General features: G+C 44.5%; 1 protein-coding gene across 1 annotated transcript; it reads right to left on the reverse strand.

Moving 5' to 3' along the window:
* Nucleotides 1-11,273: 11,273 nt before the first annotated feature.
* Nucleotides 11,274-50,088, reverse strand: LOC149433090 (caspase-7-like). The gene is made up of 8 exons (XM_089664668.1): nucleotides 49,977-50,088; nucleotides 47,359-47,490; nucleotides 37,562-37,737; nucleotides 31,391-31,529; nucleotides 24,639-24,878; nucleotides 18,469-18,521; nucleotides 15,541-15,618; nucleotides 11,274-11,491 (listed from the first exon to the last, which is right to left on the reverse strand). Exons 1-8 carry the CDS (start codon nucleotides 50,086-50,088, stop codon nucleotides 11,426-11,428), a joined length of 996 nt encoding a protein of 331 aa, XP_089520794.1. The 3' UTR covers nucleotides 11,274-11,425.
* Between the last annotated feature and the right edge of the window lie 11,521 nt (nucleotides 50,089-61,609).

Raw genomic sequence — 61,609 nt, forward strand, 5'->3', positions numbered from 1 at the left:
GGTGTGGCCTTCAGATGAGCCCAACAACAGTGCGTAGAGAGCTTCATGGAATGGGTTTCCATGGCCGAGCAGCTGCATCCAAGCCATACATAACCAAATGCAATGCAAATCGTCGGATGCCGTGGTGTAAAGCATGCTGCCACTGGATTGTAGAGCAGTGGAGATGTGTTCTCTGGAGTGACCAATCATGCTTCTCTGTCTGGCAATCCGATGGACATGTCGGGTTTTTTCGGTTGCCAGGAGAACGGTACTTGCCTGACTGCATTGTGCCAAGTGTAAAGGTTGCTGGAGAGGGGATTATGGTGTGGGGGTGTTTTTCAGGGGTTGGGCTTGGCCCCCTAGTTCCAGTGAAGGGAACTCTTAAGGTGTCAACATACCAAGACATTTTGGACAATTTCATGCTCCCAACTTTGTGGGAAGAGTTTGGGGATGGCCCCTTCCTATTCCAACATGACAGCACACCAGTGCACAAAGCAAGGTCCATAAAGACATGGAGGAGCCAGTTTGGGGTGGAGGAACTTGACTGTCCTGCACAGAGTCCTGACCTCAACCCCATAGAACACCTTTGGGATGGATTAGAGCGGAGACTGCGAGCCAGGCCTCCTCCCCCGACATCAGTGCCTGACCTGACAAATGTGCTTCTGGAAGAATGGTCCAACCTTCCCATAGACACCCTCCTAAACCTTGTGGACGGCCTTCCCAGAAGAGTTGAAGCTGTTATAGCTGTAAAGGGCGGGGCCAACTCAATATTGAACCCTACGGACTAAGACTGGGGGGCCATTAAAGTTCATGTTTGTGGAAAGGCCGGCGGCCCAATGCTTGGGGCAATGTAGTGTCTATATTTGACTGTCCCTATATTCACCTCACTTCATCCAAAGATCAAATAAAAATATAGAGAGCCAAATAAAGCTTAAGTTGACCTCAAAATCAAAACAGAAAAATCAGCACAAGGGACATATCTTACATTTAGTATGATGTGTCCTTTGTCCTGACTCTTCTCCTTTCCATATAAATCTTCCTCTGTCCTACCCCCCCCCCCCCCAGGTTAATACAGCTAAATGGCTGTGAGGAGCTTTCAGCCAGAGAGCCTGACTATGCCCACTCTTTCCTGCTAGATCTGCCATTCATAGAAGCCATTCTACAGTTTATATGAATGTAACAGGATCTATGAATGGAGGGGCTGGTGCTATCAATCATCTGCCCATACTCCATTCATAGATCCTGTGTCATTCATAGAAGCTGTTGTATGGCTTCCATAAAGAGAAGAAAGTGTGGGCACAGTTGGCACTATTGATGAGTAACTGCCGAAGGTCTATTGGCTTTACTAACCCCCACTACAATGGAATATTATGGCGGTGGGAGTAGGGAGTCAGGGGAGGAAGACTAGAGCTAATGCAAGAGGCATCTGCACAAGGGACACATCCTACTGTCTGTAAGTTATGTCCCTTGTGCTGGTATTTCCTTTTTTTTTTAACTTAGATTTTCACTTCAGGATGCTTTTTATGTAACAGCTTTCCAATGCTCTTGTTGGGCAGTGCAGATCATTTTGATATTTTTTATTTTTCTTTCAACTTATACATGGCTGCGTAAAAAGCATTTTTACGCAAAAAAGCATTTTTGGGCAAAAGGTGGCTTGAGCTCCTGATCTTCACCTGTAGTTAATTCCTCAGACGCCTTTCGCCCTTTTCGGGGCTTAATTGTATGACCAAATGATTAAGCCCTGAAAATGGCAAATTGCGTCTGAGTTCTCTACAGGTGGAGAACAGCAGCTGAAGGATATTTTACCCATTTTATTCATATTTATGCAACAGGGAGTAGATATCTGTGTGCAGACGGACGCCATTTTGTTGAAGCCGCTCGTGGACTTGTTCTACTTTAAATGTGAGTATTTTTTATTACTTAAAGTGTTACTAAACCCACAACAGTACAATCAGTCTGTATATGCAGTAAACATGCTTGTTATACTCACTGTGTGTCAGGAATGGACTTGCCAGTAATGGTGGGACTCACCTGCCTTGTGGGCTGCAGTACCAGGGCTGGCCAGCGGGTGCTCTCAGCAATCAGAGACTCAACCCTGCAGTCAGCCAAACACCTGAAGCTGATTACGGAGGTGTATTTAAGGGATGGCCGGACCTGCAGTCTGTGCCTTGGTGTGTGTTTTTCTATGGGCCCCTGTATCTTGTTACCTGCATTCCTGTTCCTGCCTGACTGACTTGCTGCCGACCCTGCTGACCTCTCCTCCGGACCTCTGCTGACTTCTCCTGTTTGATCCCTGGCTTGTGACCCCGACCATTCTCTGCCTGACCCCCTGTACCTACCTGCCCGTTAGTTGCTGTACCCGGCTCGTGACCTGACTACTCTCTGCCTGCTCCTCCTATTCCTACCTGCCCGATTGTTATTGACCCGGCCTGCCTGACTACGCTTGCATTGTATGTATTGTTATCTGTGGGTGGTTTGGTTCGTTTGCACTGTGTTATGTTTTAGTATTGCAATCCGTTTATGTATTGTTAGTATTAATAAATTATATAATTTATAACATATCTGAAGCCTGCATTTCCCTGCGTCAGTTCACATACCTTTGGCCATCCCTTAAATACACCTGCATAATCAGCTTCAGGTGTTTGGCTGACTACAGGGTTGAGTCTCTGATTGCTGAGAGCACCCGCTGGCCAGCCCTGGTACTGCAGCCCACAAGGCAGGTGAGTCCCACCATTACTGGCAAGTCCATTCCTGACACTGTGGAACCTAAGGGGCTAATCCTCTGCATTGTGTAAAAAGGCTGTTTGATCCTGACTTCTCTGTTCCTCCCCTTTTTCAAGTGACCACCTCTTATCTCCCGATAAGACATATTGAACCGTAGGCGTATGTAACAAATATCTTTATCTGAATAAATGCTTCTCTCTGGAAAAGACTGTTGGACTAGTTGCTGCAGAAAAGTACATTTTATAAATATACATATCACTCCGTCCTCCTCCTACATTAATATAAGACAACAGATTTGTCTTATGAACTGTTTCTGCGTGGACCTCATAATTGATGAGACAAGAGATTGGTGCCGTCCAAGTGACTAGAAGAGCATGTTCAGGTTCAGTAACAGAAGTTGGTGGTGACAACAGTCCTGTGAGGTGGATCCAGAAGCTGTGCTGTGACTCCAAAGTCTGGTGCTGACTTAAGGGGTCTGATTCAAAAACTGAACCCCAGAATTATTATCTGGAGGCTGGAAAACTGAACAAAGGACTGTGCTGTGTACCAGAGAATCCAATGATCCTATGAGGTGACAGAAGACCGTGAGGAGCCAAGCAGGACCTGGAGAAGATCATAAGCCTAGGAGGCCAAGCAGTTGGTGAGTGTACCTTGTTCCTTATTAACAGATGGGCGTTTTGTTTTTTAATTGTTCTATGGATAGTTGTTACTTTTGTTGAGAGTATGAGGTTTTGTTTTCTTTTTTTTTTGTATTGGGTGTTAAAGTGTATTGTGCAATAAGTAGCAGTGTTTGGTGACATTACTCTTGCTTTGGTGACCTTATGCTGAGCATCAATAATGGAGTGAATTTTGAAAAAGGTGGCACACGTAAATGACACTGAGGCTATTGTTCATGCTATACAAGGATCTGCTGATCCATGGTGGAAGGCACAAAAATGGGTGGATGAAAAGATTTGTGACAAAAAATTAAATACACATAAGGCGAAGTATGTACTCATTTCGGCCGCTGGATGGATAGCAGGGCAATACAAATAGTTTTTTTCAGCAGAAGAAAACATTGGAAGATGAGGTGGAGTTTTAAAAGCTGAAGTTGAAAATGTGAAATTTCTTGCCCGGCAGGCTGCTATATTTAACGCAGACAGCATTACTAATGAAAATAGAAAATTAAGCAATGAGATTAGCATTGAGTACATTGGGTGAGTTTGTTATGGGTGAATGTTCCTCAGACAATGAGAGTGTGAAATGTTGACATTCCAGCCATTGTAATGGGTCTCAGCCGTCATGTGCTCAGAGTAGGGCAGCCAGTTCTGAGATGTTTTGCTTGTAAAAAGTTGAGGCACATCGCACAATATTGTTTTGATGGTAATATTAGTAAGCAAAGGAACTCTCGGTACCCCAAAACTGCACCAAGACGCAAAGAAGTTTACTCTGCAAGGTGGGGCAATTCTCCCAGGCATGGAGGCCACAGTATCCAAAGCCAAGTCTCTTTTAAAGTCCAAATAACAAGGTTACAAACTGAGAATAGTCAGCTAAAGCAAGAAAGACATCAGTTTATGGAGCAACTGAAGGAGATGAAAATGGAGATGTGTTCATTTACACAAAAATACTACACTGGGATGAACAACCCATAGTTGATAGTCCATAGACAGTTGGATGTGTGGTAGGAGTTTTTCTGATTAAAGTTCTTTGGCATGCATTAAGATTTAGCTACTGCTCTCAGAGATCTGGCCTCAGTATTGGGGACATTGTTGGAGGACCTTGGAATATTTTTGTGTTTCCAAGGACAAGCCTTCATGATTTAGTTTTTTTAAAGTCAGGTCAGCAATAAATTCCAAATAGATTATGTAGTTTGTATAGTTTTAGCCACCTGAAAGGCAGTTGCTGGGTAAACTCCCAATTTAGCAACTGCATCCATTTTTTTTCCTAAAGGTTGCAAATTAGACCTCTATGGAAGAGGGGGTGAAGCAGCTTGAAACTGTAAAGATGCAAATAGTACATTGTCTTATCTTCAAACACAATGTGTAAGGACTTGGCTAATAAACCTTTGTTTGAGAATTTCTTGTCTTTCAGATGGTGGAGACTTGTGAATCTGTGTGACCGGAAAAACTCGTTTGCAAGTGAAAGACAGAAGGATGAGAAATCCAACCAATCTATGTGAAACTGTTTTGCTAACGCGGGAGAACAAGCAAATGTCTTATTTTGCATTGACACCTCTATAAAATTGATGAATAATGGACTCTTTCAATTGTCATCAAACAATGGACTTTAAATTGTGACCATCTTTTTTTTCTGTTTTCTTTCATTTTTTTTATTTTCTTTCTTATTTTCATTATCATTTATCCCTTGATCTTTATCTTAAAACCAGAGAGAAGTATTTAAACTTGATAATTATTTTAAAACCTGTATATCCTGTACCATCTGTATGTACAGTATGTAACTCCCGAGGTGAGATGCTACACAATGGCTTTGCATAGCATAACTTATTGGGTGTCGGTGGATTTTCACACTGATGCTCAGGCTGGGTAGAATAAGTTGATAATAAAATACTTTGGGTGGCTTTCTCTAAATTTATAAGAGGGGTGAGTGAAAGTTATCACTCCAGTCAGAATTTGAATTATATTGAACCACAGGGATATTTTAGAGGCTGGTGAAGAGAGATGGAAGTAGTTTCAATTTCATATTTTATATGAGCCAATGAGACATTCAATACCTAAAATCACAATGCAACCCTGCTAGTTGATTATATGTTCACTATTTATGAATCAATATTGAGTAAAAACCAATTCAATTGGGGGCAGGTAGGGATATTGTCATTTCACACATACTGTACATACAGATACCTACACATACTGAATGTGGTGTATTCTAGGACTGAGCTAGATGTATTTTACACAACAAAAGCATAGTCAAGGACTCTTTGCTATGTTCATTTTCTGCAAGATCACCTTGGCATTTGGGGGCCAACTTGTTAAATATCAAAGGAGGTAATTTGCAGACTTGCAAGGGTTATAAAATGCAGATTGCTCAGTCAGACTTGAAAGGACTCGGCCAACCTCTACTATCTAATAACATGAAAAGGGGTATTAACCTCCCCAGCGGTATGATTATTTCTAGAGATGAGCGAATCGAACTTGGCGAAGTGGAATTCGTTTCGAATATTAGGAAAAATTCGATTCGCACCGAATCCGAATATTAGCAAATTTTGGATGCACGAATCGAATTTTTCCCGATCGGCCGATTTTCATCCCTTCTACAGCTGGCAAAAAGTGTCCCCGCAGAGAGCTCCGCTATTTCTGACAGTTCTCTGACAGTTCCTTCACATTTACAGCGGTTGAAACATTGTATCTATTTGTTTCCATTTAGGATACAGATGTTTTTATTCGGAAACAAATAGATACAATGTTTCAACCGCTGTAAATGTGAAGGAACTGTCAGAGAAATGTCAGAAATAGCGGAGCTCTCTGCAGATACACTTTTTGCTGTACTGGAATTCTTCTTTTCATTCTTCTTCTTCTTTTCATTCTTCTTTTCATTCTTCTTCTTCTTCTTTTCATTCTTCTTTTCATTCTTCTTCTTCTTCTTTTCATTCTTCTTTTCATTCTTCTTTTCATTCTTCTTCTTCTTCTTTTCATTCTTCTTTTCATTCTTCTTCTTCTTCTCATTCTTCTTCTTCTTCTCATTCTTCTTCTTCTTCTTCTCATTCTTCTTCTTCTTCTTCTCATTCTTCTTCTTCTTCTTCTCATTCTTCTTCTTCTTCTTCTCATTCTTCTTCTTCTTCTTCTCATTCTTCTTCTTCTTCTTCTCATTCTTCTTCTTCATCTTCTCATTCTTCTTCTCCTTCTTCTCATTCTCTTCTCCTTCTCATTCTTCTTCTCCTTCTCCTTCTTCTTCTTCTTCGTCGTGCCCCGTGACTGCCCAAATGAGTGAAGTGTGCGGTGATTCTAAGATGGACGGCACTCATCTGCATGTCATACTGACTGACAGTATTATTTCTCTTCCCCAGCAGACTCCAAGGACATTTAAATTAAAGGTACAGTGTTCTGCACTAATATAAAGGCTCTCTGAAGCCTAGAAACCCTTTTAATAAGTTAAATTCGCAGCGAATAAATTCGCATCGAATCGAATTTCTTCCGCAAATTCGGCGAATCAGCCGAATCGAATTTTTGAATAATTCGCTCATCTCTAATTATTTCATATTTTTGGTGCTGAAAGCGGTACAATTATTTTGCATGGAAATATGTAGTTTTTTTTATTGTAGGCTGTAATTTTTAGGAATAACACTGAAATCTGTCTGAACAAGATTCTAAATCATACATTTAATTCAATAATATAATCAAACCAAAAACACGGAAATGTGAAATAGAGCGCCAAGTTCGCACATCGCTGAGCAAAGTCACAAAATTGTTTTCAGTGTCTGATGAGGAATTTCCCCCACAAATCATTATCACTCAATTCTGCAAGTGGTTCTGATTTACTATCGCTGTTCTGTAGCCGGTCTAAAACCGCTTTTGATCTAAAGGGACACTTTTTGGATGCCATGGACTTTTCTACGTTTCCAGGCAGAAAGAACAATCAAAATGCAGACAGGGGACAGGACAAAGCACTCGGGACACAATGTATGTGAAATGGTTTGAAACAGGAATGTTTTACTATGTAAAATCATTTTGAAAAAAATGACATTTTTTTTAAATTTTCAAATTTCCCGCCGCAAGTACGTCCCGACATCACAGGGACCGGAACACAGGAGGCGGATGCCGGCATCGGCCGGAGGAGATGGCCGGGGACGCTGCAGGGGACACATCGTGCGAGCCAAGGACAAGGTAAGCGCTGCAGGGACTCCCTGAGCAACGCCGCATGGTAAGCCCGAGTGTAGCTCAGGGTTACTACTTTTGGTACTGACATTTTACCCCGAGCTACACTCGGGAATACCGCCAGGGAGGTTAAGTATGGTAAATAGCATTCCTAAAAGGGTAACTTGTTTATCTAATTTATAGTAAAAGAATGCAGTTTAGGAAATATCTGGACAACTTTGATTAGAATTATGACTGTAGCTGTCCAAGCCCAAAAAGGCATTACCTGTCACCCAGAAGATCAAAGGGGCTCCTAAAAGTGGCCAATCAGAGTGCTTGTCATTCTACTGAATTGGGAGAATGTGTATATGAGAGGAGCTTCTTCCTTTCATTAATATGGAAACATAGGTATAGATTATAACTCATTGCATGCATGGAAGCTACCTAGGTGCATATTATAGATCGGACATATGCTGGACGGTGTAGTATCTCCATGCTTGATATGAAGTATCTTCAATGGGACTCTGAGGGCTGTTGTTCATTGTAATACCTACAAGTATTCAGCTGGACGTCTGTACCTCTGTTTTATGAACTGTCGCTGAACTGATTAAATGCATCTCTCTGGAAAAGAACTGTTGGTCTAGTTGCTGCGGGAAAGTACATTTTATAAATACACAGATCTGTTGCAAATATCTCTATCTGATCTAAATCCATCTCTGGAGAAAGAACTGTTGTACTCATAATGTAAGACAACACGCAGTATTGGTAGTATAGGTTACAAACATCTGTATATATGGTTTATGAACATTTAGGAAGTTAGCCAAATTCTACCACTAAAAAAAATGATCCAGACACCTTTCAAAAATCTATTTTAATGTTCAATATTCAGCTTTGTGAAGGATTCCACGCATTCTGTTCCCGCACATTACAAAGGCAAAAATGCAAAGTGAAGTCTGAGGACTTTCATTATAATGATGACGATTATATAGGATTTGTCCATTTGATTGTAAACTTCTATATATACTGTATTTCTAGTGAATCAATGGTTATATAGTCAGAATTTCATGTGGTTGTAAATTATAGGGTTAATGTCCATGTGTAATATAATTTGATGGGGAGTGCCTTTCCAAAATGGCCACTCTAACTTCTGTTTTAAGTCCGTCGTCACAACTGACGCGTTTCGTCACTTCCAACTTCATCTGAGGCTCAGATGAAGTCAAAAGTGATGAAACGCGTCAGTACGTGATGTCGGACATAAACTGGAAGTTACAGAGCGGCCATTTTGGAAAAGGTTTTTCACACTGCTTGCCATTTGAATACATGCTAAGTCACCTTGTTTTTCATTAAAGAGTCATATCCCTATCATTACCTACTACAGATTTTTGGTTGTACTTTGCTACATGTTATGATGCCATTGAGAACTGGATGCTTTGTAGAATGAGAGGAGCCCTCTTTTCTATGTGAGTGGACTTTATCATCTAGTAAGGTGCGTGGGATATGAGGTGGCAGTCAGTGTGTTCCCCAGCACTGGGAATGTATGATGTAAGAGGAACACACAGAGTGAAAGTATTGTTTTATGACACTATATACAATTCCTTCGGAGGTACATTTCCCAAATGAAAGTGGACGGATCTAGGAGCCTAACCATGAAAGAAGGTGGATTTTGTGGAAGCTTTTACAAATTTTTGAGAGGGACATTAAGTGGAGAAAGAGGAATTTATCACTTGTGGCGGAAGAATATTCAATAAGAAGATATCAACACTACTGAGTGTTTAGAATGCAGAGACGCCGACTAAGAGTTGGACTGTGTGCTCTGGAAAAAGACTGTGCATTTTTTTTTTTTTTTTTTAAGAAGCACCATATGACGATACTTGAACAAAAATGTGCTGCATGGTCGAGTTGCTAGAAAGAAACCTTTACTGTGCCAATGCCATTAAAGGTGTCAAGGTGTGGTCAGGCATATTGTAATGAACCTGTCATTGCACTGTATGGGTTCAGCGGCCAAAGCTATCCACACACTGCCAATCCCAGCATCATAGATTCTTGCTGCTGGGAGTCACGGCATGGCTAAACGCCAAATGTGGCCTTATACTATACTGAGCATGCTCAAAAATGGCATCATATATGGACTATGGAATCATTGATGACCCTCCACAGTGTGAAGGTGCTATCTTCTACCCCCTCCCTCCTAGATTGTAAGCTCGAAAGAGTAGGGCCCTCTTACCCCTTGTGTACTGTTTGATGTTACTGTTCTGTTTCATGTATTGTCCCCCCCTCTATTGTACAGCGCTGAGCAAACCCTTTGGCGCTATATAAACTCGATAAATAAATAAATAAATCTTTAGAGCTTTATTGTTGTGGTATATTATTGAGGTCTATTAATAAAATATTCACTTTGTGGATGTCTTAGCATTCGCACAGCCATCACAAATAATCCCTGTAATGTGAATATTATGTGTGAGAAGCCAGGTTTTATTTATTTCTTATGATCATCAGCTCCATCTAGTGGACATAATGGAGTATTTCCCAGAAATACTGCAATCAGGATACTACCGCATACAGACTCATGCACACTTTTACAGATGTTTGACTTTTTTTTCTGAATGTAGAAACGCACCTCTATGTTAGCCTATGTGGCCATGCGCACACAGGCGTTTACAGGTGTATTAGAAGAGGAACATTAACAGGTTAAAAAAAAAAAAACCCATCACCAGTGCATTCAGGAGAAGAGCTTTTGAGCAGAAGAAAAATGCTTGATGCGCCTAAATGTGTGTAAACGTGTCTAAACGCACATAAATGCTAGGGGAGTTTAGAACTTGAGTGTTCATTTATTCCAATAATAAATTAATATTCCATTAATTCTTTAAAGCGTGACACACCTAAACATGTGCAAAACACGACTTTGGGTGCATTTTTTAAGCAGCTTCTCTCCTGCCATGCGAAAAGGCGTCCAGAGGAGCTGAGCAGATGCTCAGTTTGCATGAGGCCTTATGGCCACTAGATGGAGCCGATGATCATAGAAATAAAAATACAAAATTGGGTGGGGGACCCATGGAACACAGCCCCCTTTGGAGGGGTGGGGAGACTCCTGTTTCACCTCCCCATATCCCTCTTATGTGTAAGTCACCCTGTGCCTGTTAGGGGTACAGGGTGATCTGTTCTGCTATTGAGGTGGGGTGGAGGGGGTGTTCATTGTTCACTGCCATGCGGTTGCATTCCATTGTTCTGTTGTGCGTCTTGCTCGGGAGCAAACTTTTATGAAATATATGTGTTTGTACTGGCTTGGGGGTGTTTCCGGAAGCCCTCCCCCCTGATGGGACAGCCTGCCGATGTGTTTCCTGTTACTGGGTGTATTTCCCCGCCCTGTGTATATATCTTCTGTCTGTGTTAAAATAAAGCAGTCTATTTCCTGTCTTAATACAAGTCTGGTGCTGTTTAATCTTGTATGGTCAGCGGTGGTATCCGTGGATCTGTGTTCGGACAGGGAAGCGGGGGTCTAACAGAAATACCCGAGTGCAGGCGGGGTCCGGTTCCATTACAATTGCATTTTGCACATATTAGAAATATTACAGGGAGTATTTGGGATTGGTATGCGATGATGAGACATGCGCACAGTAGATTGTTATATGAACAGACCCCATTGTGTGTTCTCTCATCCACATCCTAGGATGGGCATTAAACATTATTTATTACATATGTGAATTTCCTGGTACTCTTAGAGGTGTCCCTGTTCTTTTATTACTGGTATGAACAAAGACTTTTTCCACCCTGACAATGAAGAATGCTCATCTATTAACTTTATTCAATACAACAAAATATTGTCAGGGGAAAAATTACCCATAACGTGTCCTTTTCTCATTATTGTTGGTCTCCATCTTCCATTTCACAAAATATGTAACTACACATGTAGGGCAGGGCTGGGGGTCTGGTATTCAAGGGAAAAAAACAATCATCACAGCTACAAGAACAGCACCGAAAACAGAAATAAGATTGAATCCCTGAAAGACAAAAAAAAAAAAAAATTACAATCGGGATCAATGAGAAATGTATCTTGACATTCCAGCAGCTGAGGGCTGGACAGACCCACTTCCTGGGACCTACCACACTATGGAAGACCAAAATGGGAGCTCACAGATAGGAAAATGATGAGCTAGCTCTACAAAACTTTTCGCACCTGCGGTTAGAAATCATGGGGCCCCATACAGCTAACCTGACAGGCCCCCCACCCCCCCCCCAAAAAAAAAATACCAGTTTACTATGTTTCAGTTATGAATGAACACAGTTAGTCATTGGTACTGATCACTCATTGTGTTCATTCAGGAAAGGATGGAGCTGGTAAATACAGTGACATATTTACCAGACCCTTCCCCCACCATCCATCCTGAAGAATCCTATTGTGCAGTTGCTGGTGGGAAGGATAGGAGGGAAGCTGGCAGCACTGGGGGGCTGGGGATTGGGCAGCAGGTGGAAAAATATGGTGCACAAGGAGGGTGATGGGCATGACAGCAGCAAATACTGGAACCGATCCCCTGTATGGCTCTCTCTGCAGTAACTGAAAGCCAGTGGGAGGGCGAGGAAAAGAAGCCTGCTTTCAGCTGCTGCAGAAAGAGCCATACAGGTGATTGGTTTCAGTAATTGCCCCCCCATGCTGCGCTGATCACCCTTCCTGCCGGCATCCAAATTTACCTAGTTGCCTGGGTCCCCCTCCTGGCCTGGGCCCCATTACAGGAGGACTGGTGGTACCCCCTTATCCATGGCACTGCTTTCCACCATCACCATCTGGATCCAGTGGCAGAGGCACAAAGGAGGGATGAGAGATTGCAATTAGGTGTGATGATAATTATTGATATGTGGCGCCAACACCACAGGGGCAGCTTGGTAATTTGGGTTCTCTGTTCAGTGTCTTGGAACCAAAAACAACCTCAGCCCCTCTGACACACCTGGTTGAATGAAAATGGCTGCAAGCACTTATAAGAACACAAGAATATATATCTTTAACTCAGCTGTGACTACCATGAAATAGACACAAGACCATTTAGTGGTAAATGAACGCAATGTATTGGTACGGGTTAGAATAAATGGTGGTTGGAGCATAAAACGAACACATAGAAGACAGGTTCAAGCACAATCAGCTAGACAGAATAATCACTATGCCAAGGTAACACTAAACTAGGATTAACTCAGGAATCAGCAATGTCAGCAATAAACCATGTATATAAGCATTAACTGCAATGTGCATAAAGATACTACAACTAGTCTACAGCACACTCTAGGACAGTGGTTCTTAACCTTGTTGGAGGTACTGAACCCCACCAGTTTCATATGCGCATTCACTGAACCCTTCTTAATTGGAAAAATAAAAAATGATTTTTAAAATTCAAAACATAGGTATATATTTATACATAGGTGCACAAAATGAACAAAACCGTTAAGAACAAAGAACAAAACCATTAAAACATGATTTTCACACAAAAACAAAAACATAATAATGAATATTTACTGCACGAATCATATGAGTCGGGTGTGGGTCTTCACCTCTGCCGAACCCGCGAGACTGACTCACTGAACCCCTGGGGTTCGATCGAACCCAGGTTAAGAACCACTGTTTTATAGTAATTCATCCCCCATAGTAATTCATCCCCCATATAGTAATTCATCCCCCATAGTAATACATCCCCCATATAGTAATTCATCCCCCATATAGTAATGCATCCCCCATATAGTAATTCATCCCCCATATAGTAATTCATCCCCCATATAGTAATTCATCCCCCATAGTAATTCATCCCCCATAGTAATACATCCCCCATATAGTAATTCATCTCCCATATAGTAATTCATCCCCCATATAGTAACTCATCCCCCATAGTAATACATCCCCCATATAGTAATTCATCCCCCATAGTAATTCATCCCCCATAGTAATTCATCCCCCATATAGTAATTCATCCCCCATATAGTAATTCATCCCCCATATAGTAATTCATCCCCCATATAGTAACTCATCCCCCATATAGTAATTCATCCCCCATATAGTAATTCATCCCCCATATAGTAATTCATCCCCCATAGTAATTCATCCCCCATATAGTAATTCATCCCCCATATAGTAATTCATCCCCCATATAGTAATCCATCCCCCATATAGTAATTCATCCCCCATATTAATTCATCCCTTATATAGTAGTAGTAAGTAAGTAGCAAGTAGTAAGCCAAGTCCCCCCTGTGTCAATTCACTTACCTTTGCTCCGTGCGGTCCTCTCGCCGTGTTCCCGCGCCGTTCCGGTCTTCAGGGCAGACTGTGAGAGGAGCCTAGCTCCTCTCACGTTTGTCACGCTGCCCCGCCTACACACATCCTGACAGCCAATCACTGGCTATCAGGATGTGAGTGGCAGCGAGACTGGCCAATCATTGCATTTGAGCGCGCTGCCCTGGCTGTTTTTTTTTTTTGGATCACGCTGCAGAGTCCCTGCCGCCCGAGAGGAGGGAGGGGAGCGGGCGCCCGGCACACAAGAGCCGCATTAAAGCGTGTAAAGAGCCGCGGCTTGCCGACCACTGGGCTAAGCGATGTTGCGTGACCACCTGCAGCCAATGATGGACAAGCGGGGCATGTCATCACGAATCATATGAGTCGGGTGTGGGTCTTCACCTCCGCCGAACCCGTGAGACTGACTCACCGAACCCCTGGGGTTCGATCGAACCCAAGTTAAGAACCACTGCTCTAGGAGAATGGCCAGGATATGTCTAGGATATGGGGCAATGCCCCCTGAGAGGTATCTCTTAGCATAGGCAATAGGTAGAGTTCTCTGTGTAGCAGCTGTAAAAGTGACAGTCTTAAGTCCTAACTCTGCAGCCGACTAGGGTTGGGGCCCAGTTATAGTGTACATGAGTACAGTCCCAGTAAAGCCTGCAGGCAGCAAATAGGGCTACTAGATTGCTGTATGGTCTGTTCCTAAAGAACACAGCCTCTTTCTCTAGCAGTAGATAGTAAATCCCCACGGCAGCAGCTCACCAGTCCCAGTGATATTGCCGATCACCATCAAGTCACACACAGAGATTAGTCCACTCTTTGCTCTCAGCACTCTGGATCCTGCCCAGGTTGCTGATACACAGCAATGATGGTACACACTGGACAGAGATGTGCACTCTGTGGTCTCCCTCACAGGAAGAGGAAGGCGTGTCCTGTACAGCCCGAGCAAATGCAGCTCTTTATCCTCCTCCTGGCAATCTCTCTGTGTGGGAAATGTAATTCAAAAGCTCTTAATTACAGTAGAGTCTCTCTTCCCTCTACTACAGTTGGCACAGAGCAGTGCTGCCCGACAGTCTATTGAACTCTTCCTGCTCAGCAGCTCCATCCTCTGGCTAAAATAGATATTAAACAGTTCAGCACCAGAGAGCAGCAGCTACAGAGGGCAGCTGCAGCCAGTGTTTCTCTCACTCTCTATTCTTAGCCAAGCATCTGGCTTCAAATATGTGAAAAGTAATTAAGTAAATAACTATGCTGCCTTCAGCTGTATACTTATATAATTGAGTGTTTTCTGGAGTGTTTCTGTGCTGTTCTATGTCTGTTCCATGCAGTCTATGCCCCCTCCCCCTGCCTCTGCTGAGCCATGGAGTTGTTGATGAGGGGTACAGACATGTTTCTGTTTTGCAACCCTATTTGATGAGCCCATTGCAATTTTACTTTATACAATACTATTTTTTATGTGTTGGTTGAACTAGATGGACTAAATTGTCTTTTTTCAACCTGACTAACTATGTAACCACAAAATACTAAGAATGACAACAACATTAACATAGACAGGTCACCCTGCTGTCTGAGAGCTGCCCTGGCGTTGTCTATCTCAGTATGTACAGAACAAAAACGGGTGAGGTTCTGGAACAACTTTTGCAGAATTTCTGGGGATCCCAGTTGAATTTTCTGTGAACACCTCTTGTAGCCTTAAACAGCAAAACTGATGAAAATGCGTCTATGCTGATTCCTTGCAGAGTCGTGTTCTTGGTGTGCAGAATACATGAAGGGCAATAAGAGAATTTGGATTCTTACCGTAGATTGTTCCGGTGTTGATCCTCGTGATTGGATAGCCGATCTTTGGTAGGACTCTGCATTTCCTGCTGCTATGAGCTGTATTAGAGAAATAGTGGTGAGAGTCATTGTCTGTGCATGCACAGTTGAGGGTCAGACCTGATGACACCACACACTGGTTTAATTGCTGGCAGTGAGTGCCAGGTTGGAGCAGCATAAGCAGAAAACAGGTTTCCTGTCTCTTGCTTTGGCTGAGGAGCTGGAGGACACATGCTTGGGCGAGATCCTGGTGCAATGGTAGGCTTACTGCCTCGGTGATGATGGTTCAGGTCATCTGACATGGCTTTTGATTGTGTTTGGGGGGGGGGGGGGGGGTTCCTCTCTTTTGCCCTTCCACTATTTTCCCTGTGGCTTTATTGGTGGGTCTATAACCCCCTTTCTCCCCCTTTCATTTGACAGATGCTGTCAGAGTTACAGAATTGGAGGTTCATACACCTGTGTTCCTAAAAGGAATTTAACCCTTTATGGCCTCTCCTCACCTTGCACTTTGGACGTTTGTTTGTTCACTGAATCCTGTACCCTCTGTGGTCTTATTTATGTGTTCACTATATGCTTCAAATGGAAATCCTGGTTGGTAGGTACGTTTTGTGCGGTTCACTAGCAGTGGCCTTTAGGTATACTACTAGATTTTGTTTGTTTTCGTGTTTCCTCATAATTACCACCATTTGAGATCTCCTGGCTATTACTGCTCCCATGTCTGCCCCAGAGAGGGTTTGGCCCCTGGAGTCTATGTCCCTGTCTTGGTTGGGCCGCAATACTCCTGGGTAAGTCTGAGGTCCTTGTTGGGAGGTCCGGGCTTATTATTGCTCAAGTGCCTATGCTGTACATTATTACAGTTTTTGTTTATTATCAGTATGTTGCCTTATTTTGTTGTAGGTGACTTTTGCTCTTGTGTCTCCTGAAGAAGCAGTGCAAAGCTGGAAATCATGTAGAGAGGTTCGGCTACATCTATGTTCCCTTGCATGGTGATCATCAAGGCTATTCATGTATGCAATTCACAATATTCTCATCACGCAGTATGGGAACTACGCTTCATCTTATTGGCAGTTCTATCTTTGGATTAGGTTTTATGTAATATCGATTTGTGTCCTTTGGGTCTATTTAATATGGTTGTTTACAATAAAAAGATTGTATATTTTTAAAAATGTATTTGTCTGATGTCCTTGGGGGTACTGGGAAAATCCATATTTCTCAAAGATCCCATTTCATAGGCGGATACAGAAGAATTTGGATTCTTACTGTAGGGTGATGTATTGATTGAAATCCTCTTAATTGGGTACCTGGTCCTCGGTCTGGCTCTACATTTCCTGCTGCTTTGGGCTGTGTTAGGGAAGCAGTGGTGATAGCTATTGGTCAAATGAGCCAAGAACAAGATGGACATGTGGCCTTGTATGAAGGGAAAATTCACTTTTATAATCATTTCCACATCTAACACATCTACTAATTTCTGTATATTTAACCCCTTTTATCAGGCTGCTCTATCCATCCAGCCCACCTGCCCCACTTTCATCTATTTCCTCTAGTTGTGGTGATGACCTGGACTTACAAGCCACTCCATGTATAGCAGATGTCCATCACATACTGTCTGGACTATGGAAAATGTCCCAAATGTAGTGTTACCCTCTTGAGGGACACTGGATTTGATTGGGTCCCTCCTAAGTTCTGCACGACCAGGCAACACGCATTTTCCACCAGTCAGTAAAAAACAGTAGTTGAGCTCATTTTTGTTGTTTTTATTAAGGGTGAACAACTTAGATGGGGGTCGAGAGGTATATGGGATGCCAAAGGAACTCTACAAATTCAGGACAACTTCTAGCAACATGGTACAAAAATGGGGACCAAAAATCAGCAACTGTCAAGGAGCACTGATGACCCCTTGGTGTACCTCCTCAGACCCTAGATGAATCCCTCCTCTTCACCCGGTTGCCCTGAGGGTATCCCTGGGAAAAGTATTCCAAGATCTCCAGTTAAGCAGTCCTGATCTCCAGTTAAGCAGTCCTGGATGAAAACTATTTGGGTATTACACCTGTTTGTCCTCTCCCTTTATCTGGCCCAGGGGGTGTAGAAGTACTCACACTGTCCTGTCCTGTTAGCTTAATGGGTTGCAGATTTTTTCAGGCCTTACGGGGATGGAGCCAAAGCTCTGACTCATTTTGTTGGAAGATGTGAGTAGATTTTAATTTGAGAGAGTGAGCTCAGCTAACAATAGTTTGTTTTTGTTTTTCAAAAAGGAGCTAAGGAGATCCTGGTAGCTACACTCACCAGCCACTTTATTAGGTACAATTGCCTGGTAACACAAATTACTAAATCAGCCAATCACCTGGCAGCAACTCAATGCATTTAGACATCTAGACGTGGTGAAGATGACTTGCCGAAGTTCAAACCAAGCATCAGAATGGGGAACAAAGGGGATTTAGGGGACTCTGAATTTGGCATGGTTGTTAGTGCCATATGACTTGTCTGAGTATTTCAAAAACTGCTGATCTCCTGGGATTTTCACGCTCAACCATCTCTAGCATTTACAGAGAATGGTCCGAAAAAGAAAAAATATCCAGTGACCGGTAGTTGTGTGGAGGAAAATGCCTTGTTGAGGTCAGAAGTCAGAGGGGTAATGCCATCCCTTTATGACAAAAGCGTACCCATCTTCCGATGGCTACTTCCAGCAGGATACTGCTTATAATAAGTCCAACACCTTGCTGAATCTATGTCACGAAGAATGAAGGCAGTTCTGAAGGCAAAAGGGGGTCAAACCCGGTACTAGCAAGGTGGCCGGTGAGCGTATGTGAAAAGGAAATGGGGGCTCCAACTGCTGGCTGGATATGAAAATACAAAACATTCACACGCATCATTTTATATCTGCCTGGAGAATTTTAAATGAATGGTACTTACTTGTCTAGCCGTCCTGCCATTTCCTAGGCGTCTGTGCCATCTGTAATTGTGGTCTGTAGATACAGAGGAGATACGGATGTAAGAATCTTCTGATAACATTCAGGGTTTTCACAACAAATCTCATCCCACAAAAAGACCAACTAAATGTATGTTACCCCAAATATTTTTTTCTATGTGTGTGTTTACATATAAAAGTTATAGTCTCTCATTTTCATTCACTGCATCTATCTGAAGTACCTGGTTGATCCTCTAAACCAGTGGTCTCCAAACTGGTGCCCTTGGGCCGGATGTGGCCCTTAGCTTGCCTTTTTCCTGGCCCTTGGGGCATCATTTCTCACACAGACACTAGTGATGGGGCACCATCAGGGGCAGACTGACAACTCATGGGGCCCCCAGGCAATAGGGGATCATGGGGCCCCTGTGTCCTTGCCCACACTCAAAAAAGCCTATTAAAAAAAAAAAAAAAAAAAAAAAAAAAAAACACAAGGGCATTTCTAGGGGCCCCCTACTGTCCCTGGGTGCTCGGGCACTGCCCGAGTGCTCGAATGGTCAGTCCGTCCCTGGGCACCATTACTCCAACAGGTCCCAGAAGAGTGCCGGATATATAAGAATGCGCAGCACAACTCGCGCATGGGCAGTGAGCACCCGGCTGTGAAGCCGTAAGCTGTCACGTCCCAGTGCCCACAGTTGTGATGTCGGCGCCGAGGAGAGAAGAGGCAGAGAAGGGACAGCGTGGGTGAGCACATCCCTGGTCTCTGGGACAGGTAAGTGTGCCTTTATTAAAAGTCAGGAGAGACAGTTCTTGTAGCTGCTGACATTTAATGAACACAAAACTGACTGGAACTCCACTGTAAGTCCTCATGCACACGGGACGTTTTTACAGCGGCTGTTTTTGGCTTTTGACTTTTTTTCTACAGCCAGTAAACCCCCCAGCATGTTATCCTTTGTGTCCTTGCACACAGACTGGAATCAACGGTTTTTTGGCTGGGACATCTTTTGGCTGGAAAAAAAAAACACCCCCAGGACTAGTGGGTTTCTAGGAGTTTTTTAGCTGTAAAAAAAAAAAACACTCTAATGCTGAAAAACACAGCAAAACACATTAAACCAGCATTTTTGGACATTTTGTAACTGTAAAAAAATGGGGGGGGGGGGGGGGGGTAAAAAAAAAAAAAAAAAAAAAAAACACCCAATAAATGCTAAAAAGCGCAAAAACGTGGAAAAAACACAGCTAGACGCCAATACAAGAACGCAAAAAAACCTCACATTTTTAATGTGACATTACACAGCTAACGTTACCATTGTTATTAAAATGTCCCGTGTGCACGGAGCCTAAGAAGGATTGGAGAATATAGACCAATACCTACAAGTGGTTTCTACCCCCTAAAGGGTACAAAACATTGAATGAGCTAAAAAATATGCAATTAAAATGATAAATATTAGTTGCTGCAGACATAGCTTTGTACACAAACATAGCACATAGTGATGGGATGGAGACGGTCCGGTACCATTTGAATAGGGCTGCAAGTATAAATAAATACTGTATAATAAGTATCCCTTTGGTAAAAAAAAAAATCATTTTGAAAGAGGTAGAATCTGACACATCTCAAAAATGTTTGATTAACCCCTCGCCCTCCAGAAGATTTCCCCCCCTTCCTGACCAGGCCATTTTCTGCGTTACGGCGCTGCGTTACTTTAACGGACAATTGCACAATCATGCAATGCTGCACCCAAAATTGAATTTACATCTTTTTTTTCCCCACAAATAGAGCTTTCTTTTGATGGCATTTGATTGCCTGTGTAGTTTTTATTTTTTTACTATAAACAAAAAAAGACCGACAAATTTGAAAAAACCCAATATTTTTGACTTTTTGCTATAAATACAGCTTTATTTATGTGGTATTGAGTTTTGTTTTGGGCTATAAAAAAAAAAAAAAAAAAAAGCCTGATAGTCTTGAGAAAAAAAAAAAAATATTTTTGACTTTTTGCCAATATATGTCCAGAAAAAAAAAAAATAAAATAAATAAATTAAGGCCAAAATGTATTCTGCTACATGTCTTTGCTAAAAAAAAAAATCCCAATACAAGTAAATTAATTGGTTTGCATGAAAGTTATAGCATCTACAAATAGGAGGTATAAATACTGTTTTTTTGGGGGTTTTTTTACTAGTAATGGTGGTGATCAGCGACTTATAGTGGGACTGCGGGAGGCATTCTGACATGAATGAGAACTGACCAACTGCCACCAATACAGTGATCAGTGCTAATAAAAAGCACTGACACTGTACTAATGGCACTGTGCATGAAGGGGTAATATGTGGGGCGATCAAAGTGTTAACTGTGTGCTGTTTTACGGTGTGTGCTCTGCGTTTGTGCTTTACTTTAAAATCACACTGCTTTGTATGGGTGTCCTATGCAGAGCCATGCAAAGCAGTGTGCAGGAGCTGACATGGAGGAGAACTGTTTTGTTTCCGAACAGTTCTCCCCCCCCCCCCACTCAGAGATCCTCGTCAATCACCGTCCGGGACCCGGTGAGTGACAGCCACGGCCGGCGACGCAGGTGCCCTACCTAGAAATGCAAAAATCACATATACAGTATTTCACAGAAGTGATTTCACACCTCACATTTTTGTAAATATTTGATTCGATCTTTTCATATGACAACACTGAAGAAATTTCAATTTGCTACAATGTGACGTAGTCAGTGTACAGCTTGTATAACATGTAAATTTGCTGTCCCCTCAAAATAACAACACACTCAGCCATTAATGTCTAAACAGCTGGCAGCACAAGTGAGTCCACCCCTAAGTGACAATGTCCAAATTGGGCCCAAAGTGTCAATGTTTTGTGTGGCCGCCATTATTTTCCAGCACTGACAGGGCACAGTTGCCGCCCTCTAGCAGTATTTCTGTTATGTGGCGGAGCTGAACTGGTTAACTAACAATTCTATTTACAATGGAATGGTGTTGCAATGGGAGAAAATTTTGCTCCCAGCTTCACCAACTTGTTTGTGGCCAGATGGGAGGATGAAGTAATTGTTTACAGAAATTGGCCAGAACTATTTTTCAATTGTTGGTATATCGATGATATTTGGTTAATTTGGAAGGGTAACGAATTCCCGTTGAGATTGATTTAAATATCTCATTGTCATACACTTGTAGGGATAAGGCAAACTTTCTAGATTTTATTCTATTTGTGAAGGATAATATGATGCATACCAAATCCTATTTCAAATCTACTGACTGGAATAGCTTCATCCCAAGAGACAGTTGTCACCACCCTAAATGGTTGGACAACTTACCAATGGGTCAATTCATGCGTACAAATTATTTGCAAATACTGGGCATTTTGAAATACTATCCTGTTTTAAAGAACCGTCTGTCTGCTAGTCTTGAAATAATGTTTTGGAGAGTACCAAAATTTGAGAGATAAGTTTGCCCCAAATGTTAATCCCCCAAAGAAAAGTAGCGCTATTTTCTCATCTAAGAGGCTTTGATTCATGTAATCAATGTGTACAGTTAAAGGTAAAAGATGGATAAAAAGTGACAAATTCTGTTCTGCAACCACAAGGAAGGAATATGAGATTTCTTCTATTTATTTTGTGCAATATGTGATATTTGGTGAATTTACTACAATGCCCCTGCGGGAAACAATATATCTGAAGAACAACACATGAATTAAAGTGGTTGCAAAGGCTCAAGGTTTTTTTTACCGTCATGCATTCTATGTATGAAGGTGAAAAACCTGTGTGCAGCAGCCCTCCTAATATTCACCTAAGCCCCCTCTCGATCCAGCAATGTGCACTGGAGTCTTGGTTATCCTGGGACTCCCTCTTCTCAATGACTGAGACATAAGTGGGAGACATTAGCTCCCACTGCTGTCAATTACAGTCAGTGAGCCAATGATAAGAGCGAGGGGGCTGAGCTGTGGCTCCATGTGTGACTGGACAGACAGCAGTGGGTACACCATAGCATGCTGCTTGTTGTGGGGGCACCCGACAGGAGGCTGGGGCCAGGAGAGCCTGCAGGGGACCCGAGAAGAGGAGGATCCAGGCTGCTCTGTGTGAAATAATCCTTTAGAATCATTTCAAAAGGATAGACTGACGGAAAACATATATAATATTAAACAAGGATATAAAGATCACTGTCTGTCTATTGGCCCATTTTAGAAAGTACCATGAGAGAGACCACAGGGGTTAGAGTTGGCTATGAATGACAGCTGGAAGGTGTGCAAAACAGGACATGTAAAATATCCAAAATGAAGACACGTTGGATATATGAGACGCAAACAACTGCACCCGCTGTTCTCAATGTGGATCTGGGCATCAAGTGATTTATAGATACCAAATAATTTACCCCATATACATTTTAGTATTTTAATTTCATTTTTAGTTGTATTTTTTATCTAATATTTTGTTTTTAATTCTTTATAGTTTTAGCCTTTTTTATTATAATATTAATTTGTTTATTTTTCTGTTGGTGATATTGTATTTATACTAACCTTTTTTATTCTTATTCATGTCTGCTCTCTCCAATTCAATTGAGCCTGATTAGAATTTCAGTATTTTGTGCATCTGTTAGAGCTCCTGGATATGGCTGAAGTATAAGTAGAGTTATAATGGCCAATGTGGGGTCATTTTGGGCTAACATATGACATGGTTGATTGTATTAGAGCTGATCTATTAGAATATGGCCACTGCCTTGAGAACATGATGGCTATATATTTATTTCTGGTGATTATTTTTACATTTGTATTTATGTTGCTGGCCACACTCCTATTGAGCTTATTCGATAAGTTGTTATCTATCCGTCCATCTATCTAAACCCCAATTATTTTGTAATAGAAGGGTTTTTTTGTAATATACTGAGCATCTATTAATGCCCTCTAGTCTGGCCACGTAATACATATAACAAAAATGGCCGACATATTTTTTGCCTACAACATTATGGCTGACTGTAATGGATAGTTTTGGCCCACTTGAATATGGCGACGGCTTTGAGAATAGGATGGATATATTTCAACCAATAGCATGGGACATTGCATACCATTCAAAAGGAGATGTAACACTTCAGCACCTTTTGACCCCTGGGGACATGCATTAGCACGAAACGTATAGGGTGGAGCCTTTGCGTGCATGTTTGTTTATGTATAGCCATTTTATAGGCGACAGTTGTTTTCAGAGATAGAGGTAATGATATAGATTTTACTTTTGATGAATAAATGACTACACTATGTTGAGCTTTTTCGAGCTCCGCTTTGTGGGCACTCTCTCTATACAGCCATGGTGCTCAATTTTCTGCCTTGGATGGTGGAGTTTGATGTAGCTGGTTGCGGCCTTAAAGGAACCAAAATCTGTGGAAGCAGGGGAGTCTAAATGGGCAGTGTGATTGAGTGCTGTTTGCTGCACGAATATTGTGCAGCCATACCTTCTGGTGAGTGTGGAATGGTGGTGATGGTTCCTGGTGGTGCACAGTGTGCAAGCCACAATATTTATGTGGACCAATGGTGGAAGCTTTGCACGTATTCCTATGAACTGGTGGAATTGTATATATTTATCAAAGATTGAAGGACTCACTTATTACATTTATACATGTATCTATTTATAAACACATTATATTCACTTTATTCATTGGTTCATATTGCGTATGAAATATTTATTCATACGTGTGGTTTTGCACATTGGATGCGTAGTCGTTTGTAGGCGCTGCACTTTACATATACTTGCCTACAAGGTTTAGTGGCATATTGACCTTTGCGGTAGCTGCCAGTTCATCCACTGAGTGTGGACTTTTTTACTTCTAGATGGTATAGTTCTGCTTAATTTGAGAGGATCTCCAAGAAGAACCTAAATGAGGACATATCTACCCTAGCTTTAGATAAGATGTGGACATTGGTAGATTCACATACTAGTTTGAGGGCTGCATGGTACAGTCAAATCATTCAATACAAACATGAATTAGGTTTTGCACTTGTCCTCTGAGTGGTTCCACCAGTATACTATTCTATGAGTGACTACGCCTCTGCATAGTTGACTATGCCTTTGTATGAGCTTCTACATCTGTTTAGGTGACTACCACTCTGTCGGGGTGACTACACATTGCACATCAGCAATATTTTTTTCACTGCCTTGTTTAATAAACCCCATTGAGCTACTTTAAAAAGAATTCAGCTTGCCTTGTTGGTTCCTGGTACTGTTGGATTGTGGAGGGTTAAATGTCTTGAAATACAGATCCTTGGTTAGCCTGGACTCCACAGAGGGAATCTGCTTCCTCTTCCCAGGTTTGGTGGCCACTTGGTTGTTGACCCGAGTCAGGATCTGCATAATCTCCAGCTGCTTCCCATATTGGTTAAGAACGCTGCAGAGGGCCTGTATGAACCAGGAGCCACTTTCTGGATTCCTCAAGGAAACATAGCCTATGTAGAAGACAAACTAGTTTGTTACAATACATGACTTTTCAGGAGATAAGTTGGCCTAACTATGTTGGTTTTAGGTGGAATCTTTCTATTCCTCAGTCATATAAAATGAATGGTAACCAATAGTAAATCATAATTCACACCACCAGTTCTTTCACATGCATTCCCCATTTCCCCAAATGGGTGGATTTACTAAAACTGGGAGAGTGAAAAAAAACCTGGAAGCCGATTGGTTTCCCTGCACAGATGGATTCTCCAGTTTAGCAAATCAATTCCATAATGTATCTAAAAGAAACACTTTTTTTAAGTTTTGGGTAGAGTAAAGGATTCAAATCTTGGCCAACATATCCAATTGGGGATCTTTCCCTTCACGTTCTCCTACAGTGACTGAAAGGTAGTGAGTAGCAATCTCCACAAAGTGAGGGGACATCGCCTCTTGGAAAGTTGATGCTGGAGCTGGTGACCTATTGGACAATTCCCTCTCTATTTTTGTTCTAGTGACTACTGTAAAATGTTGGATTTCCCATCACTTTCTGTCTCAGTAACCACGGAGATTAGGAAAAAAAGAAAGGGTGCCCAATGGGGATGCTGATAAAAACCGGAGACTATAAAACTCTTCTCTACTCCACCCTCTTTCAAAAAAAGGCTTTATTTGTTTTAACAATGGTGTCACCTACAAAGTTTTATTCTTTGTCAAATGTCAGCAGCTATTCTCTTCTCTCCAAATACTAAAGTATGTGAATAACATTGACACATTATTGCAGTGAGAAAGTCAGAGGAGGTGCCCTATGTGTAGACTCTAATTGACAGTCTGGCATTATCTCCTCTATGGTGTGCCAGAGGCAAGATGGTGGTACCCATTGGGCCTTGAGCATACCTCCCAAGTTTTTGAGATGGGAACGAATGACACCTATTAGCAAAAGTATGCAGTCATAGGACACCCCCTGCCATGCCCCCCTTAAAGAAGAATTGTGTAAAAAAAAAAGAAAAAAAAAAGAAGGAAGAAGAAGATTAGTTAAACCCACGGGTGCTTTTTTTTTTTTAACCATTACTATTCTTTTATACTTTTGAAATGTACAAATGCAGCAATCTAGAAATTGGATGAAAGGTTTAGCACTGGGAAACACTTTTTGAAAGATAAAAAGTGCATTTTATATACAACTATATAGATCAGACCAAAATGGAGGGAAAAATGAGGAAAGAGGGACAGAGGGACTTTGTTCCAAATCAGGGACAGTCCCTTGAAATCAGGGACAGTTGGGAGCTATGCTTGAGGGGTCACACTCCTTTGACATATTATCCCACACCACAAATCCGATCTTGGCTATACCCACCTTGAACTCCTATGTAAAAATTTAAAGTTTACATTTCTGGAATCTAAAACTTATTACAGTTCAGTTCTACGAAATTACTTTATATGACCCAATGGGAAGCTGATCTTAAACAATGTGATATTCAAGTATGGCGGAGCAAGGCTGCTATGATCTCTAAAACATCTACGAACATCTTTGGTAGAGGCCATCTACAAGGAGCTGTTAAGTTGATATTTAGTCCTCACTAGGGTTGCAAAGTTTGTTCTTATCAATATTTCAGGAATTGTTCAGAGGAAGGATCTATGATGCTCATCTGGTGGATATGTCCAAAAGTACAAGTTTGGTTCATAGAGTTTTCCCCGATTAACATTATAGGAGGCATTATTACGATCTGATTTCTATGACAGGCCAAGAGTTATAGGCAGGAGTATAGCATATGTCTACCTAGCAGCTAGGATTGGTATTGTTTGTGGAGTTTTTTCCAAACTCTAGTCTCCATCCAACTAGTCCTTCACTGAACACAAGCCCAGCTGGATCATGGTCAGTGACACATTATCAAGTATCTCACAGAACTCTCAAGTTCAATTCAACCTACCATGGCAACCCTAGATGCAATACTTTGTTGAGTGTCTGAAAAATAGAATTACAGACAAAAAGGGATCTTTGACCCCTCCTCCTACTTCTGTTTTGTTGTATTTTTTCTTCTTTCGCCTCTGCCTTCACTTTCATTTCTGAAGTTTCATGTTATTATGGAATGATACATATTGAATTAGCCAACAATCTGCTCTTTGATCTATTGCACAACAAGCTGACTTTCTAGAACTTCAATTGCTGGCAAAATGCAGACCAGTTGAGTAATGTTTGATATGATCATATATTTATTTTATCAACACTAAAATTTTGCTCAAAATGCCCATCATTGGCAATCACTAGTCTTAGCCAATAGGATCTCATTCTTATGTCTTACAAGAATGGAATAGACCTCCAAACTGTGACCCTTTGTTTTCCTTTATCTGGCCCTTGGGGAATTGTTTCTCCCATTGATATAAGGCATTGATCCTCCCACTGACACCAATGATGAGGCACTACTTCTTCCACTGACACCAACAGTTGGGCATAATATCTTCCACAGATATGAATGATGAGTAAGTATTCCACCCACTAACACCAACAATGGGGTACTATTCCTTCCACTGACACCAATGATAGAGCACTATTCTTCCCACTGACACCAATGATGGGGCACTAATCCTCCCACTGACACCAATGATGGGGCACTAGTCCTCCCACTGACACCAATGATGGGGCACTAGTCCTCCCACTGACACCAATGATGGGGCACTAGTCCTCCCACTGACACCAATGATGGGGCACTAGTCCTCCCACTGACACCAATGATGGGGCACTAGTCCTCCCACTGACACCAATGATGGGGCACTAGTCCTCCCACTGACACCAATGATGGGGCACTAGTCCTCCCACTGACACCAATGATGGGGCACTAGTCCTCCCACTGACACCAATGATGGGGCACTAGTCCTCCCACTGACACCAATGATGGGGCACTAGTCCTCCCACTGACACCAATGATGGGGCACTAGTCCTCCCACTGACACCAATGATGGGGCACTAGTCCTCCCACTGACACCAATGATGGGGCACTAGTCCTCCCACTGATACCAATGATGGGGCACTAGTCCTCCCACTGATACCAATGATGGGGCACTAGTCCTCCCACTGATACCAATGATGGGGCACTAGTCTTCCCACTGACACCAATGATGGGGTACTAGTCTTCCCACTGACACCAATGATGGGGTACTAGTCTTCCCACTGACACCAATGATGGTGCACTATTCCTCCCACTAATGCCAATTAAGAGGCACCATTTCTCCCATGGACACCAGTGATGGGAACATTTTCCTCCTACTGATGGTGCTATGCATTTTTTTTACTCCTTCAAACAACCAAGCGTGAGACACTGTTTTAATCCCACTGACGCCGGGGCATTTTCTACTTTCCCACTGGCCACAGTACAGTGTCTTGAGGTCTGAAGGAGAGTAAACTGGCCCTTTGTTAAGAAAGTTTGGAAAAACTTGGTCTATACCCATCTTTAACCACTTCCCTTCTGGCCTATAGTACAATGACGGCCGAGTGGGAGTTCTCCTATCACACCAGGTTCCCGTGTCGATGCCGACCATATGGTCATGATCTTTCCCCAGCCTGAACCGGCTCTGATGTCAGCCCACTGTCAGCTGAAAATGGGTCACAGGAATGCAGAACGTCCATTGCTGCAATTATACAGCGTATCACAAACAAAGGATTTCCCAGCAACAGCTGTGATCCAGTGGTTGCCTCCTTGTCTCACTGGTGATATGCATGTGCTCTTACTACTGAGGCTTTGGAAATTTGAGTTAGGTCCACAGTATACAGAGGACCCTTGATGCAGGACTGTGGCTTAGGCGTGTATTTGCAATTGTGTGCAAACAAAACCGTCTGTTTTCTGTGATCCTCAGGAGAAGTACAGCCAAAAGAGCTTTAGATTACTTCTGCTTTAAAAACACAATCAAAAACACCATCATCAACAACCAACATATATGCAATTGCATGTGCTGGGTACGCACGTGTATGAAAACTACAAATCGCACTACACACATTTGATATTGCCATGCATGCCAATGGGAGAGCAGTAATTCTAGGGAAATTTGGATAATCTGGGGTAAAAGAAATGTTTTTAGCAGCAATTTTGTGGGTACAAGCAATTTTGAGCTTTAACATATTTGGCATCCATTTACCAAACACATCATCTTTTCTGACCACGAGTGTTCCTACGTCTGCTATTTCATGATGGGCAGCAAGTTAGAACAAAGAGCAAAATGTGAAATTCTGTGTGAAACTGGGCAAAAGTTTGACATAAATGGGTAAAAGATAAAAGTGAGCGCTAGATGGAAAGCTGCTGTACGCCAAAGGCACCAGTAAACCTTCAAGGCCTAATCAATAGACCCTGAAAGGATTATTATCTTCTACATGGATATTTGAATTATGCATCTGGTGAGTGTGTAATTTGAATATTTGATCACCAGAAGACGCACGATTGATCACCACTCTCTCTTTAGAGACTTTGGCACTTTATTGACACACCATAGTCACCATTTTTACTTCATATGTTGTTTATTATTCATATGTATTTATGTATGTTTCAGGTAACACTGTTCAACAGGTAAAAAGTTTTGGGCATAAAATTAGCTAATCTTACATAATTTTGGGGTGCTGAAAACGAAAATGACCCTAAAAAATGTTGATTGGCTCTAGTTTCCATGATATATTTACCCATCTAATGACGTAAGCCATTCAAAATTATGATGCAACTTCAGCTGCATATTGCGCAATTGATACTGGTGACCAATAGAAAATGTCATGTATACTGAGATGATGCAATATTAGCCTTTAATTGCATCACTTCACTGCATAAAAGCTGCAGTATCTGTAGCTGATTGGAGTTCGTCTTTACATTTCGTTTTATGCTTATATAGGCTACTCAGTAATGCCTCGAACTTGTGTGAATAAAGCAGATAATTTCTGCTATATCTGCGGTGAAATAACTTTTATCTCACAAAAAAGGAGGATAACAGGAATGATTAAGAAAGCCTACAACTTGTATTTTGGCTGCAAGATAGGAGACCAGGACAAGAGCTGGGCACCACATATATGCTGCAATTCTTGTGGGACAGCACTGGAGCAATGGTTGAATGGAAAATGCCATTTATGCCTTTCGCTGTGCCAATGATTTGGAGAGAGCCAACAGATCATGTTAGTAATTGTTACTTTTGTATGGTGCCTCCAATTGTAAAAGGGCTAAATAAGAAGAAAAAGTTATCTGTGCACTATCCAAATATTCCATCGGCAATACGTCCAGTTCCTCATGGAGAGGGGCTACCAATTCCTAAAGCACCAGAATCCTTCGTGGTTGAGTCAAGTGAGGAAGAACCTGAAGCGTGTAGTCACGTGCAGTTGTAAGAGATAGCTCTTTCCTCGAATACAAGAGAAAAGCCAAGAGAAGCAAAACCGACACAAACTGAAGACAAAACTAGTGAGAATCCTAAGTATTAAAATGATTCAACTTAGCTTATGGCTATAATTTTTCTTGGTAATCCTATGCAATATATTATGCCATTTAGGCTTTGTTATGTAGTCAATATCACTTGCTTTATATTTGTGGAAAGACATCTATCTATATAATTATTGTGCATTATGTAGTCATTACGCCTATAGTAGAAAACTTTCCGTTTACAGAAAAACTAGAGCCAATTGACAAATTTCATTGTTATATTTGAACTCAGAATGTGAAATTCATTAAGAAATGGATCCTTTTGTTTCCAAAACTGGCAAAAAATAAAAATTTGTTGAACAGTGTAATTTGTTGCCCTTAGCGCTGTGTTCTCTTTTATTGAAAAGTTTGACATAATTGGGTAAATTTACGGCAATGCTGCAATGAGTCGTTTGAGGTGTTTTGATTGGCACACGCACTTCAAGAGCGGGAGAACATCACTGGAAGACGACGAGAGAACAGGCAGACCTTCAACAAGCTCAACCCCCAAAAATGTTTGAACCATTTGGCAGCTTGTGCATCAGAGAACAATCCACAATATTGCTGCCATTGTCGGTGTGTCATACAGAACAGTTCAAGCAATCCTCATGTGTCATTTGAACATGTGCCATGTTACTGCCAAGTTCATCCCCAGACTACTGACCCAGGAGCAGAAGGAACACCGGGATGAGGTCTGCCAAGAACTCTGTCGCCATGCCACAAATGACCCATGCTTCACGTCGAGAATCATTACGAAACTTGGGTGTACAGAGAGCACGCATAATTTAACATCTGCTCTTTGTTCTTATTTGCTTTCCATGATGAAATAGCAGACGTGGTAACACACATTGTCAGAATAGCACCAGTTGCACAGCTCCCAATGTACACAGGACAATGTCTTCTGACACACTGATTTATGAAGGTTGGTGCCCTCTTGACTGTGCGTGCAGCCTTGTGCTCCCATCTGTTGGCGTGTTACAAAACTAGTCTCAAAACTCTGATACCACCTCATATAATGGAAATAGTTAATTTGGACCAGATTGGCCTCCCCAAAAAAAATCTAATTAAACCTGAAATTCCTCGAAGTAATTTTTCATATGAGATGAGTCTACCTGGTACGGTGGAGTAGACAAAAAGGAAGTCCGCCTCCACTGGAATCCTGTTTCTGGGAAGGATGCCCGAGTTCAGTTTGCTGTTATCTTGTTCAGAATCTGCCTGAACCCCCTCATCTTGCTGTGGGCCCCGACAAGCCTGCAATATAGGCATTAAATTAATGACATTTTATTTTGCTGAGATACAATGTGGAATGTAAACAAAAGCAACACCAAGTCTAAAAAATATTTATTTTTCCCATTTCTCTCCTACTCTGGCACAGCATCCGATGTCTCTGGGAAAGTTTCTTCAAAAGTAAAAAAGGCATAGAGAAATAAAGTATATCTAAAGGCTAAATTGCTTTTGGATGGAGAGGGAAGAGGGGAAATCTGACGGAGACATCTGCTTTAGTGCCAACTGTCCTATCCACTTGTGTTTCTGGGACAGAAAGCAAAAAAAAATTTCCCCAATGGGAACCAGATAGCAAAAAAAAAAAACAACAAAAAAAACCCACACACCACCATGACAGGGGTTTTAACTCTTTCATACGATATACCATATATTGCCAAAAGTATTGGCCAGCTCTCCAAATCATTGGATTCAGATGTTCCAATCACCTCCATGGACACAGGTGTATACAATCAAGCCCCTAGGCATGCAGACTGCTTCTACAAACATTGGTGAAAGAATGGGTCGCTCTCAGGAGCTCAGTGACTCCAAGCGTGGTCCCGTGATAGGTGGCCACCTGGGCAATAAGTCCATCCGTGACATTTCCTGGCTACTAAATATTCCACGCTCAACTGTTAGTGGGATTATAACAAAGTGGAAGCAACTGGGAACAACAGCCACTCAGCCACCAAGTGGTAGGCCACGTCACATGACAGAACTGGGTCAACACATGCTGAAGCGCACAGTGTGCAGAAGTTGCTGACTGTCTGCAGAGTCAATAGCTAAAGACCTCCAAACTTGGTGTGACCTTCAGATTAGCACAACAACAGTGCGTAGAGAGCTTCATGGAATGGGTTTCCATGGCCGAGCAGCTGCATCCAAGCTTTACATCACTAAGTCTGATGCAAAGCGTTGGATGCCATGGTGCAAAGCACGCCGCCACTGGACTCTAGAGCAGTGGAGATGTGTTCTCTGGAGTGACCAATCACGCTTCTCTATCTGGCAGTCTGATGGACGTGTCTGGGTTTGGCGGTTGCCAGGAGAACGGTACTTACCTGACTGCATTGTGCCAAGTGTACAGTTTGGTGGAGGGGGGATTATGGTGTGGGGTTGTTTTTCAGGGGTTGGGCTTGGCCCCCTAGTTCCAGTGAAGGGAAATCTTAAGGTATCAGCATACCAAGACATTTTGGACAATTTCATGCTCCAAACTTTGTGGGAAGAGTTTGGGGATGGCCCCTTCCTGTTCCAACATGACTGCCCACCAGTGCACAAAGCAAGGTCCATAAAGACATGGAGGAGCCAGTTTGGGGTGGAGGAACTTGACTGTCCTGCACAGAGTCCTGACCTCAACCCCATAGAACACCTTTGGGATGAATTAGAGCGGAGACTGCGAGCCAGGCCTCCTCCCCCGACATCAGTGCCTGACCTGGCAAATGTGCTTCTGGAAGAATGGTCCAACCTTCCCATAGAAACCCTCCTAAACCTTGTGGACGGCCTTCCCAGAAGAGTTGAAGCTGTTATAGCTGCAAAGGGCGGGGCCAACTCAATATTGAATCCTACAGACCAAGACTGGGGGGCCATTAAAGGTCATGTGTGTGGAAAGGCAGGCAGACCAATACTTTTGGCAATATAGTGTATATACTGCCTAGAATGTGACACGTAGTCACTACACCCTGTGAGTAGGCACTGCTGTGTCACACATTTCATAGAGCACGCTTTCTGGACTACAGAGGAGGAGTTGCAGGAGGCGGAGTCAGTACAGGAATTACAGCTTGTAGGCAGCAAGGTATCATGCGATTGCACAATGCCATCAATTTTGCGCCATTCCTGGAGAGCTTTGTCTGGGGAGGCTTTGAAATCTAAAAATACATTTATTCAAGCACTTCCCCTCTGTTCATATTTTTCACTGTCCTCCCAAAAACTATCAGCTTGTATACAGGTTTGGGATAACATTTGCCCAACATAAACAAGTAATGTTTACTATTTATTGTGATTACTTTTTGACTGAGGTTGATGTATAAATATTTGTAAAATTGTGACTATGATACTCAAAATGTATCCTTTGTTATTTTGTTCTAATTTTACATTTGTTGTTGCATTTGGCATGTATTTTTAAATAGGTCTGTTTTTGTACTTCTATCCTATAGGGCAGTGATGGCGAACCTTTTTGAGCCCGAGTGCCCAAACTGCAACACAAAACCAACTTTTTTATTTCAAAGTGCCAACACTGGAATTAATCACTTGCCTACCGTGCACTTCTACCCCCTTCCTGCCCAGGACAATTTTCAGCTTTCAGTGCTGTTGCACTTAACAAAGACAATTGTGCGGTCATGCAACACTGTAACCATATGCAATTTTTATCATTTTTTCACACAAATAGAGCTTTTTTTGGTGGTATTTAATCACCACTGGGTGTTTTATTTTTTGCACTATAAATGAAAAAAGAGCAAAACATTAAAAAAAATAAAAGGTTTCCTTTGCTTCTATTCTAAAATTTTGCAAACAGGTAATATTTCTTCTTTGATGTGCGTTGGTGAGGCTGCACTGATAGGCAGCACTGATGGGCATTGATGAGGCGGCACAGATAGGTAGCACTGATGAGGCGGCACTGGTGAGCATTGATGAGGAGGCTCTGATGATGCACTGATATGCAGGAAATGATGGGCACTGATAAGCGGCACTGACAGCACCAACTGGAGGCACTGACAGACGGCACTGACCGGCGGCACTGCTGGGCATCATTGATGGGTGGCACTGATGGGCAGCACTAATGAGGTGTCACAGATAGGTGGCACTGATAGGCGACACTGATAATGGGTACTGATAGACAGCACTGATAGGTGGCACTGACTGACATCACTGCTGGGCACTGACTGGTGGCACTGACTGGCAGCACTGCTGGGCTGCACTGATGGGCACTGGTGGGTGGCACAGGTGGGCACTGGTGGGTGCATTGCTGGGCACAGGTGGGCGCACTGGTGGGCACAGGTGGGCGGCACAGGTGGGCACTGGTGGGTGCATTGCTGGGCACAGGTGGGCGCACTGATGGGCACAGGTGGGCGCACTGATGGGCACAGGTGGGCGCATTGCTGGGCACAGGTGGGCGCATTGCTGGGCACAGGTGGGCGGAACTTGTGTGTGGCACAGGTGGGCACCGATCATCAGGGCACTGATGATCAGTGACCCTGATGATCGGTGCCGATCCCTGTTCTGACAACTGCCGGTTTTCGGCAGTACTTTCCTCACGATCTGACAGCGTGAGGAAAGTGCAGCCGAGAACCGGCATTTGCATTTCCCGGTGATCAGCGTGTCATTGGACACCGCTGATCACGTGGTAAAAGGCCGCTGTGATTGGCCTTTTACCATGTCACGTGATCAGCTGTGTCCGCAGGACACAGCGATCACGGAGATCGCCCGGTGCGCGCCCCCGGAGGTGCGCAGGAGAGCGCGTTCTCTTCCTCTTCCTCTCTTCCTCCTGGTGTGCCCACTGAGATGGCTCTGCGTGCCAGCTCTGGCACACGTGCCATAGGTTCGCCATCACTGCTATAGGGGGTGATATAGACTCCTTTTTCGACCTGGAGACGGCCACCTTCATTCTCCCTTTGATGACAAGGGATTGGCTTTTATGAGATTTGGTAGTGAGAACCCATTTTTTTTTGTATTTTTTTTTTCACTTTCAGAGCTGTATAATCAATCCCCGATTCTTTGCATTCTCCCACTTCTAACTGCCTGTCGCCTGCTGTGCACGTTGATGTCCTGTTTGCGGCATCGTTTGTGCACGCACGATGTACTGGAAGGTGATATGATGGCAAGTGCCGTATTTGGATGACATGACCATTAGACATGTCTGATCATTTTGCATGCATGTGCGGTGACATGTACGGCATCGTTCGCGTATGCAGAATGTGCCGGTGTGTGACATCACAGCCGATGCCATTTTGGGATGGTCGTCTGTTAAAGTCCGTAAATGGATCATAAAAAGTTCGCAAAAAATGCAAAGGCTGGCTTTCCCCTGTAGTCTGTATGACGGGTTGGCGTTTACTCTTCCTCAAGTCCCACCCACTGCCCACCTGACAAAACTATTGGTTGCTAGGTCCGCCTTGCATCCTAGCAACCAATAAGGTGCATGGAGGCCCCAGCATTCACAGGAGGAGGATGTACTGTAATTTCCTCTTCCAGCTGCTCTGCCTTGTAGTGCTGCCTTCATATGTCAGGTTCTGTTCCATCTGCTGAGAATGGAGTTGGGACCCAGAGACAGTCAAAGCCTCAGAGGGGACCTACTGCCCAACTGAGAACAGAGAGGAGTCTGGACTGGGATACTGATGGTGACTGAGTGAGGGTAGGGTACGGAGAGAAGTGAGCGGAGGATTCTGAGCCAGGGACAGTAGGGCGCAGGTAGTGTGCTGTCAGTATGACCCAGTGATACCTCTGCTGCACACAGAGGAGGGGGATGGGGACAGGGATCACACTAAACAGGTCACAGTGTACACATTGCAACATCACCCCCTCCATAGAGATGTAAGGGGGGCTCTGGTCACCAGGGAAGGTTTGTTCTGGAACTGTCTGCACATAGGGCACATAAAAGATCTCCTCCTCCCCACACATAGCTGAGATCAGATTCTCTTACAGAAAAAAAACTAAATCTGCACATTGTTTAGCTGTCTGCTATTGCATTTCTGACCTCTGAAATGCCCAGATTGGAATGGCAGTGCAGCTGCAGTAGCCAGCTACACACTGTGCAGATCAAGGCTGTGTGCAGTGTGGGGATGGGAAGAGGAGCATTGCAAGCAGTCGCCCTGTCCTCTTCTCTCTGTATACTGCCCTGCTGACCCCTGTACACTGCCCTTCTGATCCCCTTTCTCCTGCCTTGCTGTTCCCTGTACACCTCTCCGCTGGTCCCTGTATACTGCCATGCTGACCCCATTTCTCCTGCCCTGCTGATCCCGGTTCTCTGCCCCACAGTTCCCTGCACACTGCTCTGCTGTTGTCTGTACTTTGCCCTGCATACCCTTGTCCTCTGCTGTACTTGCCCCTATCCTCTGCCCCGCTGATCCCTGTAGACTGCCCTGCAGACCCTTTTCCTCTGCCCTGCTGACCCCCTGTACTCTGCCCTATTGACTCTTGTACAATCCCCTATTGACCTCTCATCCTCTACCCTGCTGACCCACTGTACACTGCTTTATAGAACAGGGGTCTCCAAACTATGGCCCTCCAGCTGTTGAGGAACTGCAAGTCCCATGAGGCCTTGAAAGGTTCTGACAGCCACAGGCAAGACTCCCAGAGGCAGAGGCATGATGGGACTTGTAGTACTTCAACACCTGGAGGGCCATAGTTTGGAGACCCCTGCTATAGACTCTTGTACACTCCCCTGCTGACCTCTCATTCTATGCCCTACTGACTCCCTGTTCACTGCCCTGCCGACCCACTGCACACTGCCCCGCCGACCCACTGCACACTGCCCCCTGTACACTGCCTTGCTGATGACCTTTCCACTGCCCTGCTGACAACCTGCACACTGTCCTTATGCCCCATGTTCACTTCCCTACAAACTAATGTCCTCCTTACACTGCCGTAAAAATGAATAGCCTCTGCATCCTGCCCTACAAACTTCTGAACCTATCCTCTGCACTGCTGATCCCTGTACATTACCCTGCTGACCTTGCATCCTATGCCCCCCCCCCTCCGACATTATTTTATTGCACCCCCACATCAGACAGGCCAGATCCGACCCTAGTACACTCCTAGTGGATGGAAGGGAGGCCAACACTGATTTACAGGAGCAGAGCATAGAACAATATGTGAACATCTTCTCTGCCACAAGACAGAGTCCTTTTCCTGTCTGTGTTGCAGTGTGTGATGTATGTTGAAGGGCTGCATACTTTTTATCACTTTAGATATCAGTACAATATATATATATATATATATATATATATATATATATATATATATATATATATATATTACACACACACACACACATATATACAGAAACACACTGTAGATCAGCTCAGCGTGCATCTTACCTGGATAAAGAAGAGTTTTGGTTTCCCAAGCAGACTTTTACATTTATCTCCTCGGAAAAGTGTTGTCAGAGTTTTTATAGCTATGGGCCCATCTGTGCCGTAGATCTGATCCTCATCACCGTGACTCAGGAGAATGCAGGCAAAGCAAGCACTGTCACTGTGGTCGTATTTCGCCACTAACAGGAGGCAAGACAACATCCATTATTTCTGATATCATTGCTGGACCTCCGCCACAATGTATGTAGGAGAAACTACAACATATTCCTAAAAGCACACTCGTTGAGTTACTGTAACATTTACCTGGAAGTAATTTTTCATGGTACCTTTGAATGTTTGCCTTTACACGTTTGATGAATTTTGGGTTAGTGTAGAGATTTTTTATTTTAAAAACAATTTTACATATAGAAATTATAAATTTTATTAAATAGATTTTAAATTTATTCTACACATAAAAAATTACTAAATAATTTACATTTGGCTGCTCACAATCACAGAAAACTAAGCAGTCCTTTCCCTTCTTGTTGTACAACTTCTATTATTTCTCAAAGTTGATGAATTGATTTTTTTCTCGTTCAAATATTTTATTAAGAGATACAGTAAATGTATCACTTATACAGCAGGTCATGCAACCGTGCATAGCAATCGCTGTAATTGACATGTAATAATGTACACATACACTCAGGTAGAAATAACATCTATTTCCTCCTTATATTAAACTGTTACTAAACCCCCAACAGTACAAATCAGTCTGTAGATGCAGTAAAGCATGCTTGTTATACTCACTGTGGAACCTAAGGGGTTAATCCTCTGCATTGTGTAAATCCGGGGTCCGGGGAGAGCGGATATATAGTGAAGGCGGGGTCCGGGGAGAGCGGATATATAGTGAAGGCGGGGTCCGGGGAGAGCGGATATATAGTGAAGGCGGGGTCCAGGGAGAGCGGATATATAGTGAAGGCGGGGTCCAGGGAGAGCGGATATATAGTGAAGGCGGGGTCCGGGGAGAGCGGATATATAGTGAAGGCGGGGTCCAGGGAGAGCGGATATACAGTGGGGATCGAAAGTTTGGGCACCCCAGCTAAAAATTTGTATTAATGTGCATAAAGAAGCCAAGGAAAGATGGAAAAATCTCCAAAAGGCATCAAATTACAGATTAGACATTCTTATAATATGTCAACAAAAGTTAGATTTTATTTCCATCATTTACACTTTCAAAATAACAGAAAACAAAAAAATGGCGTCTGCAAAAGTTTGGGCACCCTGCAGAGTTACTATCTTGTACTGCCCCCTTTGGCAAGCATCACAGCTTGTAAACGCTTTTTGTAGCCAGCCAAGAGTCTTTCAATTCTTGTTTGAGGTATCTTTGCCCATTCTTCCTTACAAAAGTCTTCCAGTTCTTTGAGATTTCTGGGCTGTCTGTCACGCACTGCTCTTTTAAGGTCTATCCATAGATTTTCAATTATGTTGAGGTCAGGAGATTGTGAAGGCCACGGCAAAACCTTCAGTTTACGCCTCTTGATGTAATCCCGCGTGGATTTTGAGGTGTGTTTAGGATCATTATCCATTTGTAGAAGCCATCCTCTCTTTAACTTCAGCTTTTTCACAGATGGTATCAAGTTACCATCCAAAATTTACTGAAATTTTATTGAATCCATTTTTCCTTCTACTCGTGAGATGTTCCCTGTGCCATTGGCTGCAACACAACCCCAAAGTATGATTGATCCAACTCCATGCTTAACAGTTGGACAGAGGTTCTTTTCATTAAATTCTGTGCCCCTTCTTCTCCAAACGTACCTTTGCTCATTCCGGCCAAACAGTTAAATTTTAACCTCATCGGTCCACAGAACTTGTTTCCAGAATGCATCAGGCTTGTCTATATGTTCATTTGCAAAGTTCAAACAATGATTTTTGTGGTGAGGACGTAGAAGAGGTTTTCTTCTGATGACTCTTCCATGAAGACCATATTTGTACAAGTATCTCTTTATAGTGGAATAATGTACCACAACTCCAGTGTCTGCCAGATCTTTCTGGAGGGATCGTGCAGTCAAACGTGGGTTTTGAATTGTTTTTCTCACAATCCTGCGAGCTGTTCTGTCTGATATTTTTCTTGGTCTTCCAGATCTTGCTTTAACTTCCACTGTTCCTGATGACTGCCATTTCTTAATTACATTCCGAACAGAGGATATTGACATCTGAAAACGCTTTGCTATCTTCTTATAGCCTTCTTCAGCTTTGTGAGCGTCAACTATTTTCAGTTTCAGTTTTCTAGACAACTGCTTAGAAGAATCCATGGTGCTGATTGTTGGGGCAAGGTCAGATGAGTCTGGGCATTTAAAACCTTTGAGATTGACATCACCTGGTCTTCCCAGACGATGATTGAGAACAATCCATGACACTGGCAGGTCTCAGCTTTGCAAAGGGGGCAGTGCATGCTATAAATTCTGCAGGGTGCCCAAACTTTTGCAGACGCCATTTTTTTGTTTTCTGTTATTTTGAAAGTGTAAATGATGGAAATAAAATCTAACTTTTGTTGACATATTATAAGAATGGCTAATCTATAATTTGATGCCTTTTGGAGATTTTTCCATCTTTCCTTGGCTTCTTTATGCACATTAATACAAATTTTTAGCTGGGGTGCCCAAACTTTTGATCCCCACTGTATAGGGAATGCAGGGTCCTGGATTTAGTAACACTAAGTTTTATTCAACACTACAATTCCACCGCCTGCATTCACTGGGTGGATCACCAACTCCTGTACACACAAGGATTTCATACTTCCTTGCACCCAGTAATCAGATCTCCTTTTCACTTTGAAGTCTTCCAAATGTTTCAAACACTAAATCTTCAAAATCCATTAAATTAGATGGCAAAGCATTGGGTAGATTGAAAAGTAAAGCATTCCTTAAAGTAGTATGGATGACTTCCACTGCAACATTGCTCTGACTCACTCTACTAATAGGTTTATTTAAAAAAAAATGCCTCTTAACATTCAATTTCCAAACAAACCTATGGGAATCTATATAAATCTCAAACTCGTCAAGTCTCCTGAGAGAGGCAAACTTCAAACCTCTATTTAATAAGCAATTTCCGAAGGGGTGAGCACCGTACTAGAGTAGAGTTTTAGACTTATTGTCTTTGGCTTCCTGCCGGCTTGAATTAAAAGTCTGACACATAATTAGCATCAAAAGCTTGGCAAATGTCTTATAAAAATGGAGGTGTAAAGCCATCTGCACCAGGACATTTTCCATTTTTAGGCCTTGAATGGCTTGCAAAAATGTGTTCCCCCGAATAGGAAGGTCTAAGTCAGAAGTGTCAAACTCAAATTTCATTGGGGGGCCGCATCAGCATTATGGTTGCCCTCAAAGGGCCAGTTGAATCTGTAAGACTCATGTCCAGAGCACCCCCTCCATTATATATCAGATGTCAAGAGCCCCCACACCCACCATGAGAAGTCAAGAGTCCCCCACCCTCCCTTACGTCACAGTGCACTCTCCATTACCTTGTGTTGCTGCCAGGTAGAAGCTGGGAGTGAAGCTGGAAAGCACAAAGTTCAGAGTTTGAAGGAGGACCAGAGGAGGGCCGGAGTCTGCTGAATGCAGAGACCAGGGGAGGTGGAAACAAGGGGGTGTTGCGGCTACACAGGCACAGGATTTGTAGGAGTTCTGCCATTCCTGCTGCCGACTGCTAAAACAAGGTGAAGGTGAAGACGAAGGGGGTGCCTCAGCTGAAGGAGAGGTGCGAGGGCCACATAAGGCCTGGAGGGCCAGATTTGGCCCGCAGGCCTTGTGTTTGACGTGATCTAGGTCCTCCAATGACAAGGGAGAGATCATAGATAGAGCTTTTTCATGAAACAGAACACAGACTTCGGAGACAGTGGAGAAGTAGCAGATGTATGCAAAGATTATACAGTTTTGAATAAAAACTATGGAGCTCCCCAGATATCTCAGAGTTCTTATATAAAATTTTACATTTGAAGATAATGTGAGAAATTGAATATGGATATAATGCAGGCTAACCACGGACTGTATTTATGATCTGTAGAAATATACATGCTTTTCATGTTGACCCTAGAGACCCTTTGATTCTAAGATGCAAAAGGAGGTCTTGTCTAGCGTTCATGGTCAGTAGACAAGAGTCTAGCCTGCAGTCCCTTCCAAAAGCCCCTGTGCCGGTTGGGTCTGTCACATCTGTCAAATGCAATTTGCAAAGGGTAGCTCTAATTTTTGGTTAATAGAGTGGAGAATAGAAATTAATTACCCATGGAAGAGTTCAGTTGAGGAATCAATGGGATGTTGACATCACCCCCCAAAAAGAGATTACCGGAATTGAAGAATTCCAAACTGGAGATGATGGATGATAAGAAATGTAGCTGCTCCTGGTGAATACACATTGGCCACAGAAAAGATAAAATTTATGGTTTTGAAATTAAAGAAAGATAAAATGTCCATTTAGGTCTATACCAGAGTCCATCACCTCAGGTGTGTGTGCAATGAAACACTGCAGAGATTCCCTTGGACTTTGCCAGCAGGGGTCGTCCTTCGAAATCATGATGAAAAGTACCTATTATGTAGGAAAGAAGAAAGAAGAAGGGGTGGGGGTTGGTGAGGAGGAAAGGGAAGGGGAAAAAAAGGGAGCAAAAGCAAAGAGAGAAATGGGAAAGAAAAAAATAATCTGAAAGTGTCATCATGCTCACACTTCTAGCAATGTCTCCTCTCCTGGTGGGAGAAATTATAGAGGAGACATTGCTGGAAGTGTGAGCAGAGGAGCTTTATCATTTATAGAGCCTTGCCGCGATCCAGTCTCCAGTCCATCCATCCAGAGAGGGAAGCACCTGTACACAGGCATCCATACCCACCTATCCCTTAAAAAGGGACCCCTGGCTTGCTGGATCTATTCACATCCCTTGAGGGCTCATATCCATATTCCTGGAGGGGGAATCATGTCAAGTTGCAGCCCGGACCCAGACCTGTGAAGGGGACCTTTGTTGTATATTATATACACCGCGTAAGTTTATTACGCTTCTGGTGAGTGCGCAATTCTTACTATACCACTGGGAGCACCACCACTGGATTGACGATTCTATGTTATTCACACTCCATAGACTGTCATGCTTGTATGATTTAAAATTTTATTGGATTCATTTTGTATTAATCATAGCGCTGCACTATTTTTACACAGTTGCTAGTATCCACAATGCCTCTCAAGCTAAGTTCCTCAAAGTCTGAGAACCATGGATAACATATGCCTGCCTTTCTCACTCTTCCCCAAGCCAGTTTGGGCTTACTCTGATAGGCAGTCCTGTCATTCCTGAGACCCCTGAGACCTTGTCCATCTCCTCCCTCCTGACGTCTGGCTCTTGGGCCAACACTTTTCTTTTTCGGTCTTTTCTTTCACACCTTAATCAGGTGTGCGCCCTTTTCTCTGTTTTATTCTCTAGGCCAAGTTTATTTTATGTTTGGATTGAACACCCTTACCCTCCTGCATCTACACGAGATGCAGACGGTGACTTGGCATGGGTGATGATAGCCCTGTGGGATTCCCTGCAGCTGTGAAGAGGTCCCTCCCAGTTCTCTAGCCATTGAACCTTATGTGTGTTGCATTATTGCTGCTGTGTCAGTCTTTGACTTACAAACGCCCTTGTTTTGCCATGTTTGCCTTTAAGTGTGCCTTTTCCTGTTATGAATACCATTGCTATCCCCTATGTAAGCAGACCAAATTCCTTTTTATTTTTTTGATAAAACTGATAAACATTACTGAAATAGAAAAACAGCTGTGGCTGCCGAAGCTGATCTTTAGTCTCCTCTGATTCAGGCAAGCCTCTAATTCTGATGTGATTACAATTCCTATCCTCCAGATCATCCTGCTGATACATGTATGCTGAGCTGCTGTATTCGGACCAGATTTTCCTGGTAAAAAGAATCACTAAGAATAATTAAGTTTGGAGTGCATGCATTCTATGAACGGCTCTAAATCTTCCAATATTCTGCCCTCTTTAGCTCAAGGATTTCTTGCGTGTAAAATGTTCAAGTCTCTGCACATTTGTCTCAAAATCATGCCTAGTGGGTGAGGCCTTATTATAAGTTTCCAAGCCCCAGCTATCCCTGTAGGCTTGTGATGTTTCTGAGGGGCTCCTGGATCTAAAATGACCCTGTCAGACCCTTGAGGGGATGGGGAGCAGCTCTGTGTACTCACCTGAGAGGCAGCTGCAGGCTCACACTGTGGCTGTGTCTAAAGCTGGAGCCATCTTGGTTGTATTCTGCCCTCTGTTACAGGAGGAGGATTGGGTGAGAAACCTGCCAATCTCACCTGCTAACTGTCCCCACTGGGCTGCTGAGAGTTTCTGCCCTGTTACCCATTTTTGGGCTGAGTCAGGTATTGCAGAGTCCTGGGATTTTTAATTCTTTTTTTGTACTTTAAGCAGAGCAGGACTAAAAGAACTACCTCTCCAATGCCTCAAAGGGGTCAATACCAGGGAGAAACTAGGGAATCACGTGTGTTGGTAGCTTTGGAGTAAAGTTTTGCTGATGCAGCCCTCCTCTGACTGGGAGATCAGAGCTCTGAGGAAGAGGACACATCCCTGAAATGCGTCAGTGGGCCAACATTACTACCAGTCGGACACTCTGCCATACGTTGGGCCAACCTAGTGATTTCATATGCTTTTACATGCACCTCATTTTGTTAGTATGTTTTTACATTTTTAATAAACCTTGGACAATGCGCTAGGTATTTGCAGCACCTGTGTGCTTCTTTTTGAGCAGAGCAGAAGCATTTGGGAGATGCAGCTCATCGCTCCATGCTCCAGACTGACCAGACTTTTAGCCACAAGATTCTGTGCATGTGAATGGAAATCAAAGCCATTCTATAAAATTTGTTTCATGACAGGTTCCAGGGTATCAGCACAAAGCAGCAGGGCAGGAGATAATTGCTGCGGTTGCTCAGTTAAGGCAGGATCCTGGAAAACAAGTTTGTGATGCTTCTTTATTGGCCAAGTCCATCTGGCTGTGGTCTGACAGACAGAAATAGCAGCAATAGCGGGTTGCAGAGCTGGGCCAGAAAATATGAAGAGAGCTTTTAAGAATAATATCTCAAACTTCCTATATTGTGAATCTTTGAATGAAGGAACATTTTCACTTGGAACAGTGAGATGTTTATCTAAGATTGAGATGGCAGCCCACTTCTTAGTGGATAGAGCTCTGCAATGATTCGGAGCAGTGAAATTTTTTTCAAGCTTGGCTGAATCATAAATTGCCCATCGTATTCTTTAATGAATGGAAAATGTCTTTTTAGACTCTGCATGTCTCTTTATACCCAAAAGGGGCATGGCAAGATGGAGGAGGAGAATCAGGTGCAGCAATGCCAAGGCTTTTGCTCACAGCAGAAAAGAGCTCATCGATAATCGGAAAGTATCCCGCGTGAAACCAAAACATCAGGTGCATAATAGCTTAGGGGAGCGATATCTTCTTCAGTCTCCTCTAGCGCCCCTCCCAGGTCCCCCCCCCCCCCATTCTGTGTCTACTTTGTTAAGGCTGGGCATATGGGGATCGAACTCAAATAGAGACAGTGGGGCTGAAGAAGGAGGCTGGCGTTTCTGAGCTCTGGTCAATGATGGGTGTATGAAAGACACTAGTTGTCTGAGGAATTGTGACAAAGTTGCAAAACATTTTGTTCTGGTTGTGTAGGCAACATGCCTGAGATGGAGCTAGGATCAGAGAGAGAGAGACCAGTGCTAAAATCAAGTCATGCTCCGGTGCAAGGGAAGACCTGACACTATGAGATTGAGTGTTGTGCAGAGCTTTGGCAGAATGAGTTTGCCTGAGATTGCCATGGCTGCCTTTCACCTTGTTTCCACCATTGGTACAGGTGAGAGTAATTCCTTGTTGGGTAGTTACAAAGAAGGCTGCAGAAATAGGGTAAGTGTGACCATGAGTCTGCAGTAGCCGGGGTGAAAACCATCCTGTAACACAGTCCTTGTGCAAAAGGGCAGAAATAAGGTTCTGAGTACCTTATAATGGTTCCAGGTGGAATGGCTGTAAAGTGTGCAAACTGCAGTGTGCATTAACATCTGGTCAATTATTGGAGACTGAGCTATAAGTGGTTGAATTTCAGCTCCAAGTTGGAAAAGTGTGCACTGTGAAAGTGAATACATTCCAAACACAAATTCCGCTTTTTATAGTAATGGGTAGAGACACAGGGTGACCCTCCCCCTCTTACCTGTCCATGGCTGTGGTCCCTATACAAGGTCCAGGCTTTATCCATCATAGTGGGCATGATCCTAAAGAGCATTTATTACTTGGGTGAGCTTCCATACAGGGTAGGGGTAAAGGGGTTGTAATGGCCCACCTGGCGCCCCACCTGGGTGCCTCAGCCAAACAGTCCCTCCTGCCCTCCTAATCCTTCCAGCAGACCAAGAACTAATACCAGACTTTACCCCAAGCATTATACACAGACAAGATGTTAAAGTAAAAGCCAAAAGGAATAACTCTTAATTAAAACTCAGACACAAGCTTTTATTCCCCGAGTGGACATTCTCCTTGTTCCTGCTCTGCTCATTTTTCAGATTTCAGCGCTGTCACAGTTTGAATGACAATTACTCAGCCATGTAACAATGTACCCATATTAAATTTTTATTTATTTGAGACAGATAGAGCTTTCTTTTGGTGGTATTAAATAACTACTGGGTTTATTTTTTGAGTTAAGTGAAAAAATACTGTACATTTTGGGGAAAAAAACCTAAGCTTTTATTTCTGTTCTGAAATTTTGCAAATAAATAATCTCTCAATAAATTTAAGTCAAAATGTAAACTGATACATATCTTTGGTAAAAGTACCCCAAATCAGTGTATACTGTGGTACGGAGTATTATGTGGTCTCTCTTAAAGTCAGAGTCTACAAACTATGAGATAGATAGAAATATATATAAATAATCAATCAAGCCTGATGTACTGAAAGCTGATCTCATTTCTTGAGACTCCAAAATTCCAGGAGAGTATGGATACCCCACAAACAACCCCTTTTCTGAAAGTAGACAGTCCAAGGTATTTAGTAAGAGGCAATTTTTAATTTTTCAAAAAATTGTTACTAAGACATTAGAAACCATTTGTTTGACTTCTTGTTTAACATAATGTTAACAGTGCAGTACAACATCATCATATGACTGATGGGGTAATGATCAGGGATATTATTTTATTTTTTTTTAACATGCCTTTGTCTTTCGCTACATCTTTTTTTTTTTTTTTTTTACATACGGTGACCAGGGCAGTACAGCGTTAGCATAAAGACATTGTACTACTCTGGAGAGGTGATCAGGATTTTTTTACACTATAACAATCATCACTGCATCACTGTTGTAGGTAATCATTTATATGAATGTCATCCGTTCATGTTCCAGTGTGTATAATTGTGGTAGCTGTGATTGGCCACAGCTATCACATGGCACAGGTGTGCTTTGATTGGTCCTGTATCTACCATTTTACCAACCACAGAGAACAGAATAGTACAAAATGAATGACTATGAATGAAGGCCATTGTATACATTTGACATGTGATCACTGTGATGGTCACAGCAATCCCATGGTACTGGGGCAGACCCCTATACAATGAGCTGTCATTCACTGCAGGTGGACATAGCGAGTGACAAATTGTGTTGCCACGTGGCCCCCAATTCCTACTTTAGAAAATAACCAGTTCAACTTGTTTATATGGATGAAGTTTTTTCTGCACAAAAATCTGCCCTAGTATGGTCACCTGTGCTAAAAGTAGAGCCAACACGGTCTGTATTATGGGCACGCTGTATGTACTCACCAATTGGCAGCAACCATTCCATCTGCATACAGCTTAGATCAATATAAAGCTCCACTTCAAATCCCAGACTTTGGAAACATTTGCATAGATCCTCACCATCCTTTTCTGTCCCTTTTCGAACAGACAACCCTGCTGGAATGCAATAAAGCAGATGACACAGGAGGTAATATGTTAGAGATATATAGCATAAAATAACATATACACACTATATATATATATATATATAGCATTACCCCCTTGAGGGCCGCTGGATTTTTCTGGGTCCCACTAAGCTCTGCACAGCCAGGCAATACACATTTTCCACACAAGGCCAGTAAAATAGTCCTTGAGCTTGTTTTTGTTGTGTTTATGAAGAGGTTAACAACTTGGATGGGGTATATAGGATGCCCAAGGACCTGAAAAACTTTGGAGGACAACTTAGCAAAGTGTACAACATATGTATCAAAAATTAGCAACCGTCTTTAGTAAGGATCACTTTGAACCTCCTCAGACCCCCAGATGAAACGCACATCCACCCAGCTGTCCTGAGGGTATCCATGGGCAAAGGTTTCCAATAGTTGAGTGTTGCACATGACTGCTCTCTCCCGTCTGTGGTCCAAGGCGTGTAAAAGTACTCACACAGTCCTGTTTTGTAGCTTAGTGGGTTGCATCTGCTTCCAGGCCTTATACTGGGCTGGCGCCTTCCCTGCTGACAGGCTCCCCTCCCTAGGAGACTGTGATACAGTGGAGATCCTTCTGCCTGCTCCAGCCTGTAGGTAGGCTTCCCTCCCTGGGGCCCCCTCCCAGGGTCCACGCTCAAGCACCTCCTTCAGTCCATCTTTCACCCAACAACAACCCTTGCTGTTCAGGCTCTCTCACATTTAAAGGCTGTCCCAGTTACCATGCCAGGCCTCCCACCTGGGGATTTGCCAGGTTCCCCTAAACATGCAAATGTGGGCCTCCTCCACTCTTCCAGAAAGTTCCAGTTTCCAGAAGCCTTGACCTGTAGAACATCACAGCCTGACCTGAGGTAACCACTCTGCCTTACTCCCAGGCTGACTCATCCTAGACTTCTAACAAGCCTCTGACTAACCACAAAAATTCTATATATAAAAAAGAAAAAAAAAAAAATATATATATATATAATAATAATTGGGTGGACACCTGCCTTTACATGCAAATGAACTTTAATGGTGTCTTAATCCATAGGGCTCAATATTGAGTTGGCCCCGCCCTTTCAGCTATAACAGCTTCAACTCTTCTGGGAAGGCCGTCCACAAGGTTTAGGAGGGTGTCTATGGGAAGGTTGGACCATTCTTCCAGAAGCACATTTGTCAGGCACTGATGTCGGGGGAGGAGGCCTGGATCGCAGTCTCCGCTCTAATTCATCCCAAAGGTGTTCTATGGGGTTCAGGTCAGGGCTCTGTGCAGGCCAGTCAAGTTCCTCCACCCCAAACTCGCTCCTCCATGTCTTTATGGACCTTGCTTTGTGCACTGGGGGGCAGTCATGTTGGAACAGTAAAGGGCCATCACCAAACTCTTCCCACAAAATTGGGAGCATGAAATTGTCCAAAATGTTTTGGTATGTTGATGCCTTAAGAGTTCCCTTCACTGGAACTAAGCCCAACCCCCAAAAAACAACCCCACACCATAATCCCCCTCCACCACACTTTACACTTGGCACAATGCAGTCAGGCAAGTACTGTTCTCCTTGCAACTGCCAAACCCAGACATGTCCATCGGATTGCCAGATAGAAGTGTGATTGGTCACTCCAGAGAACACACCTGCAGTGCTCTAGAGTCCAGTGGCGGCGTGCTTTACACCACGGCATCCAATGCTTTGCATTGCACTTGGTGATGTAAGGCTTGGATGCAGCTGCTCGGCCATGGAAACCCATTCCATGAAGCTCTCTACGCACTGTTGTTGTGCTCATCTGAAGGCCACACCAAGTTTGGAGGTCTTTAGCTATTGACTCTGCAGACAGTTGGCGACTTCTGTGCGCTTCAGCATGCGCTGACCCCACTCTGTCATGTGACGTGGCCTACCACTTGGTGGCTGAGTGGCTGTTTTTCCCAGTTGCTTCCACTTTGTTATAATCCCACTAACAGTTGAGCGTGGAATATTTAGTAGCCAGGAAATGTCACGGATGGACTTATTGCCCAGGTGGCCACCTATCACGGGACCACGCTTGGAGTCACTGAGCTCCTGAGAGCGACCCATTCTTTCCCCAATGTTTATAGAAGCAGTCTGCATGCCTAGGGGCTTGATTGTATACACCTGTGGCCATGGAGGTGATTGGAACACCTGAATCACATTATTTGGAGGGCTAGCCCAATATTTTGGCAATATAGTGTACACACATGGGCAGTATGAGGGGATGAAAGACGCTGCACACCACTAGCTCAGCAACAGGTGAAAGGAAATGTGAACAGCCTCAGCCTTAAGCTCCTCCTGAGCCCCTGATGCATTTTGCTCCGTCCATCAGGGCTTAATCTTCTCTGATGGGCAGGAAAAATGCATCTAGGCGTATAGGAGAGAGCGTGTGAGGTTCCACCTTTGTTATATAACAGACATAATTATCAGAAGAATTCAGAGTTCTAAGGTGAATGTTTGAAAAATATAAGAATCACATCATTACTTTTTTTATTGAAGTTCTTGTTGTTTATAATGATACATGTGCCGAGCTTTGGGTAATTCATTGAATACTGAAGATCCGGGGTTTTAACACCCAAGTTCTGTTTCACTGGCATTTCTGGTGTTTTTTTTTTTTAGCCTGGAGAAGGAAGACAAAGCAAAATCATTAGATAAAAATGAGATGGATAAGGATAGTGGATAGACAAAGATAAAAACAGAGCAGAAAAACATATTGGGAAAAAAATTGTTATTCTCTATTTCCTGCATTTGTATTGCTTGAGAAGTTTTCACAAAGATCAGACTCCTCTCACTTTTTATGGTGCCCATACACACTTCTATAAACAATCAATTTATTTTCCATTCTTGTCCAATAGGATTAGTAGATCTACAGTCAAAAACCCATTTGATCAATATGCCACACACACAAAAACGTAGTTCAATTGATAGGAGTTGTGATCTCAAGTTAACATTATCATTGACCATATATGACCGTGGCCATAGTTGGTCAATGATGCCACCACTATCTCCACCTCTGTCTAGCTGATGACTGTTCAGAGAGCGGCATTGGGATCAGATGTATGTGCCAAGTCATTTTTTTTTGGTAGGTGGGCATCATTAATGATGGTGGATTTACAATGACAAACATTGTTTCGGGATTTTTATTTATTTAAATAAAAAAGGACTGGTAGGGGTATTTCTATTTGCCAGTGCACACTGAGGCCATGTGGGCCTTGTATGGTTCAGGAGAAAGAGGGGTGCATATTCACCTCCCCGTCCCCCTTTCCTGGTCAACCAGGCTGCATGCTTGGATGATTAAGGGTCTTTTATGGATTTCCTTGGGGAGACCACTTTTTTTGTGTGAGGTACCCTCTTAAAATACATTCCAGACTCAAAAGGTCTGCTACGGTGTTCTGGGGGGGACTTTATGAAATTTTTCTATTCATTCTTGTTATAGGATGTGCTACAGAAAAGGTGACAGTTACAAAAAAAAAAAAAAAGAAGGAAGAAAAGGAAGAAGACAGAAAATTACAGTTCAAGCACACAGATTTCTCCGAGGTCCCCCAAAATACAGACTTTCAGAAGGGTCTGTGCACCTTTAAAAAAAAAAAAAAAAAAAAAAAAGTCAGATCAACCTCTTCACAGGCAGGAATAGAACACCACCCAGGCATTTTGCATTGTCCCCAGCCAGTGCCCCCCCCCCTAAAAAAAAAAAAAAAAAGAAAGCAAAAAAGGAAGCACTACTCCAGGTCCGTCCTTCTTTACAGCCCAAATCCATTATGGGTGCATGTCCAGCTCGTGACCGTGTGCATGCCAAGAAGAAAACGGACCGCAGACCAATATCATATATAAAGCATCTTCTTTGTTCAAATGTTTCACAGCATACAATGAGCAGGTATGTGATCGGGTATTTGTATTTTTACATTGTTTTTCTCTTTAGTTTGAGGATGTCTTTAGTGTTTTTTTTGTTGCCCTATTCTTTTTGGTGAATCCAATGTTGCATTACTCAGATGTCTTCCAATAACTAATTGATTGCTTAATTGTATCTATTTATAACTTCATTTTGTATACTTGCAGCTTATAATTATTATTAAAAAAAAGGTAGCTACACTTTCATGAGGAAAAAAAATAAAAACATAATAAAATAATATGGAGTATACAATGGCAACACAAGTCATATTGTAAATGAAAGTTATTAAAAATAACTTTGCCTTTTAAATCTGCAAGCGTTGTCATTTTCTGTAAAATGCAATATGGCAACCTGGGGGAGTTCTGCACACACATGATATACAGAATGCCCCCCAGAAATATAATTTCTCACTTGTGTGATTGGCTCATTGACGTTTCTTGAAGTCTAAGTTTTAATCTACAAATCAGTTTTTCAGCATCCCCTGCTGCAAAAAAACAAAACAAAACAAAAAAATACAAAAAAAACAAAAATGTATTTTTTGGGTGAGATATTCTCAAAGAGAACTCATGTCTAAAGGGATGCAGACCCTGCCACTTTCTTCATTAGAGCCCTACAGGTGCAGCAGCTGATTGATCATTATATATCACTCACATTCAATCTGCACATGGACACAGGGAAACAAACAGCTATTTCTTCAGAATAACAAAAAGGGAGGAATCTGCAAAAAGATTGTTAAAAACCTACATGTACATAGATCACCCAGGGGACATGGGGGAGAGATGGGAAGAGGTGATGAGGGAGGCTTAGAGGGGGGACAGAAAGGGGAAGATAGATGGGGGAGACAAAGGGTATACAGGAGATGGAGGGGACATAGCAGGAGAGAGAGAGGGGAGAGGAGAGATGGGGGAGACAGAGGGAAAGAGGAGATGGGGAGACAGAGAGGGGGGGATAGTGGAGGGGAAGACAGGAGGGAAAGGTGATATGGGAGACAGAGGGGGAGGAGAGATAGGGGAGGCAGAGGGGAAGAGGTAATGGGTACACATAATGGGCAAAAAGAAATGGAGGAGATATGGGGGGGATGGAGGAGGCATAGAGGGGGAGAGGAGATGAGAGAGACATAGAAGGGGGAGGGGAGAGAGAAGAGATGGGGGAGACAAAGATGAGGAGAGGTGATGGGGGAGGAGAGATGGAATAAATATGGGGGGGGGGGGTAGGGAGAATAGATGGGGAGACAGAGGGGTAGAGGTGATGAGTACAAGGGCGAGGAGAGATGGAGGAGATATGGGGGATGGAGGAAAATAGATGGGGGAGACAAGAGGAGAAGACATAATGAGAGTTATGGGGGGAATGGGGAGCATAGAGGGGGGAGGGGAGACAGAGAGGGAGAGGAAATGGGGGGAGACAGAGGGGTAGAAGTGCTGGGTACACATAATTGGCGAGGAGAGATGGAGGAGATCTGGCTGGATGGAGGAGGCATAGAGGGGGAAGACATAGAAGGGGAGGGAGAGAGGGAAAAAGAGATGGGGAGACAGAGGAGGAGAGGTGATGGGAGAGAGAGAGGTGATGGGGGGGACATAAAGGGAGAGGAGGGATGGGATGGGGGAGAGGAGATGGGGAAGACAGAGAGGTAGAGGTGATGGGTATGCATAATGGGCAAGGAGAGATGGAGGAGATATGGGGGGGGGGGTGGAGGAGGCAGAGAGGGAGAAGAGATAGGGGAGACAAAAAGGAGGAGATGCGATGGGGGAGGGGAGAGAGAGGGAGAAAAGATGGAAAGATGGGGGAGACGGGGAGAGGAAATGGGTACACATACTGGGTGAGGGATGAAGAAGACAGGGGGAGACAGAGGGAGAAGGAGATTGGGGAGAGGGAGATGGGACAGACTGACTGGGTGGGGGGGGGGGGAGAGATGGGGCAGCCTGACTGATGGGGGGGGGGGGAGGGAGAGAGATGGGGCAGCCTGACTGAGGGGGGATTGAGAGATGGGGCAGACTAACTGGGGGGGGGGGAGAGATGGGGCAGCCTGACTGAGGAGGGGGGGGGAGAGAGATGGGGCAGTCTGACTGAGGAGGGGGGGGAGAGATGGGGTAGACTGACTGAGGAGGGAGGGGGGGGAGAGATGGGGTAGACTGAGGAGGGGGGGGAGAGATGGGGTAGACTGAGGAGGGGGTGGGAGAGAGATGGGGTAGACTAAGTGAGGAGGGGGGGAGAGATGGGGTAGACTAAGTGAGGAGGGGGGGGGAGAGATGGGGTAGACTAAGTGAGGAGGGGGGGGAGAGATGGGGTAGACTAAGTGAGGAGGGGGGGGGAGAGATGGGTAGACTAAGTGAGGAGGGGGGGGGAGAGATGGGGTAGACTAAGTGAGGAGGGGGGGGAGAGATGGGGAAGACTGAGGAGGGGGGGAGAGAGATGGGGTAGACTGAGGAGGGGGGGAGAGATGGGGTAGACTGGGGGGGGGGAGAGATGGGGTAGACTGAGGAGGGGGGGAGAGATGGGGTAGACTGAGAGGGGGGGGAGAGATGGGGTAGACTGAGGAGGGGGGGGGAGAGATGGGGTAGACTGAGGAGGGGGGGGGAGAGATGGGGTAGACTGAGGAGGGGGGGGGAGAGATGGGGTAGACTGACTGAGGAGGGGGGGGGAGAGAGATGGGGTAGACTGACTGAGGAGGGGGGGGAGAGAGATGGGGTAGACTGACTGAGGAGGGAGGGGGGAGAGAGATGGGATAGACTGACTGAGGAGGGAGGGGGAGAGAGATGGGGTTGAGACTGACTGGAGGGAGGGGGGAGAGAGATGGGGTAGACTGACTGAGGAGGGAGGGAGGGGGGGGAAGAGATGGGGTAGACTGAGGAATTGGGGGGGGGAGAGAGATGGGGTAGACTAACTGAGGGGAGGGAGATGGGGTAGACTGAGGAGGGGGGGGGGAGAGATGGGGTAGACTAACTGAGGGGGGGAGAGATGGGGTAGACTAACTGAGGGGGGGGGGAGAGATGGGGTAGACTAACTGAGGGGGGGGGATAGATGGGGTAGACTGAGGAGGGGGGGAGAGATGGGGTAGACTGAGGAGGGGGGGGGAGAGATATGGGGTAGACTAAGTGAGGGGGGGAGATGGGGTAGACTAAGTAAGGGGGGGGGAGATGGGGTAGACTGACTGAGGAGGGGGGGAGAGAGATTGGGTAGACTGACTGAGGAGGGGGGGGGAAGAGAGATGGGGTAGACTAACTGAGGGGGGGGGAGAGATGGGGTAGACTAACTGAGGGGGGGGGGAGAGAGATGGGGTAGACTGAGGAGGGGGGAGAGAGATGGGGTAGAGTGAGGGGGGGAGAGATGGGGAGAGTGAGGGGGGGGGAGAGATGGGGTAGAGTGAGGGGGGGGGGGGAGAGATGGGGTAGAGTGAGGGGGGGGGGAGAGATGGGGTAGACTAAGTGAGGAGGGGGGGGGGGGGGGAGAGATGGGGTAGACTAAGTGAGGAGGGGGGGGGAGAGAGATGGGGTAGACTAAGTGAGGAGGGGGGGGGAGAGAGATGGGGTAGACTGACTGAGGAGGGGGGGGGGGGAGATGGGGTAGACTGACTGAGGAGGGGGGGGGAGAGATGGGGATAGACTGACTGAGGGGGGGGGGGGAGAGATGGGATAGACTGACTGAGGGGGGGGGGGAGAGATGGGGTAGACTGACTGAGGAGGGGGGGGGGGGGGGGAGAGATGGGGTAGAACTGACTGAGGGGGGGGGAGATGGGGCAGACTGATTGAGGGGGGAGAGAGAGATATGGGGCAGACTGACTGAGGGGGGGGGGGGGGAGAGATGGGGCAGAGGGGGAGACAGGGCCAGATCTAGCCAGTAGTATGATGAGAGGATGAAGTTAAACATGTCAGGGGGGCAGAGGAGGAGATGAGGTCAGCAGGGCGGAGTACATACACAGGAATGAATAGCGGCGTGTACTGGGGGTAAGCAGGTCAGAGGACGGGGTTAGCAGAACAGAAAGGGATCAGTCATTTGGAGGGCAGGGGACCGATCGACTTCTGTACAACCAACTTCTAGGAAAACATGATCAACACTGTCAGGAAGCAGGCAGCACTTATCAGTGTATCAGCAGAGAAGTCTCTGTGCTGCCAGAACACAAAACCTCAACAGGAGTGACCCCCCCATCCATGCCAAATGTGTGGGTGTGGGAATAGAATTTATTTTCTCAACTCGCTGTTGAACAAAAGGACTAATGTATAACTTCCTTCCTGAGCCTATTATAAAGCAGCATTTTGTTAAAACCAGCAACCGTTGTGACAATGAGCACCTTGGTCAGGTCTATATACTGTATAGCAATGTATAATGTACAGAGTGCAGGGGTACATAAACAACATATGGAGTGCAGCAGCTGGGATAAGTGCCATGTTCACATCTGTGTCCCCAAAGTGCCATCATCGTATATAAGAGTCCTTTAGTGTCCCCACTTACATCAGAGTCTGGCAGAGTATCCCCTTACATCAGAGTCTAATAGAGTCCCCCCTACATCAGAGTCTGGCAGAGTTTCCCCCCCTTGCATCAGAGTCTGGCAGAGGCCCCCCCCTTATATCAGAGTCTGGCAGAGTCCCCCCCCTTACATCAGAGTCTGGCAGAGTCCCCCCCCCTTATATCAGAGTCTGGCAGAGTCCCCCCCCTTACATCAGAGTCTGGCAGAGTCCCCCCCCTTACATCAGAGTCTGGCAGAGCCCCCCTTACATCAGAGTCTGGCAGAGTGCCCCCTTTAAACATACCTTCACCACTGGCATGCAGCTGGTGGGAAAAGGATTACAAAAGCAAATGCCCTTGTTGTTGGCTCTGAAGCGTTCATGCACAGTTCCAGAGCGAGCCAATCAATGACCTGCTGGGCTCAGCCTCCACTGGTGGGGTGGGGTGTGTAGATATCAGCCATGCCTAAAACCTGCCATGATGTCACTGCACAGGTGCACACCCACGCCCCGCCCCACCCCACGCTGATCTGAGGCTGAGCCCAGCAGTTCTGTAATTGGCTGGCTGTGGTCCTGTTCATGGACCGCTCAGAGTCCATGGCACGGGGATTTTTATGGGCAGTTTTCTAATGTCTGTGAATATTTATGGATAAGAGAAAAGTGCGTGTTCTATACAAACTGTCTATAAATGTGTGGCTGGTTGGCTACACAGGGCTGGGGGTGTACACATGCTGCCACTGGGATGTGTTGCTTCGTGGCTGCGGCAGGAATTTATACTTTGTTGCATTTTGTGGACGCAGTGCCTGCTGAACATGACCCATTCGAGTGAATGGAGCACCTCTGCAAGCACCCCACAACTGTGCGCAATGCATGTGGTTCCAGTGCACCAGTGTGGGGTTCTAGGGGTTAAAGCAGGTGGTGAGGAGGTGAAACAACACCTCCTCACTGCCTGTCAAATGCTCTCTGAAGAGCAATCAGATCGCTCTTCAGAGACCAATGCTCATGTAAACAGGCCCCTAAAGCCATGCTAGGGATGGGCAGAAAGCATCACAAACCTGTAAGTGAAAACCCCAGCTAGCCAACTAGGAGATTGCCAGCCATACCCAATAGTACTAAAGTTGTCCCTGAGTACCAACTGGACATGAACAGGGGGGGGGGAGAGAAGGGAGGGAGATGGGGAGAATTCAGCATTGTGTAGAGCTCACTCACCCCAGGCTGGTCTAGTGGCTCAGGCAGAGGCTTCAATCTTGCAGCCACCATGTACAGTAGTTGCCAACTGCACTGCTTCAAATTTCCCACCCACACATCTTCTCAAGTACAGCACTGGCAGGTGATTGCAGTGTGGGTAAGGCAGACACAAGGAGAGGGGTGGGAGGAGGTGCACATTGATCTCTTCTCTCCCGTCTGTGCAGAGAAGGGGGGGGGGGGAGTGATCTGGCGGGGCTTGAAAAATGCAGCCAGCCGCTGCACACAGCTTCAACTGATGGATATAGTCTACAGGTTGCCTGGGTGGGCACCAGGCCCGGACTGGCCATAGAGCATCTGGCTGGTGGGCTGGGGCCACCGGGCTTAAGATGACTGGCCGCACAGTGAGAGGTAAGCAGTGACCGCAGATTGAACGGGGCTAATACAGTCTGCGGCCGCAGCTCAGCTCCCACTGTGCGGCTATGCCTAAAGCAAGGCCAACAGGAGGAGCGGCAGTGACAGCTCAAGCAACAAGCAGGAAGTGCCGCTGATACGGACATCTCCTTGACCGGCCGCTGAACTGCAGGGACAATGACGGCCCCTCTCCTTCATTGGTCGGCACACTGTTACAGCTCTGTAGCAGTGGTGGATTGGGATGTCTCTTTTCTGGACGAGCTGTCTCTTTGCTGGATGGAGCTGTCTCTCTGCTGGGTGGGATGTCTCTTTGCTGTATGGGGCTGTCTCTTTGCTGGGCGGGATGTATCTTAGCTGGGCGGGATGTTTTTTTGCTGGATGAGCTTTCTCTCTGCTGGATGACAATGTCTGTTGCTGGATGGCAATGTCTATTTGGCCATTTGGGTCCAGCAAGGAGACATCCCAATCCAGCAAAAAGACAGCCCAGTTCAAGAAGGGACATCCCCATCCAGCAAAGAGACATCCCTCTCCAGCAAAAAGACAGCCCAGTTCAAGAAGGGACATCCCCATCCAGCAAAGAGACATCCCTCTCCAGCAAGGATACATCCTATCTCTTTGTGGATTAGGATGTCTCTTTTTGGATTGAGATGTCTCTTTGATATATCAAGATGTCTCTACTGGATGGGGATGTCTCTTTGCTGGATTGGGCCATCTCTTTGAATATATAGGGGGCACTGTGATTGGATCTCTAGGGGCACTGTAATATAAAGGGGCACTGTGATGTACTGTAAAGGAGACTGCACTGTAAAGGGGCACTGTAATCAATACAGTGCCCCTTTATAGTGCAGTCCCCTTTATATCACAGTGCCCCTTTATATTACAGTGCTGAGGATTAACTCTGTGAATATTCCATTACCAACTACCCTTGCACACCGCCACTCCATTCCCCCTGCCACCCTGGAAATATGCTGCTCAGTCTAAAATGCCTGGGCCTATTTTTTGTCCCAGTATAGACCTGGGTGGGCACACCTGATATCTGGGGGGGCAAAGCCCACCCCGGCACCCCCCTAGATCTGGCCATGGGAGGAGAGATGATGGGGGACATATAGAGGGGTAGAGGTGATGGGAGAGACATATGGGGGAGCAGAGATGGGAGAGAGGAGACAAAGGGGAGACAGAGGGGGAGATGTAGAGGGGGAAGAGTAGATTAGGGAGACATAGAGGGGGAGAAGAGATGGGGGAGACATAGAGAGGGAGGAGAGACAGGGAGATAGAGGGGCAGGTGATGGGGGAGATATAGAAGGGGAGAGATTATGGGGGAGACAGAGAGGGGGAGAGGAGATGGGGTAGATGTAGAGGGGGAGAGGAGATGGGGGAGACATAGAGATGGAGGAGAGACAGGGGAAACAGAGGGGGAGAGGTGATGGGGGAGATATAGAAGGGGAGAGGTGATGGGGGAGATATAGAAGGGGAGAGCTAAGCTCTGTGAATACTTTCTGGATGCACTGTATGTATGTAGCACAAGTCCCTTAGGAGTTGCTGAATATTAGGTCTCCCTATATTCCTGCACAGCCAGGTAACACATATTTTCCACACAGACTTGCATCCAGGAGACAGTAACCAGTCCTTGAGCTTGTTTTTTTAGATTTTATTAGGACATTTTTGAACTTGGATGGGGTAAAGGGTGTATGGGATGCGCAAGGGAATGGCAACTGAGGATAAGTTTCCTGGAACTGATACAAGCCTCTTTAAATTACAAAAAATTAGCTTCTGGACAGCTAACCAGAATCCCTTGGTGTACCACCCCAGACCCCAGATACTCCTTTATCCAGCTGTACTAGGTGAGTCCCTGGGCAGGGGATCCAGTGCCCGCCATTGCAGTGTGAAACAGTCCTAGGTAAGAAAGTAAATCCAGCTTCCCACTAGAGTTCCTCTTTCTCCTTACTGGCCCAGGGGGTGTAGGTCTAATCATTCAATCCTCTGTTGGGTCGATAGCTGCGCTCAGGCCTTCTGCGGGGCTGCTCCTTCTCTGCTGCACAGATGGTACTCGCTTTGGGGGCCGATGAGGTCCTGAGCTTTCCTCCTTTCCAGCTTCTCTGCCTGTAGGTGAGCCCCTTCCCATCTGGGCTCCCTACCAGGATCCTGCTCTCCAGCCTCTCACTTCATCTTTCACTCAAACTCTCCTGCTGCTGAGCAGGCTCCAGCACATTTAAAGTTTTCCGTGGCTCAATGCCAAGCCTCCTGCTTGGGGATTGGCCAAGGTCATCCAAATGTGCAGACCAGCCCCTCCTCACTCCCATCCACTGCTTCTAGAATCTTCTCCAAGATTCTAGAGCGGGGGGGGGTATCAAGGAACTGAACTGCAGAACATCTCTGCTCTGACCTCAAATAACCCTCTACCTCAGTCCAGGCTATTCAGCCATCCTTGCTGAAACAAAACTATCTAGCTCCCCCTAGCTATCTAGGAGGGTGCTACATGTAAATAGTTGTCTGGTATTGATGGGTAGACTGGAGACTCAGCTTATTGTAATATCAACTGAGATACGACAAACATGGTAAGTCTGGTTGACTGCAGTACTTATGAGACTGTAGATGGCAGCAGACATATTAAACTATACAGCATGTCCCATGGTAGAGGCAGCTTTGTAACATGATAAAAATACTTACAGAACCTTGTAGGTTAGAGCAAAGTCCGGGGACAAAAGTGTGCTGCATAGGATTAAGATGGTGTACCTAACATCCCTCCATGTGATTTCTCATTTCTGTGATTGGCTCACTGATTTTTATAGAAGTCTAAGAGAGAGAAATGGGGGAGACAGAGAGGGGGAGAGGAGATGGGGGAGGGGGTGGGGAGACATAGAGGAGTGGTGGTGGAGGCTTAGAGGGGAAGACGGGGGGTAGGAGAGATGGGAGAGACATAGGAGGGAGAGGTGATGGGGAGACAGAGAGAGGGGGAGGAGATGGGAAACATAGAGGGTGAGGAGGGATGGGGGAGGCATAGAGGGGGAGAGGTGATTTGTGAGAGGAGATGGGAGAGGCAGAGAGGGGGAGAAGATATGGGGGAGGCAGAGAGGGGGAGAAGATATGGGGGAGGCAGAGAGGGGAAGAGGAGATGGTGGTGGCTTAGAGGGGAAGATAGAGGGGGTAGGAGAAATGGGAGAGACAGAGGAGGTAGAGGTGATGGGGAGACAGAGAGGGGGAGAAGAGATGGGGGAGACAGCGGGGGGAGAGGAGATGGGGGAGATGTAGAGGGGGGAGAGGAGATAGAGGAGACGTAGAGGGGGGAGGGGAGATGGGGGAGATGTAGAGGGGAGAGGAGATGGGGAGACATAGAGGGGGAGAGGAAATGGGGGAGGCATAGAGAGGGGCAAGAGATGGGGGAGACATAGAAGGGGGAGAGGAGATGGGGGAGGCAGGGAGGGGAGAGGAGATGGGGAGACATGGGGGGGAGAGGAAATGGGGGAGGCATAGAGAGGGGCAAGAGATGGGGGAGACATAGAGGAGAAAGTTCACTCATATTAGTAACTTTTCGGAAGGAAGGCCTGTTTTTGTGAATATGCATACCACATTAACTTCTGCTCCAACCACCATAAAGTAAAGCCCCTTTAAAAACTGGGAAGCACCAATCATCTTAGCATTTTCATAGTCTTGGTTCTATTGCCCCGCCTCTGAGGACTCTACTTATTGCAAGAGCAATGCTTCACATGACATTTGCAAAAACTAAAGATTCACTGTAAACCAAACCCTTGTAAGCTACTATGATACCAATCCTGTTCTGTGAATCGCTCACACCATACACACTCTCATATAATTGTGTTTTTGTGGCAATAATAATAATAACAACCATAAAGTGCCGCGCTTCACAAACTTCTAACCAGGGGCGGACTGACCATTTGGAAACTCGGGCACTGCCCAAGGGCCCGGGGTCAGTAGGGGGCCCCATGAGATGCCCCGGGTTCCTTTTTCATAGGCTTTTTTGAGTTTGGGCAAGGACACAGGGGCCCCATGATTTGTAAGTCTGCCCCTGTTTCTAACATAATTTGCTAAATGCTCATTCCAATATTAGTCCTATATAAGCACCATCAACAGTACATTGAAAACATAGTCCACCCGCCCCTCTAACAACAACACCCAATTTGTTCCATGTTCTGGAATGCTTCACATCTATATCGGGTTTGGAGGTGAACCAGC

Source organism: Staurois parvus, unplaced genomic scaffold, assembly GCF_062004578.1.
Source record: "Staurois parvus isolate SC_StPar_1 unplaced genomic scaffold, SC_StPar_1.0 ptg001980l, whole genome shotgun sequence".
In the NCBI taxonomy this organism is placed as follows: Eukaryota; Metazoa; Chordata; class Amphibia; order Anura; family Ranidae; genus Staurois; species Staurois parvus.

What these genes read in the sequence shown, in the direction of transcription:
- LOC149433090 (XM_089664668.1), bottom strand. Translation starts at nt 50,088, where the DNA reads ATGCCAGTGAAACAGAACTTGGGTGTTAAAACCCCGGATCTTCAGTAT. An exon ending in GGAATGGTTGCTGCCAATTG is followed by an intron (nt 37,738 to 47,358) that starts GTGAGTACATAC and finishes GCCTCCTGTTAG; the next exon opens with TGGCGAAATACGACCACAGT. An exon ending in CAGTACCAGGAACCAACAAG is followed by an intron (nt 18,522 to 24,638) that starts GCAAGCTGAATT and finishes CTGTATCTACAG; the next exon opens with ACCACAATTACAGATGGCAC.